The sequence below is a fragment of the Lolium rigidum genome, chromosome 5 (assembly GCF_022539505.1).
Source record: "Lolium rigidum isolate FL_2022 chromosome 5, APGP_CSIRO_Lrig_0.1, whole genome shotgun sequence".
In the NCBI taxonomy this organism is placed as follows: domain Eukaryota; kingdom Viridiplantae; phylum Streptophyta; class Magnoliopsida; order Poales; family Poaceae; genus Lolium; species Lolium rigidum.
In genome coordinates this window covers 186,326,823-186,398,911 of record NC_061512.1, presented here as the reverse complement: position 1 = coordinate 186,398,911, position 72,089 = coordinate 186,326,823, and positions in this window count along the sequence as shown.

The window sequence follows — 72,089 nt, the reverse complement described above, 5'->3', positions numbered from 1 at the left end:
GCTAGCAAGGTTATTTGAAACAAACACAAGGATGAACGGTGCAGCAAAACTCACATAAAAGACATATTGTAAACATTATAAGACTCTACACCGTCTTCCTTGTTGTTCAAAACTCAATACTAGATATTATCTAGACTCTAGAGAGACCAAATATGCAAACCAAATTAGCAAGCTCTAGGTGTTTCTTCGTTAATAGGTGCAAAGTATATGATGCAAGAGCTTAAACATGAGAACAACAATTGCCAAGTATCAAATTATTCAAGACAATCTACCAATTACTACATGTAGCATTTTCCGTTTCCAACCATATAACAATTAACGAAGCAGTTTCAACCTTCGCCGTGAGCATTAAAAGCTAAGAACACATGTGTTCATATGAACCAGCAGAGCGTGTCTCTCTCCAACACAAGCATTTATTCAAACAAAAACAAAAACAAAAACAAACAGACGCTCCAAGTAAAGTACATAAGATGTGACCGAATAAAAATATAGTTTCAAGAGAAGGAACTCGATAATTTGTCGATGAAGAAGGGGATGCCTTGGGCATCCCCAAGCTTAGATGCTTGAGTCTTCTTGAAATATGCAGGGATGAACCACGGGGCATCCCCAAGCTTAGACTCTTCACTCTTCTTGATCATAGTATATCATCCTCCTCTCTTGACCCTTGAAAACTTCCTCCACACCAAACTCGAAACAACTCATTAGAGGGTTAGTGCACAATAAAAATTAACCTGTTCAGAGGTGACACAATCATTATTAACACTTCTGGACATTGCATAAAGCTACTTGGACATTAATGGATCAAAGAAATTCATCCAACATAGCAAAAGAGGCAATGCGAAATAAAAGGCAGAATCTGTCAAAACAGAACAGTTCGTAAAGACGAATTTTAAAAGGGCACCGAGACTTGCTCGAGATGAAAATGCCCAAATTTAATGAAAGTTGCGTACATATCTGAGGACCACTCACGTAAATAGGCATAATTTTCTGAGTTACCTACAGAGAATTAGACCCAGATTCGTGACAACAAAGAAATCTGTTTCTACGCGAGTAATCCAAATCTAGTATTCACTTTACTATCAAAGACTTTACTTGGCACAACAAAACACAAAACTAAGATAAGGAGAGGTTGCTACAGTAGTAAACAACTTCCAAGACACAAATATAAAACAAAGTACTGTAGCAAAATAACACATGGGTTATCTCCCAAGAAGTTCTTTCTTTATAGCCATTAAGATGGGCTCAGCAGTTTTAATGATGCACTCGCAAGAAATAGTAGTTGAAGCAAAAGAGAGCATCAAGAGGCAAATTCAAAACAAATTTAAGCCTAACATGCTTCCTATGCATAGGAATCTTGTAAGTAAACAAGTTCATGAAGAGCAAAGTAACAAGCATAGGAAGATAAAACAAGTGTAGCTTCAAAAATTTCAGCACATAGAGAGGTGTTTTAGTAACATGAAAATTTCTACAACCATATTTTCCTCTCTCATAATAACTTTCAGTAGCAACATGAGCAAACTCAACAATATAACTATCACATAAAGCATTCTTATCATGAGTCTCATGCATAAAATTATTACTCTCCACATAAGCATAATCAATTTTATTAGTTGTAGTGGGAGCAAATTCAACAAAGTAGCTATCATTATTATTCTCATCAAGTGTAGGAGGCATAGTATAATCACAACAAAATTTACTCTCCATAGTAGGTGGCACCAAAAGACCACTATCATTATAATCATCATAAATAGGAGGCAAAGTATCATCAAAGTAAATTTTATCCTCAATGCTTGGGGGACTAAAAAGATCATGAAAACCAGCTTCCCCAAGCTTAGAACTTTCTATATCATTATCAACAATGGTGTTCAAAGCGTTCATACTAATATTACTACCAAGCATGCAAATAAGATTCCATAGGTTTTTTAATTTTCGCATCAAACAATCCATGTTTTAAATCAGGAAATAGAATAAGAAGCTCATTCTTGTCCATTATGCCAAACTAGTGTAAACAAGAAACAAAAAGATGCAATTACAGAATCTAAAGGAGATAGCTTCGAGCACTCACACACCGGCAACAGTGCTAGGAAATAGCTTAGTAGTCGGAGGATGTGAATACCTTTTACCTTACCTCCCCGGCAACGGCGCCAGAAAATAGCTTGATGTCTACGGGAGCTTCTATTCTTGTAGACGAGTGTTGGGCCTCCAAGAGCGAGAGGTTTGTAGAACAGCAGCGAGTTTTCCCTTAAGTGGATCACCCAAGGTTTATCGAACTCGAGGAGGAAGAGGTCAAAGATATCCCTCTCATGCAACCCTACAACCACAAAGCAAGAAGTCTCTTGTGTCCCCAACACACCTAATAGGTGCACTAGTTCGGCGAAGAGATAGTGAAATACGGGTGGTATAAATAAGTATGAGCGAGTAGCAACGGTGCCGAGAAAATAGCTTGGCTGGCGTGTAGTTGATGGTGGTAATATGGTAGCAGTAGTAACTGTGATAAAACGAGTAAACAAGCGAGCGATAGCGATATTTAGGAACAAGGCCTAGGGATTAGACTTTCACTAGTGGACACTCTCAACTTTGATCACATAACGAGAATAGATAAATGCATACTCTACACTCTCTTGTTGGATGATGAACACATTGCGTAGGATTACACGAACCCTCAATGCCGGAGTTAACAAGCTCCACAATTCAATGTTCACATTTAAATAACCTTAGAGTGCATGAAAGATCAACACGACTAAACCAAGTACTAACACAACATGCACACTTGTCACCTTCACACTATGTAGGAGGAATAGATCACATCAATACCATCATAGCAATAGTTAACTTCATAATCTACAAGAGATCACAATCATAGCCTACGCCAAGTACTAACACGGATGCACACACTTGTCACCATTACACCGTGCGGGAGGAATAAACTACTTTAATAACATCACTAGAGTAGCACATGGATAAATTGTGATACAAAACACATTGCAATCATAAAGGGATATAAATAAGCACTTCACTATGCCATTCATAATAGTGAATAAGTATTACAGTGAAATATAGCCTAAGAGACCCACACGGTGCACACACTTTGTCACCTTTACACACGTGGGACAAGGAGTCTCCGGAGATCACATAAGTAAAATTCACTTGACTAGCATAACGACATCTAGATTACAAGCATCATCATATGAATCTCAATCATGTAAGGCAGCTCATGAGATTATTGTATTGAAGCACATAGGAGAGAGATTAACCACATAGCTACCGGTACAGCCCCGAGCCTCGATGGAGAACTACTCCCTCCTCATGGGAGACGAGCAGCGTTGATGAAGATGGCGGTGGTGTTGATGGAGGAGCCTTCCAGGGGCACTTCCCCGCCCGGCGGCGTGCCGGAACGGAGACTCCTGTCCCCCAGATCTTGGCTTCGCGATGGCGGCGGCTCTGGAAGGTTTCTCGTACCGTGGCTTTTCGTATCGAGGTTTTAGGTCAGGGACCTTTAAATAGGCGAAGAGGCGGAGTCGGAGGGGCGACGAGGCGGCGACACCATAGGGGGGCGCGGCCAGGGCCCAGGCCGCGCCACCCTGTCGTCTGGGGCCCACAGGGCCCCCTCTGGCGGCTCTCGGGTGTTCTGGATGCTTCCGGTGAAAATAGGAACACGGGCGTTGATTTCGTCCAATTCCGAGAATATTTCGTTACTAGGATTACTGAAACCAAAAACAGCAGAAAACAGCAACTGGCACTTCGGCATCTTGTTAATAGGTTAGTTCCAGAAAATGCATAAATATGACATAAAGTGTGCATAAATCATGTAGATATCATCAATAATGTGGCATGGAACATAAGAAATTATCGATACGTCGGAGACGTATCACCTGCCAGCACGTGCTTTGTTCTGCGGGTGATGTACACATGGGAAGTGACCTTGCCCATAGTGCAGGCAGGCCGTGACTTTCTTCTGGCTAAACAAGGGAGGCAAGTATTCATGCTTTGATGAAGCACGACAGTTCCTTGAGCGGAGGCATGAATACATGAGTGATGTAAAGAGTTTCAAGAAAGGCCGTGTTGTCCGTGACCCGAAGCCAATTCTGAAGACCGGAACGGAAATCAAGGCGTAGTTAGATGCTCTTTAGCCTAGCCCTGATGGGAATGGTTTCTTGGGATATGGGGAGACACACCAATGGACTCACAAGCCATGCTTATGGAAGCTCCCTTACTTTGAGTTTCTCGAGCTCCCGCATGACATTGATGTAATGCGCACAGAGAAGAATATCACTGAAGCCATTTGGAGCACCATTGTGGACACTGAGTAGACGAAGGATAACATAAAGGCTCAAATTGATCAAGAAAGGTGGTGCGATAGTCTAGAGTTGAACATGAAGCCACCTCATGGTGCCAAAAAAACATGGACTAAGCCACACGCTCCGTTCTGCCTCACAAAGGCCCCAAAAAGGGAGGTCTTCCAATGGATGAAGAACTCCTAGTTTTCCCCTGATGGGTTCGCAGCCAACTGGATGAGGAGTGTGAACTTGGAAACGTTGCAAGTACAAGGACTCAAGATTCATGACTACCACATATGGCTTGAGCGGATAATGCTGGTGATGATTCAAGGCTATCTCCCTGAGCAGACTTGGCGAGTGTTGTCGAGGTTGAGCTTTTTCTTCCGCCAGATTTGTGCTAGGGAGTTAGACACTGAAGTGATTGAGAAGCTGGATAAAGAAGCACCTGTGTTGCTTTGCAATCTAGAGAGGATCTTTTCCTCCAGGGTTCTTTGATTCGATGCAACATATGATCTTGCACCTCACGGACGAATGCTTAAGGGGGAGGGGGGCGAATTGGGGCCGTTGGCAGTTTCCGCCCGAGAGAGAAACACAGAAGCTTCGTCAAATGATAGGCAATAAATGCAAGATTGAAGCATCCATAGCCGAGGCAGTCCTTAACCTGGAGGTGGCAAACTTCACCATGAAACACTATGATCCCAACATTCCCACAAAGCACAACCCGATCCTCCGTTACAATGCCGCCAACAATAAAGAAGTACCCAAGATTAGCATATTCATAGGGCTTGGTGGCAAGTTAAGTGGCTCGAAGCCGTACAGAACGAACCTACATGATCAGACCTTGATCCACTCGTATGTCTTGAACACCATGGTGGAAGTGAAGTCGTACATCAAGTAAGTGCTAACCATTTAGTTATTTGCAAACATTCACGGCCTTGATCCACTCGTATGTTCGTGGCTAACTTTTCCTCTTTTCATCGGTATAGGCAATTCACGGCTATAAAATGGAAGAATACCCACAGGGAGCCTACCCCGGAAGAATCCAAGGAAATTTTCGACAAGGGCGGCGGTTTCGGTTTCAGTAGCTGGTTCTTTGTTTTGGTACTATTCTATCAAAATTTGCTTGCACTTCTGACATATATCGGTCATTTCTCGTTCTAAACTTCTCGTGCTAAACTTGTAGGCAAGAACTGACAAAGAGATCAAGTCAGAGCTAAGAAAAATTGCTAGGGGCTTTAACCATTCCATCGACACGTTCAACTCCTATGACGTGAACGGGTATCGCTTCCAGACCTATAAATACACAACAAGTCGGCCCAACGCGAAGAAAATAAATAGCAGGGTGGTATGTCAAGGTGATGATGGGTTCCATTACTATGGAGGAGTCGAGGGTATATACGAGCTGAATTACGGGTTTGACAAAGGGCTAAATCATGTCGTCTTCAAATGTCGTTGGTTCGACCCATGTCGGGTGAAACGGGATCCTGAAATTGGGTTGGTCGAAGTTGAAAGAAGCTCCATTTTATAAGGAAGAGGATGTGTACATTTTGGCTACCCAGAAATTTCAAGTATTCTATCTCCTGTACGCGTGCAAAAACCCGGCAAAACATCTACATGGATGGGATGTTGTGATGACGGTACCGTCACGCAATAGGCCGCCCCCGCCAAACAAGGACGATTACTGTCGCGTAGACCCCTCAACAAAGAATGTCGAGTTTTATCAGGAAGAAGGGCTCCCCGGCCATTTCACTGTCGGCTTGCCGGCTATCGATGACATGATCGTAGATGATGAACAAGAAGATGCGGGCATGGATGAAGACAATGCAGAAGATGAAGCTGAGGATGTTTGTGCCCTGGAAGACCTGAGTTTGCTCGAGGCGTTCAAAGTAGGGATGGACCTCGATGCAGATGGACCACCTCCAGGTTTCATTGATGATTATTGGTTCGCCGAGCCTGATGAAGATGACAAAACATGCGGTCCAATTACGGATGGCGACACATGCTACTGATCTATGTAGTAGTAATTGTGAGGCTAGCCTATTGTAATAACTCTGTTTAATAGTGATTATCGAGCTAGGTTATTTGTAAGAACTCCGTGCTATGTTTGAGAGAACTCTATGCTAGCTATTTGCTGCTTCCACTAATGTTCATCTATTTGCATTATTGTTGCTTTCAGTAATATTCATCTACTTATATCTTTGTTTCTTTCACTAATATTCATCTTTTTACATTGCGTACTAATAACCACTCTCTTCATTTGTGTTTGCAGGCGATTGAAACATGCTGCCAAAAAAGGGGTGGCGGTTTTAAAAAGAAGCTCTCAGACTTGGTAGGTGCAAGGACTTCTTCAAGGCGGGCACCCGAGATCCTACCCCCTCCTAGCCCTCCCCCACGGTGTGGATCACGTAGGAAGAATGCAACGTGGGCACTCACTCCTAGTCCTAGCCCCCTTCGGCAGCCGATGATGATGATGAGGTGGGGGATGGGAGTGAGGAGGGCCAGGAGCAGCACGGGGGTGGGGAGGACGAGCATCATGGGGGTGGGGAGGAGGAGGAGGAGGAGGGTGAGGGGGACGAGGAGGACCTCTTGGAGGATGACGGCTTGGGAGACTTACCGTATGATCTTGATCCAAGCCTAGTTTGGGAAGCGCCGGCGGAGGAGCACTACGTTGCAGCTGAGGAGAGGCTGAGGCCACGTGATAGGAAGCCATATCAGCCTGGGAAAACACGGCTCCCCTCGCTGAGAACGTGGCCCTACAGCGATGTTGTTCTAGAGCCCGCTGGAAGGATGTACATGCTAATTTTGGCATTTCGACATCGCAGTTTTATCATTATACAATTTTTTATCACATACATATTGATGTTGTCGTTTCATTGTGCAGTTCGTTCAAGTTTGAACACCCGTTGAGGAAGCTGCCACGTGGCTACGCGAACATCCTTGGGGTCCTACTTAGAAAGTATTTCCCTGGGATTGTCCATCTCCCTACTGGTGGCCGCGACGTAGCTTGGAGGTGGGCGCACTACAGCCTCGCGCTAGATCCTCATGGGAAGCACGCCAACATGCAAGAGGTGGTTGTTAACAATATCTGGGTATGTGACTTTTGACTTCTTACCATTCAAACACTCCTTGGTTGACAATATGTGCACTAATGCCCCTTGTTTTACCTATGTGCATGGTTGCAGAAATACTTCACAAGGGTTGAGGGTAAGGAAATTGCTTGTGATAATGTCCTACACGAGATGGCAAGGACGAGGGTGACTGGCATGCACTACGAGGCACGTGTTCAGTGCGTTCGCAACTGGCACACCGACCGCTTCGTTCATATGACTAAGCAGGACGCTCGCGACACGCTCATGGTACCGTGGCAGTACTTGCAGGTATTTTCATATATGTGTTATTGATTACTTTATCGCCATGTAGTTTATTTTACCATAAGGGGTCTATCTTGTGTATGTAGAACCCTCCTCAGTACGTCGGCAACGACCAAAAGTGCTTTTTGGCGATTGTCATGTGGTGGACATGCCCCTAGTACCTCAAGAAGTACGACGAGGACAAGCTGTAGCGGGAAGAGATGCGAGGTGGATCGCATATCCAAGGCAGCATTCCCATCTCTCTTCACATGCAGGCCGCGGTGAGCAAACGGTTCCTTCATTCTTTGAATTCACGTTATATATTGTTAACTCCGCAAGGGTGTGCCACTTCACTTAATTACATGTTCTCTTTTGTAGGAAGTCAGGACTGGAGCAAAACCGAACGTCTTTAGCTTGATAAAAAAGATGAAGCAAAGGATGACGCCGCATCCTTAGACGAGGTCCTTGTGGGTTAACGAGCAATCCGAGACCCAGTGTACGGCGTATGTCTCGAAGTTCAAGCAGAAGCATGGCGAGAGCTCCAACCCAGAGGCCGAGGACTTTGACGTTGAGGTTGCGGTGCTTGCGGGAGAAGGGATGAAGCATGGCCGCCTATGGCTTGGTGACGGGTGCGTCGACCCAGCGACTGTTCCATCTCTCCACCAGATCCTTCATGGTCGTAAGAGCGGCCAGCCTCAGGTAGAGACCCGGCCACGGGCTTCGGATCTAGCTATCGAGCGGTTACGGGTATGTTCTTCCTCGGTCCTCTATGTTTCTTTACATGCTTTCCATTGGCATTTTAATGACATCGCGGCAACACAACGTAGGTGGAGATGGCAGCAAGGGAACAGGAGGCCCAGGAGCAGCACGCGCATCTGGAGCAGCAGGTTAGGGACTACCACCAGCAGCAGGTGCAGATGATGCAGCAGATGCAACATCAGCTAGCGGCTGATGCAGTAGCACCAGCAGCTGATGAGATGGATGATGAGCCAAGCCAATCTATCTTCTCCGCTGGGGAGTGGTCTTCCTCTTCCTCCTTTCTCCTTGTCGTGCGTAAGTGGTTAACTCCATATCTCCATCTTATTTTCTCTTGTCTTATTGACTAATCATATCACCAGCAGCAGATGAAGGGGCCTTCGCAGATGATGCCAAACATGCCGCTCATCCAGGCACCGTCCACTCAGAGCCCGGTGACACCTTTCACCGTCAACAATAGGAACATCATCCAGAACCTGATCTCTGGTGAGTCCTCCTACACTTGTGCCCAACGCGCTTCTAGGTTGTAGAATGCCATGAAACTTGTAAATTTAGTCATTCCAAGTCACCATGTTCAATTCCATGTCAATATGCAAATGCTAGTACTTGTTTAAGTGTAGCCATGGAGCCATGCTTGTTCATTTCCATGTCAACATGCAAATGCTAAATGAATGCCACCATGTTCAATTCTCATGTCATGCTTTTCTTTTCACCTTGTAGGAGAACGACAAGGCAATGCCGATGATGCAATGGGAAGCAATGGAGGAGGACAAGGTTGATGGCATAGATTCTATGAACTTATAGTCATGCTTTTCGTTGTCGTTGTTCGACTATGCACTTGTTGTTGTTGGATTGTACGCACTTGTCATCGTTGTAATGGACTTGTATGAACTCTCTATACACTTGTATGCACTTGTATGGACTATATGTATTTGTTATATGTTGTTTAAGTGCTACATATATTATTGTTATGGATATATATCATATATATTGAATTATGTGCAGCGAATAATGAAAAACAGCAAAAGCCTGAAAAATACTGATGCCTTTGCCGTGTGTATGCACACGGTAAAGGACATTTGGTCACTTTGCCGTGTACACACACATGGCAAAGATGCCACGTGGCGCGCAGCTGTGCTCCTGGGAGCCAGTGGGGGCGTGCTGCAAAGTTTTTGCCGTGCGGTTTGGGGCGAGGGCGCACGGCAAAGAGAGGGACACGGCAGACGCGCGGCGCACGGCAATGCCACTGGCGCACAACAAAGGTGCCTGGACAACAGAGGCCAGCCGCACAGCAATGACGCGGCGCACGGCAATGCTATGGCGCAAGGCAAAGTAAATTGGTCGCACGACAAAGCACGCTTGCTCGGCAACGATGCGGGCGCATGGCAGAGAGCTAGGCGCACATCAAAGCCTTTGCCGTGCAACATAGGCGAGCCGCACGACAAAGATCTCGTTGCCGTGCGATGTTTGCCGTGCGGCGTCGCACTGCGAAGACTTTTCCGTGCATATGAGGCCCTTTGCCGTGCAATTCGTCGCACGACAACGAGTTGTTTTCCCGTAATATTGGACAACAAACTTTGGTTTCGACGAGGAATACGAACGATAGAAACCTGGCTGTGATAGCATAATTGCACCTGATCACTATATTCAGCAAGAAATATGCCACGTATTTTGAAGGAGAAATACAACATACTATTATCCAACTATATGGTTATAAAAATAGAACTATTAGAAAGAAACACAAAGCGATTCCAGGTGCAGCAAGCGTGCCATGGTGACGGCACATCAATCTCTAGATTTGCAACACCGTTTCATGTTTCGTCATTGTACATGTTCTGCATTACGTTTTTTTAAATATAAGAGCATCTCCACCCACGGCCCTGAAGCAGTCCTGATAGCGTTTTGGAGGTCAGCATCGAAAATAGGCTTGCATCGGTGCGCCCCAAATAGCGCCAGTGATTTTCGAGCCCAATAAAAGCGCCGGCAATCTCGTCCGGCCCTTTCGCGAAGGACGCGAATCGGACGCGTCGGCGCCTCGCGGCACGACGGTTTTCATGGTTGGGGGCGTCTTGTCAGCGAGTGGACGCGACTGTTCGCATCGGCCGCGACGCGGAAAGGTTGGTCGTCGGCGTTTAATTGTCTCCCGCGCGGAAACCGAGGCAGCGACGAGGGCATCGACTGGCCACGCAGTGTCCACTCGCCTACGCCACCGTCAATGCGGGTAGTTGGCACCCCTATTTAGTACGTACGTCGTCCACCGCCGCGGTGCTATCCTCTCATCTCCACCACCGCTGCTGCGCTAGTCTCTCCTCTCGACCCCAAAAATGATCCGTCGTCTTAAGACGACGTACTCCATGCTTGGCCTCAACAGCCACGCGCTGCCTGCGGCGCCTCCACCACTACCGGAGCCGGAGCCATAGCCCGATGCGGACTACAACTCCGACAACGCAGTGGACCCACGGTTCGCGGTGTGGCACGAGGCCTACGTCGCAGATGTGAAAGCTAAGGCGGCGTCGCAATGGGGCGAGCAGCCGCAGGCCCCCGCCTTCCCGGAGCAGGCGGCGATCCTGGCGTCGTTGAATGCTTCCGGAGGTTGAAGGAGGGGAGCGGGAGTTCGTCAACGACGCGAACCTCGAGCACGCCCTCGAGATCTCGCGCCAGCGAGCGGCCACGAAGGAGGCGGAGTGACAGAAGCTCATCGAGCTAAACGCTCATCACCACTACGAGGCGTTCGACCGCTAGCAAGCGAGGCGCGTCGAGAACGAGGCTTCTCAGCAAAGACAGGCATCGCGGGCACAGCGCCGCCGGCAAGCTCCTGCGACGCCGGCCGCCATGCTCCACCGCCAGATGCGCGAAGCAAGGGCCGAGAGGTGGGCACGGACGCAGTCGGCAAAGGGGAAGAACGACGGCGAGGCAGGCCCGTCGCGCGTCCCAACCGACGGCCAGTAGATTAGGGTTAAGTTTAAGTTGTATTTACGTTTAACTTCCAGTAATTTTTGTATAAGTTTCGTATTAATTTCGTATGAATTCCGGTTTTAAACGTCAATCCAAGTTTCAAATTCCATCGGGGCTGGCGTATGGGGGACGCCAGTGTGGGAGCAGCATCCCCAAATAAAGGATGCTCTGCTGGCAATCCTCATACGACAGTGTCGGCGTCCTGCCGGCGCCTATTTGGGGGGTCGCCGGTGGAGATGCTCTAATACACGGGTAGTATATTGGTATTCTAAAAGGTATTTAACCGTCCCATTTTGTATTTTTATTCGCAGTACGCCATGCAGCAGCAGCAATTTTAGTCTCTAGGAAGGAGTAAGGGCATCTCCAGCGGCGCGATGCAAACGGACGCTGAGCGACCGTTTTCGTCCGCCGTGACCGGAAATGCGTCTGGGCCCTGCTCCAGTGGGGCGACGCAAAGTGACAGGGCCATCCGCGGAGACGCAAACCTAGCCCAAATATGCGCCAGGTTTGCGTCTCCGCGGACGCTCCGCGGTCGCGGAAAGTGTCCGCGTTGGGTGCATCCGGCCCGGTCGGCAGTGAGTAGGTAAGTAAAAGATTTTTTCATTACTATTGATTGGCCAAAAGGACCATCTTTACAGAGATGATTAGTCGAGTTAACCTAAAACTACAACGGCCGTACCTACTCGCCGTCGCGCGGCCTACACCGGCCTCTGTTACTCGCAGTCGCGCGGCCTAGTATTGGCCGCCGGAAGGGCCGGCGCCGTCGTCGAAGCGGGAGCGCTTCACGCACTCCGCGCGCCGCGCATGGCGTCGAACAGACATCTCGTCCTGCCGCCTGCGGCGTTCGATGGCCTCGGCCAGGGAGGTGTCCCACAGGACTGTCCTGGCCATAGAGTTGGCCTCCGCCTCCGTCGCCAGGGCAGCCGCCTCCTCCGCCGCCGCGTGGGCCGCTGCCGTCGCCGCCGCCTCCTCCTTCGCCTGGGCTGCCGCCTGCAACCCCGCCAGCTGGGCGATGAAGCGGGCCATGTCCCTAGTCGCATCCGCCACCGCTTCATCCCTGCGGCGATGGCGACCGCCAGCTCCCGGTTCTCCTGGTCGACCCGCGCGGGAGAAGGGCCCCTCCGCTGGAGCGAGTCCATGGCGATCGCATAGCTGTTGGCTTCCTCCTCTGCCAACCGCGCCTGGCGGCGATGGGCGTCCCCAGCGAGGGTCTCGAAGGACGCGACCAGTACGAGCTGGTCGCCGGCGCAGTCGAAGCAGCAGGGGAAGGGGGCATCGTCGTCCGTGATGTCGTGGATGACGGCGTCCGCTGGTGGGGCCACCGGAGGGGCCGCCATCGTCGTCCGCGCCTCCGCGAGCTCCGCCCTGGCGTTGGCGATCTCCGTTCTGGTCGCCGCGAGGCGCCCTTCGGCGCGCTCTGCCGCCTCCGCCTCTGCAACCTCCGCCTCCGCCGCCGCCGCCTCCAGGTCCAGCTGCTGGGCCTCAACGCCGGCGGCGACTACCTCCTCCGAGTGGAGGTGGCAGCACATTTGAACAACATGCTCCCAACGAAGGTTCTTCCCGGCCATGGATGGATGGTAGGGTTTAGCTTGAGGTGTGCCCGTCGCCCCCGCCGGTGTCCACCATATATAGCCACGGCGGGCCGGAAAACGGCGTTGGCGCGCAGGTCGTTTCCCACGCGTGTGAAACGCCGGAGGTACCCAGACGCAAACGGTCGCCTGGCCACATGGCGTCCGCGGGCCGACGCAAACGGACATTTCGGACGTCCAAAATGCGTCGGTCGGCCCGCTGGAGATGCCCTAATAGGCAAGAAGGAGAGGAGTATATGAGCTTTCATGCGTGCACGCAGCAGGGAGGCAGCCAATCGTGTGGCAGCTTCCATAGCCGTACCTGGCTCACCACCAAGATGCTCCCACGTGTGGGCCGGCGACACGCACGCACGCACGGACGGTGAGGAAAATAATTGGGTAATGATGCCGCTGTGATTGATGGGAAAGGTCAAAGCCTAGGGATTTGGTAGGAGAAGAAGTTACCAAGGCAGTAAAAAATGGTAGAAACCTGACAGGAGGAGAAGAAACAGGGTAGAAGAAGAAGAATGAGATGTGCATGGATGGAAGCAAGATTCCCGGGCGTGTCCTCACGTGAGAGGGAGGTGTCGTCACGTGAGCACCCCCCTGGCTTCGCGGAGTAAAGTGAGACCACAGGAGTGTTCTTCAGTACTGCTGCTTGGATTAGATTGTTTGCCATCAGTTTGACAGGGATCACTTAAGCAATCAGCAGCACTATGACCTCGACATTAGTTTTATCCGACCAAGACATTCGCATGCAGCCGTATCAAGGAGAGCTTGTTTAACTAGCACGCGAAATATTCTCCTTGTTGGCTAATGTCAAACGACATATAGTTTTATAATAAAACCGCACAAAATGTTTTACTTTAATATTTGGATGTCAGAGCTCACAGCAGGCATGATCGTCGCTGCTCAGAGTGCTGTCAACGGCTCACCAATAGAAAATCAGCATATATTATGTTTACTCTCAATACGTAGTATCATATAGTAGTATAATCTATATAGTACTAGTGTATACCACCCCTATAATGTATGGTATCATGCAGTACGTACTTCCTACATATCGATTTATTATTCTTACGTGTAGATCTAGGTGATCAATTTGACCAACTTAATATGAAATATATATTATAAAAATATCACTAGAAACTTTAGGTGTTATATTTTCTAATGATATATTTTTTGTGTTATTTAATTTATATTATATAGGTTAAATTAGCGGCCCAGATAAATGTGTAAGACTAATAAACCAATATGAAGAAGTAGTATCATAGTCTTTTTATATTTATTAATTTGTAGTATGGTACATGGCAAGATTTATTTGACATTTATTTTTCTGGTTTGCATTCTATGATGTGGCATCTACCTATGATATTCCTATGATCACTTTGATCATTAGCCGTAGTGACATGGTAGTTTTATACATGCATATAATGTATGATACTCCCTCTCTCACAGTTTATTAGGCGTACGCGTACCCCTAGGTCGCAAATTTGATCAAGCTAGCATTATTTATATGTTATAAAAATTATATCATTAGAAAGTTTAGATGTTCTATTTTTTAATAATATAATTTTTACATTATATAATTTAAATTATATTGGTCAAATTGGCGACGTAGTGATACGGGAAAGACTAGTAAACTGAGACGGAGGAAGTACTACTAGTACCTATGATACCATCATTGTGTGTAGTTTCTTGCCAACAAAGAGTTAACTCGACCATATATAAGTGCTGCCTTGAGAAGAAGAGGAATTTCGAAACAGTGTAGTGGCATCATAAAAATATACGTGGCTACTAGCTTACTTGGATCCTATGCCTAGGAAGCATATGATGAGGTCAACGACAGCTAGATTATAACTAACAATTAAAATCACAATTTGAGGAACATTTTGGAGAATGGAATACTCCGGAGATTCTGCGCAATTCCTTTGACTCTCTCCCTCCTCTCTCTCTCACTAACATTCTTAGGTGGGCCCACGGAAAACATCCCAGGACGACTAGCTCGACCCACCATATTGTTTGGGAGAGTTTTCTCTGTCCCTCTCGTGAGAAGTGCTACGCTGCAGCTAGCCATGTGCGGATGTACCTCCGGTACTCCACTTCCTCTACCTTCAGCGAGACAAATTAGTAGTGCAAGTACAACAAGTTTAGCTAGGTTAGATTCTTGTGCAAGAGAGTGAAACCTACCCAACTAGCGTAGTAAGCAGATTTGATGAGCTTGGCCTTTAGCTTTTCTTGTGATTGTGACACGTTGCACGTGCATATATCTACTTGTGTTATCCTATTTGTTCTCACCACACGAATATATAAGACATCTTATTCCCTCTCGACCTAATTAAAGCAAAATGGAGTTACCAACTAGTCAAGAAATTCCCACTACAAATCATAGTAGTAGAACAAATTATCATGTTTGAATGAACATTCATGCATGCCCTGGTGCACATGTGTTTTAATTTTGCATGGCATGTGCATGTGCATGTACATGTGTGTCTGCAAAGGAGATGACGGGCTAGCTTAGCCAGTGACCACATCCATAAAGGAGAGAGGGCCATCAAGCCCAGCGTACAGCAGGGTGGGGAAGAAAAGGATGAACAGTGAGCGGCATAAATGGCGGCAGGCAGCTAGGCAGCCGGTGGCAGTCATCCAACTTAACTCCGGCCGGCATATCCTCCCTCAACATGCAAGAAATTATTTATGGGTCATGGCACGGAGCCATTCATTCATTCACTTTGTTTCTGGTCCATGCACAAACCATAGCATATGCATGGCATAGCAGCCCTAGCTACCCAAAGGCCTAGCTACACATATATTGGCTCGGTTCAGACAAACTGTTGCGTTTAGCACTGCTGGGTTTAGCTACCACGTGGTCGTCAATTCAATACACGACGGCCATGGATGAATGAATGAATGGACAAGTGAATGCCACTCCTACTTTGATTTTATGAGTGATATACGCGCGCACACATGAGCCGGTGAAGATGACGGTACTGTAGACAGTGTACTCCCTCAGCATCTTGCAACATCAATTAACTAACAATGGCAACATCTGTCCAGCGCACAAAGCAGGAAAACAAATAAAATGGCTCGATCAAGGATGAATAATTGCAAACATGCATATTCTAGGGCCATTGCATATTGGCATGTCGGATCTGAGCCGTCATCACCGACACAACTCTCTACCATTAGCACATACTCCTAAATAGGACAAACAAAGATGCCTCACCCGAAAAGGTTTCATATGTATCATATAGAGGAGCATCTATGTATGTACTTGTGCTAAAACAATTACTGTAATATGTGTGGTGAAATACATTGAACATCTACTGAAGCAATAAGTGTCATGTAGAGGAACACTAACAAAGCTATGATATAGTTGATCAAGTGAAATGACCCGCCTTAACTACATATGCATAGCATTGTACTTACCGACACTGCTATCATTGAACATTACCCAAACAATAACTGCCATCTTTTGTACCATTGCTTCCTCATGAAATTTACTTACAAATCCTTTGGTCACTGGATCGTTTATAGATATTTTATACGAATGATTGCCTCGCAATGCTTATACTTGTATAGAAATTTGAACACATGCTCTGGTTTTAGGGACTCTTTGGACTCTAGGATTTTTATAAGATTCTGATCCTTAGTATTTTCCCTAGCTAGCGATCGAAGGAATTGTGCTACGCAAATTCATGTGTATTGCTTCATATGCCTCCATTTCATATAAATTTAAACATCCATTGCAACCTAATTCTTAAACTCAAATCTGTAGGACCAAATAACTTTTCATGTGTTCCATCGAAACGATCATTCCTATTATTTTCATGTGTTTTACAATCCGCTGGTTTGCACATGTAAATCCATGAGAAGTCATCCAGGGCTTACTGGCTAGCACCACTGATGGTGGACTAGGCAGCATGGGTTCGATTCCCTATTAATTGTAGTTTCTAGTTCCTCCTAGACACCCATTCAATTTTTTTCACATGCATGTAAACCCACGAGATTCTTGTGTCTTCCCACTCCTACATTTTCTTAATCCTACAATCCAAAAATAGGTGTTTCAAGTATGCTTGTGTGATTATATTTCCTGCATTTTTCCCTCTTTTTGGTCCAAATAACAACAATTTTGCAGAACAAAATAGGTTTTACAAACTTTAGTTTGCACTTGTGTCATTTGTTGAAGACGCCATGGCCAGCGGCGGACAGAACTATCCCTAAGCAGGGGATTCTGGCCCACGGCGTAGCTTATTGTGAATTGTGATAAAAGTTTGATTAAAATTTGACCAGTCTATGTCTTATAGTGTATCCGAACTTCATGAAAAATCATGAATCCGCCACTAGCCGTGGCACCTAAATACTCATCCATAACATACTCCAAGGAGACTGCTAAATGATAGTGGTGAGTTACTCCAGTTCAACGATGCCTATACACTCGGCCGGGTAGAAAATTTTCCAGTAACAGCGGTGGGCGCTTTACCATGTGTACATGTGCGTACGTACTCCTCGGTCGCACGGTAGATGCAGCCAGCACGGGTACAGTACCGCCCCCTCCTCTCGGGAACGCTTAGACGGGCAGCAATTTTGAGGTCAAGACACATTTATCTTTCTTGATTAATGTCAGATGTGGATTTGCATCTCTTTCTCTCTCTAGGGAGTACGTAGCTGGCCGGAAGCACAAATGTAGAGGGTCAAGACATATTCCCTCTCTCTCTTCCTTCCTTGGAAACTCGGAAACGGTTGGCCGGGCATTGAATGCCTCAGCCATTACCCCCTTTTGGAATCTACACGCATATAGAGGTCGAGGGCGGGGCGCCTTGCCAAATCCAAGAAATAAAATTCTACTCCAATCCTAAACAAAACCACTAACCACTCCTTCTTAAGGACATCTCTAACAGGGAGATTCAAATCGGACATGCCAGGTCATTCGGATGTGGCCGTTTAGACGGCCACGTGGACACGCAGACATCGAGCGGTGGACGCATCGCGAATTTGAAAGTACCAACAAAAAAATAACTAAATATACTTCATTAAAACATATGCTCTATACTGGGCAAATTTATACAAAAGAAAGCACTATATGAGATTTTAAATAACTAAAAAAACCCTAGCTAGGGTTTAGGGTGGATGCGGTGGCCGCTGGCGCGCCGCCTAGTCCTAGTAGAACTCATCATCGTCGCCATCCTCCTGGCGTCGGTGTCGATGACGATGACGCCCCCGTGCAGTGAGGCGCTGTTGTGGCTCGAGACGTCGGAGCGCGCCGGGGATTCCGACCACGGTGACCACTGGGCCCGTTCCCAGGCCGACCGCGGGTCCGGAGGTCTGGCCGACCTACGCAGCCGTGCCAGCCGTGCCACCTCCTTCTCCCGCTGCGCCACCGCAGCCGCCTGCAACTCCGGTCGTGCTTGAGGCGTACATGGAGCTCCTCCTTCTCCCGGAGCGTGGCCTGGCGCGTGGTCTCCTCTTGTCGGCGCACCATGTAGAGGAAGGCCCAGGCGTCGGCGTCCTCGCGCGCCCACCTGACCTCCTCCTCCAGCGCGGAGGTGCGGAGCGCCTCGGCGAGATGCATCCACTCGGCCAGATCCTCAAGGTCGCTGACCTCGACGGACGCCGCCAGCGCGGTGTGCAGCTCCGGGTCGGCCTCCTCCGCCTCCGCAGGCGGCGGCAGTGGCGCAACCATTTGGGCTGCGTTGTTGATGTAGAGCCCGCCTTGGCAGCAGGCAGTCCTCCTCGCCGATGCCGGTGGGGCACCGGGCGAGGCCTCGCCATGGCCGCACGTGACGCGAACAAGTTCTGACGGCGCTGATCGTGCTCCGCTTCGAACCACATGTCCCAGTAGGAACTCTTTTCTGCGTACGCCGGGTCCTCCCCGGAGGTCCGGCGGGAGGTGGGCGCCGCGCCGCTGGATCTCGGCTAGGCGAGCGCGGCCGATGGTGGGGATCGGTGGCACCGGAACCCGATCTGGGCTCAGGTGCCACACATGGGGGTGGTGGATCCCCCACGACATGGGGGCGCCGGCCTCCCAGAACGTCTGTGCCACCACGACGGTGACGTAGATGCGCTCTCGCTCGGCCGCCGGCGGCTCCATCGAGAATGTCGCTGACGCGATCTGCCGGCTGCTGCTGGCCTCGTGGTCGTTCGCACCGGGAGAGAACTCTCTCTTCAGGGCCACGTCGGCTGAGCACGTGTGTGTGTGTGAAGAGAAGCGGAGGGGAGTAGGGACTGGAGTGGATAGGGACAGTTCCCTCCCGGTCCACATTAAATAAGACGTTTGCCCACCGACAGGTGGGCCCTAGGATGCGAGTAGGCGGACGCGGGTGGACGCCGCGTGGCATCCGCGACCACGCAAACCTGGCCCAAATTTGGGCCGGCTTTGGGTCGTCCCGGATCCCGCGGCCATACGTTTTTGGGATGTGTCGCCGCGTTGGGCCACGATTTTGTCCGGCGTGACCCATCCGGATGCGCAGGCGTGGGATGGGTCGCCCCGTTGGAGATGGCCTAACTTAACTTTTATTTGCTACTCCTTTGGGACCTTAGCACGATAATTTCTCGTTTGTCTACTACAACAAGCTCTACTACGACAAGTTTTGTCTGGCTCCGGTGATTGAGGGACAAGGACGACGGCGCGCCTTCGCCTCGTGTCATTGTTTTTAGTCGTCGCTAGGTGGTCCAAATATCTACTTGTAATTTTTATTACTTTTTGATCTGTTTGTACTGATATTAATGATTATTAATAGATCGGTGGTTTTTTTTGAAAAAAAACTTTCACTGATTCTTTCGGTCATCACAATTCATGGAAGGATGTTGAAATAAGGCCCTTCCACGCCGTGTTCCTCAAAAACCATCTGAATGCATGCATTTTAATAGAGGAGACCACCCCATGTGAGAAATGTAGATAAGATAAAATATGAAAAAGGAGACATGTAGAAAACCGGAAATAAAATGAGACGCTATTTAGCTTTGAAGGACGCGACTGAACCATATTTTTCTCCATTTCTTATCCGCGTAGGGGATGCAACAAGATTGAGTACTGTCCTCCGAAACCTTTCTCCCACCTGGACATATTTGCGCGTTAGATGGTTAGAGCATCTCCACTCGTCCCCCCGACGAGTCCCCTGGCGAGCCTTTTTTCCATCCGGACGGCGTAATTCGGCCCAGTCGCGCCCCCGGTTCCTCGTTTTCGTCCGGATTTGGGCCTAAATTCATCCGGCGATCCCGCGCCATCCCCGGCTCCCGGGGGAGCGCTCGGGGACTCCGGACGAAACGAAAGCGCGGGAAATACCGAGGAAACTTCTCGCGCGTCTGGTGGCCCCAACTTGTCGGCGAGAGAAACCGATCATCGTCCTCATCGCATCGTCTTCCGCGCGCTGTAAAAGCACTGCCGCCGGTCGCATTCGCCGGCCACACGGCGAGTTAATGTCATCGTCTTCCGCGCACGCATCGTCTTTCGCGCGCAGTAAAGGCTGCCGCCGGTCAGCTCGCCGCGGACGCGTCGCATTCCACGCGGCATTAATCCCCCGCGCCAGCCGCGCCTATATACGCCGCTCCGCTCGCCTTCGACGTCTCCTTCGACGCCGACGCGCGTGAAGAAGGAGGCGACGTCGCCTTCGACGCCGGCGCGCGTGAAGAAGGAGGCGACGTCGCCTTCGACGCCGGCGCGCTTGAAGAAGGAGCCGGCATCTCCGCCGCCGACCAGAGGGCGCAGCAGCGGCGCCCTCGTCATCCGCGACCAGCCTTCCGCGCCGCAGAGCGGCCGGAAGAAGACGAAGAAATAGGCCGCCGCAAACCAGCTCGCCGGGGAGGAGGCGAGCGCGCGGAGGGCGCCGCGATGGCGGAGGCGATCGCCGGGTCGGCCGAAGGACATGGAGGAGGAGAAGCGCGCGGGACGGCCGCCGCCTTGGACCGAGTCCGAGCGCGGCCCGGGAGCGCGAGGAGGCGGAGCGGCGGCGGCGCGCTGCTGGACCCGGCCGCCGCACGCCAACTCGCCGCCCGCGCCGCTCCAACCGCCGACGAGCGATCTCGCGCGCTACCGCCGTCCTGCGACACCTCCATCCGGCGTCGCTCGTCCCCTTCGTCGACCTCGAGTCCTCCGACGATGAATGGTACAAGCCATCCCGGGGTGGGGAGACGCCGGCCGGGCGGCGAGCAGCCCGGGCCGCGCGGCCGAAGGTCAGGGCACGACGGCTCCGACGACGACGGCGGCGACTACACGGTGTTCTACCGCCATTTCGGCATGTAAAGCGCCGTGTTTTAAAATTAGCATTTGAATTCCCCTAGCCGAATTCGCAATATAGTCAAATTCGGCCTCTATGTATGAACTCCGGCCGTTATATAATATATATCATTAAATTTAGTCTATATTCACCCGTTTTTAGCCGTAGTTTGTCAAGTTTCCGTTTTTCAAATTCGCATCGTCGACTTCGCCTGGGCATGCGGCTGGGAAACTACTCCTCCCCACGCCAAATCTTCCTCCAATCCGGACAAAATTTTTGCCGGATTTAGGCGTGGAGAGCGCCAACGAGTGGGGATGCTCTTAGACCTCGTGACATTAGGAATTACCGCACATCACACACTACTTCAACATTTTCTTAGCTTCGCTCATGGAGTTTGAATGGCACAAACCGCCGGGTCCTCTGACGTGGTTCCTACTAGACTATTCCATTGGGATGCACTAGCCGTTTTTTTTTCTCGGCGCTGTTTTGCAGCCATTTGACTCCGCGCGTGACTTGAAGTCGCCATTGGTCGAGAGCGCTCGGCCGCCGGACAGCAAGTCCTTTCACTACGGTAAAACAAGACTCTGCCCGTGAAACTATTCGCACGATAAAGAATTCTATATGCACGGCAAAGATTTCATCGTGTGATGCCGCACGGTAAAGGTTGCACGGGTTAATGGTAAAGGTTTCTTTACAGTTTGACTTGCCAACGTTGCACAACGACGCACGGTAAGGTCGCTTCTTTGCCGTGTGTTAAACATGTTTTGTCTAAAAAAGGTCCCAAACTAACCGGTCTGGGATTCGAACATCGGACGCAGAATAGGGAAAGCGAGCAACCTTACTACTGGGCTAAGTGTTCGTTTGTTGATAACTATACCACGCCACGCGTTTTGATATGAGAAGAAATCCAGTTTTTACATCTTTATCGTGCGCTTACACTAGGCAAAGCCTTTTCTGCCGTGCGTTTGTTAAAAACAGTAGGCAAAGACTTGCTTTGTCGTGCTTTTGTTACAAACACTAGGCAAAAGCGGGCACGGCGATGCCTTTTGTGCTTTGCCGTGCATCTTGATACGGCTTTGCCGTCGATATTTTCTTTGCCGTGCGTCCTGAGAGGTCTTTATCGATATTTTCCTTCATTCTTTGCCATTCGGCTATTTTTTGCCGTGGAGTTTCGTGCCATCGCACGGCAAAGACTTCTTTGCCATGCGTAGACGCATGGCAAAGACGCGCCGTACGGCAGTGCTTTTTTTTCCGTAGTGTTTTACGCGCCGCTGCTGAAATATTTCCATTTTTTGTTGCTATTTTCCGGTCTGCGTAACGTTGCTTCTGCATCAATTTTTGATGCTATCTTCCCGTGTGACCATAAGATGCACCATGTGGAGCTCAGATGCAAAAAAAAAAAAAAAAAAAAAAAAAAAAAAAAATCGAATCCAAAGATGCAGCGACAATAACTACAACTGGTGGATCTCCTCAAAGGCAGCGACTTGTGCTAGATCCATGCTTGCAGCAACGATTTCGAGCAAGAGATGCATCTCCATTGAACTAGAACCGAGTTGGGGATGAACTGGATGTTTTACGACAATTCGGAAACCTACAGGGTCTCACATGGAAAAATACCATGTGCGGGAAGAATCCTGAGCCATGTTCAATCCTATTCGTTGGAGTAGTTTGGATGGCACAGATTCACCTGGAATCAGTATTATGCAAGTGCACTAGATATCCTCTCGTAACTAAGAGATGGTGTCTTGAAAAGTAAAAATAGAACGCAATATCTATTTCGTAGTCGACCTTGATTTGGTCATCCAGCGAGGTCACCTACAGGAACGCACGATTAGCATCGTATGGTAGTCCAGCCTATCAAGGTTAGTGGCGTCACGGGCTGCCAGAGGATGCGCGAGAGAGCTAATTCATTCCCCTCCCTTTCTCATCCTCTTCCTCCTTCGGTCCGGCGGCTGAGCACTCCACGAGAAGATAATCGTGATTCGAAGATGGTGGCGTCTGACGGAGCAGCAGCGCGGCGCCCACGGACGTGCTTCAGCTCGCCGCCGCCTTCATCACCTTCACCCGCATCCCCGAGCCTCCAGTCAGATCTATGCCATCCTCACCGCCCTGGATGTGTACGCCGGCGAGCGCATCCACATGGGTTGCTGGGGTCGGGAGGGCTGCATCCAGTGCAGCAGCACCGTGGTCTTCGTCTATCAACGACGCCTCCTCCCGCGGGACCCTCAAGCTCGTCATCGAAGACGCCCAGGTCGCCCAAACGCTGCTTGTGCCCCTAACTACCACGGGCATCTCCGTCCTCGACTCTACGTCGGCGAGGTTGACGCTGCCTCTGCCACTGCCTACCTGATCCGCAGGACAAAGCTCGTGCTTGATTATCTCCGGGAGTTCCTCCACCTCGGCACGCGCCATGAAACAGATGCGGTTTGCTCGATCTCGCCATGAAACTGGTGCGGTTTGCTCGATCTCATCATCAGGTTACATCGCGGGATTTTGTTCGTCTTCGTTGTTGTGAACAAGATCCGTGTGGTGTTTGTGGCATGGGATTTTCTGGCGGCTTAACCAGGTTAAAACTACATCCATGTCACATGATCTGTTCCTTTGTGTACACGAGATGATGTGCAGCTCCGGCCACGGTAGTTACATGCTGTAAATGTTGGGCTTCACCTCTGTTAATTAGATGGGATGGTAGTTTATATAGGATGTAACCTTTAATTAGATGGAATTTTCCCAACGGGGTAGGTTTGATTGAAATCATGTGTTGTTCCTTTTGGTTTTTGTTCCAAATGTAACATTGATATGAGCTCCATCCTTATTTTCCTTTAGATGGGAGTAACATGTGATGTATCTCAGATAATAATCTACTAGTAAAAAGTGGTGTAAATTGTTTTACCATGGTGATGGCCGGATGGATTCCTTTTTGCTCTTTAGATGATGTTAGTTGTACTCCCTGGTTACTATTACATCCTAGTATCATGGGGATTGAGATTTTTTGCTCGTAGATGGTGCTAGGTGTACTCCCTAGTCTTTGTGCTACATCCTGCCTTTTTTTAGATGTTATACAAAATAGCATGATTTAGTGTGTGATTTTTTAGATGGGAGCTCTGGTGTTGTTAAAAATAGGGGGTTCTTCATAATTTTCCTTCACTTTTTCAAACAAGTACGTAAAAGCCTGAAATTTTGTCCCAACGTTTTTCCCAAATGACTTGTTTTGAAATAAGACCAAATGCACAACTCCATGCAACCTGCTAGATGGAAGTTATCTCTTTGCTTCATCAACTTATGGTTCTCATGTAACCTGCTAGATGATGCAACGTGCTAGGTAGAAGCTAGATCTTTTTTTTCTTCTTCAAACTGACTTCTATTTATTAGATGGAACCTGCTACATCTTACTTTTATATTTTTCGGTCAGATGCAAAAAATATTATTCCTTTTACCCCTGAGGCCCTGATGTTGCCTTTGCTATATTCTGTTTGATGCAACTTTGTCTGTGATGTAACCTGCTAGATGGAACGTGCTAGATGGAGGCTTTGCTAGCTACATGGGAAGCTAGATGGAACCTGTTTGCCATGTTAAGTGTTTCCCGATGCAAGTTATTTTTCCTATGATAGTCGAGCCTGCTAGATTGAAATAAGCTAGATGCAAGCTAGCTTCAAATGTTACCTTTTATGTGTTTGTCCCCGAAGTGATATGATGGAACTTTTTGTTTCTGATTTGATACATCCTACCCTTTTTGTAACATGTAGTATAGTGTTTTTATTTGTGATTCTAGTATGTTTCTGATAAGATCTGTAGTTCCATTTTGACCTACTAGTTGCAGCTAACCTTCTTCTTGTAATTTCTCGTTTTTGTTTCACTGTTGATAGAACTTTGTTGCTACTGAAGCAAGGGATGTAACCAGTGGCGGAGCTTCAGTCCGGCATGTCTGGGCACCTGCTCGGGCTCCTCCCACTGTTCTTCGTTGAGGTTTGCAGCATTGTTCTTCGTTGAGGTTGCAGGAGAGATCAACAAATTAATCATTAGTTTAAATGGGCATGCAGCCATCAACAACGAGCTTTTGTAGTCTGCCTGAGCTATGCATCTGACCTAGCTCCGCCACTGGATGTAACGAAACACAACAAAGGACAGTAGGATAATGGAACTTCTATAGTTTTTTCCGTCGGGCGGGTGGCACAAGATGTACCTTTTTCGTCAGGCGGGAGCGGCGCGAGATGTAGCTTTTTCATCGGGCGGAGTGAGATGTAGCTTTTTATGTTCGGCGGGGCGACGTAGCTGTTTCGTCGGGCGGAGCAAGATTTTGCTTTTTCTACTAGGCGAGGTGGCGAGAGATGTAGGTTTTTCGTCATGCGGGGTGGGACAAGATGTAGATTTTTCGTCGGATGGGGTAGGGCGAGATGTAGTTTTTTCTGTTGGGCGGGGCGGCGCGAGATGTAGTTTTTCGTCATACGGGCGGCACGAGATGTAGTTTTTTTGGTTGGTGAGGCGAGATGTATATCTTTTTCGGCGCGCGAGGTTACATGTAGCTTTTCCGATCGGGTGCGGTAACGAGATGTAATTTTCTTTCTGTTGGACAACACGAAATGTAGCCTTGTCAGTCCCGTATAGCGGTGGGATGTTACTTTTTCAGTCTGGTGAGTGGTGATAGAGGATGTAGCCTATTTAATCAGCCGATGAAATAGTTTAACGAGATGAGATTTTCTGCCTCGGGAGGAATAAAAATCAGCGCTAGAATTTTTGGTCGGCAATCCGGAAAAAGAAGTTGGAGCGATCTAGCGTGGGATGGTCGAGATGGTTGGTTCCGGCCAGGAGCGACGGTTTTGCTTTAAAAGGAAAGAAGCGTAACTGATTTGCTTACTATAAATAGGCTGTCTGGGTGACCTCGTGTTAAGGTGAAATCGAGGTTGACCTCGTTGTAGCACAGCCCAAAATAGAATACATTTTCTCGCTCAGATAGATATAAATTTTTATTCATAATTTTATTTATTAAAATTTAACTCCGTCTATGTTGTCGCAACATAGCCGGTCCCAAGCCAGGGTAAAGGAGGAGAGTTGTGATAGGCTTGGCGAGCCAACGAAAAAACCCAGCCACTCTTGTGGAGATGAAACCCAAAAGATTTTCGTTTGGGCGTAACCCTCTTAGCGACGCGCCATATCGGAACCCGAGTGTGGTGTCAAATGGGCAAGGGCCGGGTTGTCACCCCCTAGTTGGCGCGCCGTATCTTGATCTGGATACGGTGGCAAGTGAGCAAGGATCGGGTCGTCGCATCCTTAGTGGTGCGCTACATCGGTGCCCGGGTGTAGTGGAAAATGAGCAAGGGTCTTTGCATTTGACTCGACGAGTGCGAAGGGTAAGAAAGCTAGTCGAGCCTAGGAGGTTTTGCTTATGTAACTGGAACGTAGGGTCCTTGATATGTAAGTTTTGGGAGCTAGTTGATACAGCGGTGAGGAGAGGCGTTGATATCCTTTGCGTCCAAGAGACCAAGTGGAGAGGACAGAAGACGAAGGAAGTAGAGGATACCAGCTCCAAGCTATGGTATACGGGAACGACTCCGAACATAAATGGAGTAGGCATCTTGATCAACAAGAGCCTCAAATCTGAGTGGTAGACATCAAGAGATGTGGGGACTGGATTATCCGGATCAAGCTGGTAGTTGGGGACTTTGTTCTCAATGTTATTAGCGCTTATGTCCCACAAATAGGCCACAATGAGAACACCAAGAGGGAGTTCCGGGAAGGCCTAGATGATTTGGTCAGGGGTATACCCAGTGACAAAAAGCTCTTCATAGGAGGAGACCTTAATGGCCACGTGGGTACATCTAACATAGGTTTTGAAGCGGTGCATGGGGGCTTTGGCTATGGCATCAGGAATCAAGAAGGGGAAGATGTCCTAAGCTTTGCTTTAGCGTACGACATGATTGTAGCTAACACCCTCTTTAAAAAGAGATAATCACATCTAGTGACTTTTTGTAGTGGCCACCACAGCAGCCAGATTGACTTCATCATCTCAAGGAGAGAAGACAGGAGTGCGTGCCTAGATTGTAAGGTGATACCTCGAGAGAGTGTTGTCCATCAGCATAAGCTTGTGGTGGCGGACTTCCACTTTCGACTTCGTGTCCAGCGGGATAAGTGTGTGAAAGTCGCTAGAATAAAATGGTAGAAGCTCAATGGGGAGGTAGCTCAGACGTTTAAGGAGAGGGTCATTAAGGAGGGCCCTTGGGAGGAAGGAGGTGATGCGGAAAATATGTGGATGAAGATGGCGACCTGTATTTGTAAGGTGGCCACAGAGGAGTTTGGAGTGTCTAGGGGAAGTAGAAGCGAAGTTAGGGATACCTGGTGGTGGAACACTGATATCCAGAAGGCTATTAAGGAGATGAAAGATTGTTTCAGACGCGTGTGCCTAGATAGGAGTGCAGACAACATGGAGAATTCCAAGGTGGCAAAGAAGGCCGCAAAGCGAGCTGTGAGTGAAGCAAGGGGTCAGGCGTATGAGGGCCTCTACTAGCGGTTAGGCACGAAGGAAGGCGAAAAGGACATCTATAGGATGGCCAAGATCCGAGAGAGGAAGACGAGGGATGTTGACCAAGTCAAATACATCAAGGACAGAGCAGACCAACTCCTGGTGAAGGACAAGGAGATTAAACATAGATGGCGGGAGTACTTTGCAGGGTTGTTCAATGGGGAGACTGAGAGCTCTACCATTGAACTAGACAACTCCTTTGATGATACCAGTAGGCGTTTTGTGCGACGAATCCATGAGTCTGAGGTCAAGGAGGCGTTGAGAAGGATGAACGGAGGCAAGGCAATGGGCCCTGATGGTATCCCCATTGAGGTGTGGAGAGGCCTCGGAGACATAGCGATAGTATGGCTAAGTAAGCTCTTCAACTCCATTTTTCGGGCAAACAAGATGCCGGAAGAGTGGAGATGCAGTATATTAGTACTAGTCTTCAAGAACAAAGGGGATGTTCAGAGTTGTACTAACTATCATGGAATTAAGCTTATGAGTCATAGAATGAAGATATGGGAGGAGTCATTGAGCACCTTTTAAGACGAATGACAAGCGTGACCAAAAATCAGTTTGGTTTCATGCCTGGGAGGTCGACCATGGAAGCCATCTTCTTGGTACGACAACTCATGGAGAGATACAAGGAGCAAAAGAAGGACCTACATATGGTGTTCATTGACTTGGAGAAGGCCTATGATAAGATACTGCGACACTTCATGTGGTGGGCTTTGGAGAAACACAAAGTCCCAGCAAAGTACACTACCCTCATCAAGGACATGTACGATAATGTTGTGACAAGTGTTCGAACAAGAGATGGCAATACCGATGACTTCCCGATTAAAATGGAACTACACCAGGGGTCAGCTTTGAGCCCTTATCTATTTGATTTGGTGATGGATGAGTTCACAAGGGATATACAAGGAGATATCCCATGGTGTATGCTCTTTGCGGATGATGTGGTCCTAATCGATGATAGTCGAACGGGGGTCAATAGGAAGTTAGAACTTTGGAGACAAACCCTGGAATTGAAAGGTTTTGGACTTAGTAGAATTAAAACTGAGTACATGATGTGCGGTTTGAATACTACTAGGCACGAGGAGGAGGATGTTAGCCTGGATGGGCAGGTGGTGCCTCAGAAGGACACCTTTCGATACTTGGGGGTCAATCCTGCACAAGGATGGAGATATTGATGAAGATGTGAACCACCGGATCAAAGCCGGATGGATGAATTGGCGCCAAACTTCTGGCATTCTTTGTGATAAGAGAGTGCCACAAAAGCTAAAAGGCAAGTTCTATAGGATGGCGGTTCGACCCGCAATGTTGTATGGCGCTGAGTGTTGGCCGACTAAAAGGCGGCATGTTCAACAGTTGGGTGTGGCGGAGATGTGCATGTTGAGATGGATGTATGGCCACACGAGGAAGGAACGAGTCCGGAATGATGATATACGAGATAGAGTTGGGGTAGCACCGATTGCAGAGAAGCTTGTCCAACATCGTCTAAGATGGTTTGGGCATATTCAGCGCATGCCTCCAGAAGCTCCAGTGCATAGTGGACGGCTAAAGCGTGCTGATAATGTCAAGAGAGGACGGGGTAGACCAGAATTGACATGGGAGGAGTCCGTAAAGTGAGATCTGAAGGACTGGAGTATCACCAAAGAACTAGCCATGGAAAGAGCCGAGTGGAAGCTTGCTATCCATGTGCTAGAACCATGAGTTGGTTACGAGATCTTATGGGTTTCACCTCTAGCCTGCCCCAACTTGTTTGGGAATAAAGTCTTTGTTGTTGTTGTTGTAATTTTATTTATTAAAATTTAATCCTCACATAATTCTAGAGATGTGAAAATATTATTTTCTTATTGCGTTGGGTGATTCATCTACTCCTATAGTAGCTTGCCCTCTGTTCTGAAGCCTAAAATATGGACATGTCTAAAACCTCGTTCACACCTGAAGAGATGGAGTTAAGTGTGTGAATACCGACTTAGAAGAAGAACACTATTAGAAAATGTACAATGGTGCTAACTCAACGTAGTCACCCGCGAAGATCTTGGATGGGACAAAAACAGAAAAAATACATTTGTCTTTTCTTAGCTAAGAGGTGATCTATTAGTAATACGAAAGATGGGACACCTCTATCAAATATATAAATTGTTATATCTTGCTTACAATTTTCTACTTTAATTTCAGTCACCCAAAAACTTTAGGAGCATGCAAACATCACCTGTTACATGTGAACCTAAGAAATTATCTACTCCCTCCGACTCTTATTACTTACCTCTAATATATATATATATCTAGAATTAAGATGTGTCTAGATATATCTATGTTAGATCAAGTACAATAAATCATAGTCAGCTGGCTATGAGGATTAAAATAATATATTGTTCCTTAGTTGGAGGAGAGAGAGAAGGATAGAGAGGAGGAGTGGGCTCTTATGCAGGAGCTAGCTCTAGCACTTGCTCCTAGACACTTTATGAGAGTGAAGGGTGGGCCATGCAGTGATAAAGTAGTACTACCTCCGTTTCAAGGAATAAGGCGCACACGTATTCCAAGACGAACTTTGACCATAAAAGTTGAGCAACAAAATCTTGATTATAGTATATGTAATTAGTATTGTTGGATTCTTATTGAAAAGTAATTTCTAATGATACTAATTTTATACAAATAATCTTTATCTATTTGAAGTAATTCCTGGTCAAACAAAAAGCACGTAAAATGAGGGCGCCTTATTCCTTGAAATGGAGGTAGTACAATTTTATAGCTCACTATTGTACTTGTTGGCTCTAGATTGACTATAGATGACATGGCACTTGGTTTATAGCCAACAGTTGGCTCTATTATTGAACTTGCTCTTAGAAGCAAGTAATATGGATCACAGGGTTCTTTGTCTTCCCTAGGTAACATGCATTGTTTAAGAGAAAACCGTCCTTATGTTAGTAATGGCATGCAGTTGTTATATATACCTGGCTTAGCAAGGGATGAGACTGCTCATAGTGGGAGTAACATACTCCCTCCTGCCCAAAATATGTTGCATATAAGTTTTGGTTAAAGTCAAACTTCGTAAAGTTTAACCATCTATATTGATAAAAATATAAACATAGATAACAAAATAATAATATTTTTATAATTATTATGAAATATATTTTCATATTATATACATTTGACATGGTAGATCTTTGTATTATTATCTATATTCTTGGTTAAAGTTTGTACAGTTTGACTTGCACGAAAAGTAATGCACAACATAAAATGGGCAGGAGGAAGTAGATAGTAACATCACACACCCCAAAACATTTTGGTGACATGGCATGTTAATAAATGAAGAAATAAAGTGGGGTGGTAACTAACTATGTTGCGATAACATCACACTTCTCAAGATAAGATGAGTCTACAATCTAATAAATATAACATGCATGATACCACATATATGTAACTACTCACTACGAATGTAGTAACATATGATAGTAACATGCACCATGTTACTACTACCTCCATCCCGATTTATAGGCTCTACACGTATTTGTAGGTTGTAAATTTGAACAATGTAATACAACAAATATATTGTAAAATATATATAATTAGAACATTTAGATGTTTTACTTCCTAATGCTATAATTTTTATTTATAATTACATTATATTGGTCAAATAGAGGATCTAGGGATGCACGTAGGCCCTGTAAATGGGATGGAAGAAGTACTCTATGTTATTCCCCACTATAACTAATCCGAGTAATTCTCATCCTGGATCCAAGCACTATAAATCGGAACAGCAACAAGCACTGGTGAAGTTCCCTATTGTATTGGCACTTACCACTATTAGCGCTCGCATTATTGAAGAAGAAACGAACTTTACTATTAGTACTAAAGCCTGTTTGTCTTGCTCGTGTCCCCCACGGCTAGCTGCAGGTATGTCCTTCAGTTTGCCTAGCACTGCATATGTATATGCAGTTGTTGTTTGCATTTACTGCTACTTTTCCCCACCCTCAAACAGTAATATACCGTGCGATGGGATGAGGCCGAGCGGCCATACTGTGGCTAGCTGCTTTCTCAATTGGACAAATAGTAATCTAATTAAATTTAAGCAGTATAGACCTGGTGTGCATGTCTCTTATGATCTTGACCGGCGTGATTGCTGCCTTGCCGGTACTGGTGTACACGTCATCCGTGATCCCCAATTGTGTACCAGAGTCCATGCAAAAGTCATTGGTTAGCTAGACATATATGACTGGACAACACAGTACCAACTATTCTCTATCGGTCCCGTATATAGTGTACAAAATGTTAGGATTTGACTTTTTTTTTCATCATCAGGACATAACATAATAACACCGCATAGGCAATGTAAAGAAGCAAGCAAACAAGCCTATGTCAAGTCCAATTAATCTCTGAGAATGGAGGTATTGCATTAACCAGTCGTAGAATGTGATATCATACTATGTTGTCATGCATGTATACACACTGGTGGAAAAACAGGCTTTGGTCGCGGTTGGCAACTGCCATTAGTCGCGGTGGCCCAACCGCGACCAAAGTAGCGCGACTAAAGGCCCCCCCTTTAGTCGCGGTTCCTTACGAACCGCGACTAAAGGCCCATCCACGTGGGCCTCGAGGCGAGCGCCAGGGCGGAGAGGACCTTTAGTCGCGGTTCTTCCGGCCAACCGCGACTAAAGGCCTCCGCAGGGTTTAGGGTTTAGCCCCCCTCCCCCTAAATCTGGTTTCTTTTTAATTTGTATTATTTTATTTCTTTTGGGTTTTAATTTTGAAGGAGTTTCACATATTCTACGGTACTTGTATACATACATGCATATGAATGTACAATTTCAAACAAATTTGAAATTAGAACCAAAAAGAATTCAAGAGTAATATACAATATATATTCAATATCGGATGACCATATACAATATATATTCAATATCGGATGACCATATACAATTTTGAACAAGTTAGTTACAAATTCCGGTGCCTATAAAGATCTACGTCATCGTAATAGTGTTCTCCTCTAGGATCGATGACTTCCCTCGCCAACCATCCAGCTAGTTCCTCTTGAAGTGGTCGGAAGCGAGCTTCTAGACTAAGCGTCTTCCGGAGGTTATTCCTCGGGATGTTGTTCTCACACGTCCGGTCCCGCTCATTGCGGTATCTCCGGATCCTCTCACAAACATAGTATCCACATAGATTGGTCCCCGGTGGCTGAGTATCCCCCGTCGTCGGCACTGCCATTTTAAAATGTAGCTCTTTTTTGAATTCACCGACCTTGGTATCTACGAACCGTCTCCAAACCCTACGAGGCAAAGAAAATTAAATAAACAAGAGAGTTATTAATTAGTTACTTGATATTAGGAAATGATGAACGAAATAGGCCGATCGATATAGAGCGCAAATGAATGAAAATAATTACTTTTGCATCATTTTTCTCATGTCGCCCCAAAGCGCCGGATCCATATTCGGAGAGTCGTGGACGAGAACTGAGGAGGTCTGAACTTTAATTACCATAAGAATCCGGTGGAACCTGCGGACACGATACATGCACGATCATGCATAACTCATCGATTAGCCACATACCATGCATGGAGTAAACAAAAGAGAATGTGCTCAAGACGAAACACTCACCCAAAATGGTAAGGAAATAGAATATCACTTTTCTGTTGCTGTTTTCTAATAAACCGCCACAGGTCTTCCTCCACGTCGGCGGGGTGGTGTTCTAACACATATGAATTAACGATGTGTGGGTCAATGAACCCAACATCATGGATTTTCCTTATTCGCATTTCCCGCTTCTTCATTCTGCATAATATATAGCGTACACAACAAGATAGTTAGGACAATATATATATATATATAGTGCGGGCAATGAACGAGATGGGGTAGAAATTAATAAATCACTTACGAACGTAGCAACCGATGATAGATTTGTCGAGGTCGCGCAGATTGAACAGCTGGAACAATTCACTCGGAGGAATTTGTACCCGGTAACGTTTGAAGTGATGCTCATATTTAACTTCCGCATAGATATAGTCTTTGGCGTTTTCATGTTTTATGTAAGCCTTGTACCAATTTAGCGAGACCTTTCATTTGTCGAGGTAGATCCTCTTCCTGCGCAGAGCTCGATGAGAGGGCCATTCTTCACATATGTAAATACTACGTCCTTCATTGGCGCCTCATCAATGCCTAACACCTGCACGAAGAGTGATACCTAAGTCGGCCGCTTGTTTTCCGGCACTTTCTACGAGTCAATCCATGTGCTGCCGCAGCTGCTATGATATCGGGGGCCTCCCGACCGGCGGCTTGCACTATGAGCGGGGCGATCGATTGTTTACTTTGTTCCCCGAGCTGGGCAACTTCTTTCCCCCTTTCTAATTTTGTCTCGGCCTTGTCCTCCAAGGCTTTCTTCTCCGCGGACTCTTTGTTCCTCTTGAACGCGGCTCGCTTGCCTACGAAGTTCACGTAAATAGTCGTCGAGGCAGATTCTTCGCGGCTTGGGACGGTGTGTTCAAAAATGACTTAGCCCATTGCTTTTCCTTGTCGAATATACTCGGCTTGGGCTCGCCCTCTATTTTCTTCTTGACGCTCGCCTTCCATTTCTCTAAATCAGCAGCCGCGCCCGCCTCGACTTCCTCGGCACTACTTTCCCAAGGCCTCGTGGGGAGAGGCTTCGGTGATACCTCCGGTACCTTTGTTTTCTTAGGTACGTAAGGGTCCGGGTTAATAACCCGGGACTGCTACGCTTCTTCGCCGGAGGTGGATTGGGGGCGGTACCGGTGTCCGATCACCCGCCGGACGAGGACCGGGGGCGGCGTCCGCCGACGTGAATGAGGTGTATTAGGTGAAGCACCACCGCCACCGTCACCGCCACCGCCACCGTCACCGCCACCGCCACCGTCACCGCCACCGCCACCACCACCACCGTACGGGGGTGGACTTGTTGGCGCCTCGCCCAGAAACTTGATAAATTTCTTCTCGCCATAGAATGAGCTGGCGCTTGACATCTCCAAGTCTTTTCACCCCTTCGGGTGTAGCAATGTCAATGTCCGGGTCCTCAAACCCTTGGACTATCTCCTCCACCGTGACACGAGCATAGCCATCTTGAATGGGGTTGTTGTGGTGGAGTGCTCCAGGTGGTAAAGCACTGCCGATGGCTACCTTCATGGACATGTTCCCGATAGGATAATACCGATGACATGCTTTCATCTCCTTTATATCGTCCACGGGGTAGCGAGGAGGCTCCGGTGCGATAACTTCGACCACCAGCTGAGGCTCCGGTGCGAGTAATTTCGATCGTCGGTGCACCAGCCGGTGAGGCCTCCGTGGAAGCCACGCTGCTTCTTCTCCGCTGCTGGCTTCCGAGATCCATTGGATGATCTTCATGCTTGCGCCCGAGCTGCATCTCTTTCGGCGACTAGTACACTCACGGTTTTCTTCATCACATCCATTTCCGTTACCAACTTCGCCACAACATCCGCATCCCGATCCATCTTTCTCTTACGGCTTACGTAACCGTACGGGTCATCTTTGCGGGGAACCCTAGTTTCCACGAAATGTCCCCGGGCATGCCTCGTACACGTCCTCCGTGTTCGGGATTCCCGAGGGCTTTTGTCGAGGCGTCGTTCTCTCCGTTGAACCTGATCCTCCCCTCTTGAGCATCCCTCATTGCCTCAATAAGGTTTTGGGTGGGTGTAATTATTTTGCCCTGGTAAACACACTCCCCTGTCTCCGGGTTCGAGCGATCCCCCATGCCCGTACCACCAGCTTTTGGCCCTTGGGTCCCATCCCTCCGTACCTGGACGGATTCCTCGCGCCCTCGGCTCGTTCTCCATCTTCTCCCACTTAGGCTGCCAAAAGCGATACCCTCCCGGCCCCATTTTATGATTGTACTCCTTCTTGGCCGCATTTTCCTTATTTTTTTCGATAGTTCAAGGAACTGCTCCGATTTCTTTTGCTTCACAAATTCTGGCCAATCATGTTGCGGTTTCTCATATTGTCCTTTGAAATCCGGAGTCTTGCCACTGGTTGACAAAGTCATGGGCTAGATTTTGCTTGTATTTCCGGAATGCGTTGGCCATCCTAGAAAGAGCGAACCGTTTGACTAGCTTGCGCCTCTTCTTGTTTTCCGCAATCTTGTTACCCTCCTCATCGTATTTGCGGTATTCCGGAGGTAGAACGAAATGTTCCATAAGCTTTTTGAAGCAATCTTTTTTCTCTCTCGTTCGACAAAAGTGAAACCAACACGTGCCTTCTTTGGCTCATTCCACTCCTGGCGGGTGATCGAGACGTTGTCTCTAACAACGGCTCCGCATTGGCCGACAAACTTGGTGGCGTTCTTGCTCGGGCTCCGGCGGCCTGCCGGTTTCTTCGTCGACAACATCGATGGTGCATGTTTCTCCTGGTTTCATCGTCTTGGTTGCGCCACGCTTTGACGACGACGTACTCGATTTTTCGACGATCCGGCCGAGGGCTAAAATAAGAAAGAGAGTCGCGCGCGTTAGTACACACACATTAATTTATTCAAATCGGTTAGTTGTATCACCGAGACGCTCAATATGTATATATATATACCTCGGCGCCGGAGGTGGTTGCTACTTCCAAGCGAAGATCGTCGTTTATCGACGTTTCTTCGGCATCATCTTGCTGACGGCGCCCTTCATCTTCACCCTCAAGGTTCAGATAAGAAGAGATATCATCTTCTTCTTCTCCGGTCGGCACATATATAACATCGCCTTTTATGATGCCGAAGATATGTTCTTCGAGCGTCCGGATCATAGTTGTCCAGAATCGGGTCACCTCTATCGTCCGCCATATGTCGGTCCCGAAAACATGTAGTCAAAACAAATTAATTAAGTGAACAAGGGCGGTGGCGGTGGCGAAAGGGCGGTGGCAAAAGGAGAGGGCGAGGAAGGGGTGGGAGAGGGTGTCGCGCGCGGCGGATTCATCGGACAAGTGCCGTGGCGAGGGGGGAAAGGGCGACGTGAACCGGTTGGGCAAACAGAGACGGCGCGGTCTCGTGCGTCAAAATTTTATTAAGTCAAAACTTAGAATTTTATTAAGTCAAAATTTTAAGTCATATTAAGTCAAAATTTAAGTCATATTAAGTCAAAATTTTATTAAGTCATAATAATATGTTAAGTTTTAAGTTTATTAAGTCAAAATTTTAGTTAAGTTAATTTTATGTTAAGTTAAAAAAGAGAGAGATTTTTTATTAAGTTAATTTTATTAAGTCAATTTTCGGTTAACATTCCAAAAAAAAAACCGGCGGGCGTATGTGGCGGGCGGCCGGCCGGCCGCGCGCCCTCCGGCCGGCGGCGCGTGCGCGGCGGCGGCGGCGCGTGCGCGGCGGCGGCGTGCGCGGCGGTCGCTTTCTCTCCCTCCCTCTCTCGGGACGGCGTACGGCGGCGGCGCGCATATGCGCGGGAGAGATACACACGGCGCGGGCACACGTACGTACGGCGGCGGCGTCGAAGCGGGGCGGCGGCGCGTCAAGGGCGGGGCTGCGGCGTCGCAGGGCGGGGCGGCGGTCGACGGCGTTGGCGTCGCGGGCGGGGCGGCGGTCGACCGGCGGCGTCGCAGGGCGGGCGGAGGTCGACGGTCGCGCGCGGCGAGATCCGGCGGAGAAGAAGAGTCTGGCGCGGCGGTTCGCGCCGCGCCTTTATATAGGAAGCGCCTTTGGTCGCGGTTGGTGTGGCCAACCGCGACTAAAGGGTGACCTTTAGTCGCGGTTGGCCACACCAACCGCGACCAAAGGCATTTTTTCGCCCGAATTTCCTTTCCGCGGAAAAAACCTTTAGTCGCGGTTGGTGTGGCCAACCGCGACTAAAGCGTTTTCAAAATTCTTTTCTTTATCAAAATGTTAAAAATACATATAATATATCAAAAAATTCAGAAAAAATAAACTAATTCATTTAAAAATCTTAAAAATACAAATAATATATCAATAAATTTAGAAAAATTAAACTAATACATTTCAAATTTTTTAAAATACAAATAATATATCAAAAAAACAGAAAAATAAAACTAATTCAATTCAAAATCTTAAAAATACAAATATTATATCAAAAAAATTAGGAAAATAAAACTAATTCAATTCAAAATCTTAAAAATACAAATAATATATCAAAAAATTCAGAAAAATAAAACTAATTCATTTCAAAATCTTAAAATACAAATAATACATCAATAAATTCAGAAAAATAAAACTAATTCAATTCAAAATCTTAAAAAATACAAATAATATATCAAAAAATTCAGAAAAATAAAACTAATTCAATTCAAAATTTTAAAAATACAAATAATATACCAAAAAATTCAGAAAAATAAAACTAATTCAATTCAAAATTTTAAAAATACAAATTATCAAAAAATTCATAAAAATAAAACTAATTCAATTCAAAATCTTAAAAATACAAATAATACATCAATAAATTCAGAAAAATAGCCCCCTCTTCCCGCCTCTGTCTTTCCGCCTCTGTCTTCTCGTTGGCCCCCTCTTCCCGCCTCTGTCTTTCCGCCGACCCCCTCTTCCCGCCTCGTCTTCCCGCCATTTCTTCCCTGTCTTCCCGCCTCTTTCTTCCCGCCAGTTTTTTCCCGCCAATTTCTTCCCGCCTCTTTCTTCCCGCCTCTTTCTTCCCGCCTCTTTCTTCCCGCCTCTTTCTTCCCGCCACTTTCTTCCCGCTCCCATTTTTCCCGCCATTTGTCACTCCATATATGTAGCCCGGCTTGGCCAGCATTATCACATACAATCTCTCATCACTCTCTCATGGCTTCCACCGCACCCACTCTAACCTACCAGGCAGGTGGAGGAGCTTTGCGCCTCGAACTACCCTTGCCCACCGGGGCTACCGCGTCCCTGCCGGCTGGAGCCTAAGCGTCGGCGGCGTGCCGGTCCCTCCCGTCCCTCAGGGTACTGCGCGCCGGGCGGCCATCACGAACCACTACTACCTCGACCTCACGCCGGAGCAGCGGATGAATCCCCGCTGGCATCCCGATAACCAGCATACTTGGGACGCCTTCTTCATCAATCGGCGTGAGAGGGCGCTCGCCGGGTATGAGGAGGACGGTCTCGCCTCCTGGAAACTTCCACGAGGCCGGCCGTCGGCTATGGTGGTACGGCCGGACTCGCGGAGCGTCATGGACTACATCACGGCCGGCGATATCCCCCGCCCGCGCTACCCTCGGTTCGAGCCACGAGCGCCGCCGGCCGACGGCCGACGACAGACGGCGGACGACGACGCCGGCAACTTAGAAGGCGACGACTACCAGGTACAACGGCGGCGGCTATGAAGACTACGAGTATGCATATTATACGCCTAGGCAGGAGTATGACTAAATCGTCACTCCAAATTTCATGTATGCAGGAGTATGACTTAGTCACTCCAAATTTCATGTATGCGGGAGTATGACTTAGTCACTCCAAATTTCATGTATGCGGGAGTATGACTTAGTCACTCCAAATTTCATGTATCATCGGTGCTATCTCGAGTCAATTGAATCATTCGAAAATGGACACCAATTAAACACATCACGGGTAATATAATTCACATGATTCATTCAACAAAGTTTGGTACAATAATAAATTATTACACATCATTTCTTCCCTTGTGTCCCCGCTTGCTTACGATTGTGCCGTATCCATGGAGCATCCTCATCATTTAACTTAATGCTTGGGTCGGTGTTCACTTTGAAGGGCGGAATTTCAGCAAACATATTATAATCTTCCGACATGTCTGTCTTGTCCTCCACTCCCACGATGTTTCTTTTCCCCTGAAAGAACAATGTGGCGCTTTGGATCATCGCATGATGTACTGATCGTTTTCTTATCTTTCCGTTTCCTCGGTTTGCTACTCATGTCCTTCACATAGAAAACCTGAGCGACATCTTTCGCTAGGACGAATGGTTCGTCAAGGTAACCAAGATTGTTGAAATCCACCATTGTCATTCCGTATTGCTGGTCCACCTTTACCCCACCTCCTGTTAGCTTGAACCATTTGCACAGGAACAAAGGGACCCTAAAGGAGGGTCCATAGTCAAGTTCCCATATCTCCTCTATGTAACCATAATATGTGACCTTTTGCCCATTCTCGGTTGCTTGCATCAAAGCGGACACCACTGTTTTGGTTGGTGCTCTTTTTATCTTGGGCGATCGTGTAAAATGTATTCCCATTTATCTCGTACCCTTGGAAAGTCGTTATAGTCGAAGATGGTGTCTTGGCCAACATGTACAGCTGATCTACAACCTTATTGTCACTCATTAAATGTTTTCTCAACCAACTGCCGAAAGTCTCCATGTGGGCCTTCCTAATCCAGGATTCAGGCTTCCTAGGGTTGTCCGAGCGTAAAATATTCTTGTGTTTCTCAAAGTACGGAGCCACCAAGCTGGAATTGGTCAGAACCGTGTGGTGTGCTTCGATCGGAGAATGGCCGTCCATACATATCATTGATTTCCTTCCGATCGTGCCTTTTCCACTTAGTCTCCCCTCGTGCCGCGATTGAGGAAGACCAATCGGCTTAAGGTCGGGAACAAAGTCAACACAAAACTCAATTACCTCCTCATTTCCATAGCCCTTGGCGATGCTTCCTTCGGCCTAGCACGGTTACGAACATATTTCTTTAATACTCCCATGAACCTCTCGAAGGGGAACATATTGTGTAGAAATACGGGACCGAGAATGGAAATCTCATCGACTAGGTGAACCGGGAGGTGCGTCATAATATTGAAGAAGGATGGCGGGAACACCAACTCGAAACCGACAAGACATTGGATCACATCGTTCCGTAACCGTGGTAGAACTTCTGGATTGATTACCTTCTCGAGAGATTGCATTGAGGAATGCACATAGCTTCACAATGGCTACTCGAACATTTTCCGGCAGAGCCCCTCAAAGCAATCGGAAGCAATTGCGTCATAATCACGTGGCGGTCGTGAGACTTCAGGTTTTGGAACTTTTTCTCCGCCATGTTTATTATTCCCTTTATATTGGACGAGAATCCGACGGGACCTTCATACTGCTCGGGCATTCAAAAAAGATGACCTTCTCTTCTTTGGTCGGAGCGTAGGCCGGCACGACCTTGAAACCGTTCCGGATGCTTGTCATCGGGGTCTTTCAAACTTTGCTCGGTCCTCGCCGTGATTCCTTTGTATCATTTGACTTCCCATACACGCCCAAGAAGCTTAGGATGTTCACGCAAATATTCTTCGTAACGTGCATCACGTCGATTGCAGAGCGGACTTCTAGGACTTTCCAATATTCTAGCTCCCAGAATATAGATTTCTTCTTCCACATGGCTACGTGCCCGTCGGCTCCCTTCGGAACTGATTGTCCGCCGGGACCCTTTCCAAAGATGACTTTCAAACCCTTGACCATATCAAATACCTCAGCACCGAGTGTGTTCCGCAGGCTTCGGCCGGTGATCTGCCTTGCCGTTGTAATGCTTGCCTTTCTTTCTTACTTGGATGACCTTTCGGAAGAAATCGACGATGCCCAAGGTACACGTTCTTCTTACAATTTGGCAAATGTACACTTTCAGTCTCATGTAAGCAGTGCGTGCGTGCATGCATTGTATCCCTTATTTGACAGTCCCGAAAGGTTACTAAGAGCAGGCCAATCGTTGATGGTTACGAAAAGCAACGCTCGTAGGTCAAATTCCTCTTCTTTGTGCTCATCCCACACACGGACACCGGGTCCGCCCCACAGATTGTAAAAGCTCATCAACTAATGGCCTTAGGTACACATCGATGTCGTTGCCGGGTTGCTTCGGACCTTGGATGAGCACCGGCATCATAATGAACTTCCGCTTCATGCACAACCAAGGAGGAAGGTTGTAGATGCATAGAGTCACGGGCCAGGTGCTATGGCTGGAGCTCTGCTCGCCAAAAGGATTCATGCCATCCGTACTTAGACCAAATCTTATGTTCCTTGCGTCAGCTGCAAAATCTTTGAACTCTCTGTCGATCTTTCTCCATTGCGTTCCATCCGCGGGGTGTCTCAACTCCCCGTCCGACTTACTGGTCCTCTTTGTGCCATCGCAACAACTTGGCATGCTCTTTGTTCCTGAACAGACGTTTCAACCGTGGTATTATAGGAGCATACCACATCACCTTGGCGGGAACCCTCTTCCCGGGTTTCGGCCCTCAACATCGTCACCGGGGTCATCGCCTCGATCTTATAACGCAATGCAGTGCATACCGGGCATTCATTCAAATTCTCGTATTCACCGCGGTAGAGGATGCGATCGTTGATGCATGCATGTATCTTCGAACCTCTAAACCTAGAGGGCGAGACAACCTTCTTTGCTTCGTACGTAGTGGCGGGCAACTCGTTATTCTTTGGAAACATATTCTTCAACATTTTCAAGCAAGTTTTCAAATGCCGAGTCAGCTACACCTGCCTGTGCCTTCCATCTCAGCAAATCCAGGTGTGCAGCCCGAGCTTTTTCGGACCATCGTCGCATCCGGGTACGAGCGCCTTCCTGTGATCCTCTAACATGCGATCCAAATTCTCCCTCTCTTTTTCAGTTTCGCAGCGTCTCCGTGCATCAGCAATGGTCCGACCAAGATCATCAACGGGATCATCACGTGCCTCTTCTTCACCTTCCCCTTCACCTTCAGCATCCTCCATGAAAGTATCACCGAAATGAGAAAGATAGCTTTCATCATTGAAATCATCCCCTTCTTCATCTTCTTCCATTATAACCCCTCTTTCTCCATGCTTGGTCCAACAATTATAGCTTGGCATGAAACCGTGCCGAAGCGGTGCATGTGAACATCTCTTGAGGAAGAGTAACCCTTCGATTCTTACACTTAACACATGGACGAGATAACAAAACCCCCCGCTTGTTCGCATTAGCCACTACGAGGAAATCTTTCAAACCCGTACTTGAACTCGCCGGAGAGTCGGTTACCGTACATCCATTGCCGATTCATCCGCATTATTATAATATAAAATATATAATTAACCATCATGCATTTGTTAAACTAACTAGCTACAAACAATATAAATTAAACAATGAACTACACACACATGCATATTTTATCAATGACACATCAAAGGTTCAAGTTGCTAACCGCGATCGAGGAGGAAAAATAAATGAGAAAGCTCAAGTGTGACTCCAACACTTCATATCATGTTTGTTTCATGCTCTTGGGGCATTTCATCAAACACCTTATGTGCATAAGAGGAACCAAAAGCAAACCTAACACTCACTTGTGAAGTTTGTGAAGAGAATGGCTCCAAATGGCTAAGTGTTGGCTGCTGGATGGGTATATATAGGGGAGGGGCTTTAGTCCCGGTTGGGCTAGCCAACCGCGACTAAAGGCCTTCGGGCACCTTTAGTCGCGGTTGGGCTGGCCAACCGCGACTAAAGCCCCCACGTGCACCAGCCGGCCACCGTGCGCCCGGGCCCGGAGCCTTTGGTCGCGGTTCGCCACACGAACCGCGACTAAAGACCCCATTAGTCGCGGTTCCTTTACCTTCGCGACTTATGGGGCTTCCCGGAAGCCTGTTTTTCCACCAGTGACATGAAGGTATATCATTTAACTCCTAGAATGTCCCAAGTATTGTTATGGGGTGGTGGATGTATTGTTGCTGCTACGGCTGGAACACCGTAGCAGGGCCTTTTATTTCTTAGTTTTCTTTTAAATTTTTTGGTTGGGTGCATCTATACTACCATTAGGGTATTGCGTAGTTAGAGAGGCTAGATGTAATTGGTATCTTCTTGATATTAATATATTCCCTTTGTCGAAAAAATGTTCCAAGTATAGATGATCCATCAACTCAAATAGCAGACCTCTCAAGTGTGAAAATTGCCTATGTATAGCCTCACCAAAAATGGTTTTGACATGTGAGGACGGTTTTGCAACTTTGGACATATGGAAATAAGACGACAAAAACAAGAAAATGATTAAGTAAAACAATCAAACAATTTCATTTTTTAGTTAATGATGAAATGGGTGTAGCCATGATGGCAAGTCAAGGTGGGGGCATACAAGAGATGGGACGAAGAAATCCCCTCTTCGATCTCGTGATTTTCCTATCGTATCTCCTTTTCTATCAATTAGTAGAATATCACCTATTCATAGTATTAATGATATCTGAGACTATCGATTAGTTTATGTAGAATGCAGCGCCCTTGTAAGGGAAAGAAAAACACTTCTTCTTATGAGATTATGGGAGCCGAAACCACTAAACAGTTGAACCGATATTCATTTCTAAAAGGAATGTGTCCGAAAACAGGTCAAGAAATAAGGCTAAAGCTCGAAGCCAAACAAGAGCAATGAAAAGTGCCCCCAAAAGAAGGAGGGATCAACGGATACGAGATCCGAGTTCACATATCTCTATCACCACTTCCCTTCGAGTTAACAAGTCTCAGGAGCTCTCCCTGCAATTTATACTCAAAGTTTGCGCTTGATTCAATGCTAATCTTGCGCTCAAAAACGACTGCACATGTCTATTTCCTATGCAAGGGATTTCGTAGGGCAACCGTTCCCGAAGCTTGCTTTGCGCTTGCTTCAAAGTACTCAGTTGTTATACCCCTCCATTTTCATCAAAATGAGGGGGTACTTAGTTTAATAATGATACTACTCATACGAGAAAGCCTTTGCTTCCGGTGTTGCGGTCAGAAACCCACCGGCGGGCAGCGACGGGCAACACCGTAGAGCCGGGAATCTCCCAGGACTGCGGCTGGCCCTGGTCCCTCCGAGCGACGGCCCGCAAAGCCTTCTGCGCACACGTCCGATGCTGATGCAAGGGCGTGCCACCTGACCTATACCTGGTCAGGAAGGTGTTGGATGATGCCTCGCTTATTTTCCTGCATGGCATACACGTAAACGTTAAATTCGAGCCTCGATCGGCTCTCAGGTTGTCCTGTGAATCGGCTCAAAGAGCCGATCCACCCATGATACGTACGAGGTGTACGATCGGATGGTGGTCCTGCTTGATCAAGATAAAGCTGAAGCAACCTACTACGATTTGGGGTTTTCACCGCATAATCGGAACATCCTACTCGTGATTGGGCCTCGCGCTCGCGTACGGTGATCGTAAGCCGATCCTAGACAGGGCCTAAAAACCAACACGAGGTTGATCCCGGAACATCCTGTCTAGGGCTAGCAAACTACACCCTACACGCCGCTGGATCCTCCAACCCTTTGTAAGGCCTAACTATGCAGATATTAAACTAATCCTTGAAGAACAAGGAGCAATCATAACGGATCGGATCTACTAGACAATGATCAAGCGGGTGCCGCCCTTACACCCGTGACGAGCGTAAGGGCGGCTAGATGCCTAAGGGTTGCAAGACGATAGCATATGATACGAAGAACAATGCTAACCCTAAAACATCTATGATAACTACGTTGCTCGCCATCAAAAAGGCTTCAGTACGAGCAACGCATGAATTACGAATAAACGAGTGCTGCCTTGATCGCAAGATGCGATCTAGGCAGCATGGTGCTTACCCGGAAGAAACCCTCGAGATGGGGGAGTTGGCGATGCGCCGAGATTGGTTTGTGTTGAACGTTGGTTGTTGTTTATTTCACAAACCCTAGATACATATTTATAGTCCGGGGGACTTTCTAATTCAGGCGTGCACCTAACCGTGCACGGGTTAAACTCTAACTTCTAAACTAAGATGCGATCTACTATAATACAGATACACGGGCAATTTAGCCCAAACTTGGTACACAAGGCCGATTCATGTATTCCTTCTATGTATATTCTTCAAGCCTATCTCCAATCACGGCCCACCTCTGATCCGGTCAAATTCTGGTGATAACACATGCCCCCCTGGTTTTGGAAATGACATTTCCAAAATCATTACACTTTCCTTTCGTCGGGTCATGTCGTGGCAGAGCAGAGCTGCCGCAGAATCTTCCATAATTTCGCCTCGCCTCCTGGGCTTCTCTGCACGAATTGATAATTTCGGCATCACGTCCTCGAGAACCGTCATGGCATTAAATCTCCACTACACCCCCCTTATTTATCTGTGTCGAACGGTTCGCCACTTCATCCCCTTGCTCTGTTCTGTCCACCGGCGCCCAAAAAACCCTCTTCCCCGTAGCAATGTCTTCCTCTTCCTCTTCCCCCTCAGGCCTCCCCCTCCAATCTTCGCCGAAGAGCAAGAATGAAGACGACCTCCACTCCGGGGCGAACCCCATCTCCTCCGACAAGGCGGAGAAAGAAGGAGAAGTAGAGAAGACGGAGGCCTCCCCCTCCGCCAGGCTCCCGCCGAAGAAGCGCTCCCGCATGTGGGCGGACAGCGAGGACGAGGATGATGACGAGGAAGGAGAAGAGGAGGAGGAGGAGGAGGATGATTCCTCCTCTTCCGCTGGGTACCCGCCGACGAAGCGCTTCCGCGCTTGGGCGGACAGCGAGGATGATGATGGTGACGAGGAAGAAGAAGCTCTGGCCGAAGGCTGGGGCAGCAGCGACGAGGAATTTTCCGGCAGTAGCGCCGACGGCGACGCCGACGACGATGCTAGCGAGGATTAGTAATGTAGGATTAGTAGTCCCTGAGCAATCGGCTCTTCTTTTGCTCTTCCTTGCTTGAGCAATCGGCTCTTCATTGTAAAAATCCTCTCTTATTAATGAAGAAGACTTTTCCTTAACTTGATTTTGCCGATTTCCCTTCGTGCTGATCCGATTGTTAGTTAGCCAATGCTTTAATGAGCCGATGCTAACGCATCAGTCCTTCATTTCCCCAACTGATGCCCTCGAGTTCTGGTGGACAATGTGGAAGACCAACGCCTTTAAGAGAGCCCCAGAACCGCCGCTGAAACGACTTGATGCTGAAGCCGATACCTCTGGATATTCAGATATTCAGTGATATTCTCTTCAGTGATATTCTTCAACCCTGCGCAATCCCCTTGAAGAAGATTATGATGGAGGGCCAGCCGATGAAATCTCAATCGGCTTCTTAAGAACAGAATATCTACGCAGTCAGTTGCCCCCCGAGCCTCAATCAAGGCGAGAACAGCAGTGAGCCAACCAAATGTGCCACCATCGGCTTCCAAGTCATAATGCAGAGCCAGCCGATTTCAACCAAAATCGGCTCCCCAGAGCAGAGAACCTTCAGGGTGAGCTGCCCCCCGAGCTTTTCCAGTCCACTTCTCGCGTCTTGCTGATCAGATCGGCTCCTGACCTTTGGTGGACTGATGCAACCCATCCTTAACCTGATCTGCACGTCCATGCTGTTCTTGGGATTGGTCAGGGTTGTGATCCCTCAAACTTGCCCCAGCTGATATTGCGGACTCAAATACTTGCAGAAAGAAGTTGGAGGTTCTTGGAGAGAGGATCTAAGCCACCAAACAACTCCATTGAGGAGTTCTTCAAATAGAGCCTCTCCATGTAACTCGATACCTGCTCCATTGGGCTTCTGCTTATAACAGTTGTACCTCTAGAGTCGATGGCTATGCATCGGCTTTGTCCATTGCATATCATGCGAAATTTTTTTTTTACGGGCCGATTTTTCTATCGGCCCCCCAATATTTCACTGCACATGTATCGCACATGTCCATCTGATTAGGTGCCCCCCGAGCCGATTCTGCCAGGTGACTGCTGATATCGGCTCTGCGGTTAGCCAAGGCACTACGATGTGAACGTCGGCTCTGTTAGGAACAATGTAGATTTCTTCCAGCGCATCAGCCGACGCAAACCCATTGCCCATTGGATCAACGTTGCACCCAGGCAGAATGGATGGTGAAGATAATTTTGGCCGATTGCTGGAATCGGCCTCCACGTTGCTTGCTCGATGAAGGTTTTTGCAATGTTCTTCCATAAATCCTTGGGGCCGATCACCTGGATCGGCACCGCCACGTTTGTCCATCGATGTTTCTTTTGTTACACGGTCAGGCCGGTGGATAAAACCAACCTAACCCCGTCCTTTGTCACGTCGATGCGCTCGCAGTCGTCCAAATTGATGCCTGAGAGTAGCTCTTGGCCTGATGTCTCCCAAACGTTCATGCCAGCCGTTGAAATCTCGGCTGAATCATCTGCGTGGACGACTTCTACTTCATCTCCATCCCACTGTATTAGGCATTGGTGCATCGTGGATGGGATGCAACAGTTGGCGTGGATCCAATCTCTCCCTAGTAAGACAGCATAGGAGCTCTTGTTGTCGACAATAAAGAACGTCGTAGGGACAGTTTTCCTTCCTACGATCAGATCCACGTTCGAACACCTTGTGCGTCAGATGCTTGGCCGTTGAAATCGCTCAGTGTCACATTGGTCTTGATCAGATCCGAGCTGGAGCGTCCCAACCGACGTAGCATGGAGTATGGCATAATGTTAACTCGCCGCTCCGGTGTCCACCAACATCTTGTTGACAGGCTGCCCATTGATGTAACCTCGCAAGTACGGGGCCTTCGGATGCCCGTAGCTTCTCTCTCGTGGCTTCTCAAAGATGACCGGCCGTGGGCCGCGAGTCAAGTTGTGCCACGAGTGCTTCGTCTAATCCTGGAGCGCTAAACTCCGGCGGAAGGATGAAGACCATGTTTGTGCCGGCCCGATGTCTCATCATCGGCTTTGTTTTAGTCCGGGCGCCACTCTTTCCTTTGTGGCCGACCTTCTTCGTCCAGGGTTCGCTGAATTTTAGCGGCCAGATCAGGCCGCGCCTTCCTCAACGTGTGCAGTATAACCTTTCAGCCTTCCTCCAATCCACGCGTACGCCGAACCCTTCGCTTTTGGGAACGGCCGAGCCCATCGGGGCACCACCTTGGCCGATGATACTTATCTTCTTCTTCATCATCATCCTCCAGTTCCTCGAGATCTTCCACCCGAGCGGACTCAGCATGCTCTGTTCCGAGGCGGGAGAGGCCCTAGACGTTTGAACACGGACACGTTAGTCGCATCCTTCTTCTTTTGTTTACATTTCGGCGAGCTTGCCGATTGTAGGCAATCGGCTCATTCCTGAATCCCAGCAGTGTCTGAAGAAGGGGCAGTCCTAGTGCCTATCCACGTCGTCTCGCTCTCTCGACTTTTCCTTGGCGTGGCGCTCATATCGCTCCTCATCGCGATCATGCCGACGACGTCTCCTGTTGTCCCTAGCCAGACGATCTTTTTCATCATCGTCGTTGTATCGCCGGCGTTGGTCGTATTGACCCACATACTTGTTGAGGAGGTGATCGGAGAGAGGTCGCCGATATCTTACGTTCCTCACTTCTCCCTCCGTGATGTAGCGCTTGCCATCGTGGCGGAGCCGATCGCGTGGAGCGGCTTCCTCTCGTGTCCTTGCTATGAGAGCAGCTGCCCTCATCTCCGTCCTTACCGAGTGGTGCCCAGGTCCTACCATGTTGATATTGCACGAGAAATCTGGCTGGCACCCTCCATGGTAAGTATACTCCACCATGTTAACGGCGGGGAAGGGGTGTGTGTCGACCTTCATGGCGTACCGGCTGAAAATTAGCCGCCCTTGCTCTATCGCCATTTGGACCCGTTGACGCCACACCCTGCGGTCGTTGGTGGCGTGGGTGAACGTGTTATGCCATTTGCGGTATGGCTTTCCATTCAGCTCTTGCACCGTGGGGATCTTGTGGCCTTCGGGTAACTTTAGCTGCTTCTCCTTGAGTAAGAGGTCGAAAATCTGCTCAGCTTTGGTCACGTCGAAGTCAAACCCTTTTGGAGGACCTTGTGGCTTAACCCATTTACAGGACACGGGGCTTGCCCCCCGAGTCCATTCAGCCACTACTACCTCTTGATCTCCCGCAAGCACCTTCATCTTCATCTGCCTCAACCAGGACCACCGCGCGCTTGAATTTATCCTGGTAAACATCCGGGTGGCGCTGTTCATACGCTGACAGCTTCTGCACCATGTGCGCCAGTGAAGGGTAGTCTGCTTGGGAGGCCACGTCCTTGATCGATGATGAGAGACCCACCACCGCCAACTCGACTGCTTATTTTTCACTTACATGAACCGAATAGCATCGGTTCCTAACGGTCCTGAAGCGCTGGACGTATTCCGCCACTGTTTCCCGCGCTTCTGTCTTACTTGTGCTAGATCGGCAATACCAGCCTCGGAAGCCTCTGAGTGATACTGCACGTGGAACTGTTCTTCCAACTGCTTCCAAGTCCGGATTGAGTTTGGTGGCAGCGATCTGTACCAACCGAAAGACGATCCTGTGAGGGACTGCGCGAAGAACCTCACACGCAGCTCGTCTGACGCTGAGATCGTACCCAGCTGTGCCAAATATCGGCTCACATGCTCGATGGAGCTGGAACCATCAGATCCATTAAACTTTGTGAAGTCGGGGAGCCGATATTTGGGTGGTAGCGGGATCAATTCGTACTCGTTGGGGTACGGCTTGGAATAGCCGATTGTCCTCCTTTTCGGCATCATGCCGAACTGGTCTTTCGAATTGTACAAATCTGATCCGCGGTGATGGTCGTAGGCGTCGAACTCGAAGATTCGCCGGGGTGGCATACTTAGCCAGCCATGCTTGCTTTTCCAGCTCTGAGCCAACTGCATGAGCTGAGCTCTGGAGGTTTGTCAGAGTGGCGTACTTAGCTAGCCACGTCTGCTTCTCAAGATCTGTTGCCGACGTTCCTCCTGTTGTTCCAGAAGTCCCTGCTGTTGCAGCCTGGTTTGAGAGCGCCCAGTTACTGCAGTCTGGCATGTATGCGCACGTGTATCCGTGGGGGATCTCCTTGGGTGCCTCATGTAAGAATTGGTAGTCACTAGGGTCACCACCAATCTTGTAGACGACGTATGCCGATGAATTCGGCACTTCTGGCGCTCCCAACGCGAACGGCAGCGGCGGACGGGACTGGAGTGGCATCTCTCCTTGGTAAGTCCCCAGAGCTGAACCTGACGGAGAATACCGATGGCTCATGATTTCCTGGATCACGCGCAGAGCGACACGCTCCAAAGTGTTCACCAGGCTCTCGGAAGTGGCGGTGCAGCGAATGAGCCACCATGAAGTTGATCTCCGACGCAGCGACCCGGTGCGTTCTTCGACGGGGAGGACAGGTCCACTCCATCGAGCGCGCCTTCAGGTGAGAACCCCTTCCACCCGATGCCATGTGAGCGGGTTCCGTGAAAAGAGCCGATGAGGTCGGCTTCGAGGACTCGCTTTGATCTCGTCATGCTTCTTCTTGAGCTCCTCGGTCGGATCCTCGTACTTGACCGGAGTGCCTTCCGCCATCTCGGATGTAGATGGCGATGCGGTGGATGTCGAAGATTGTCCCACCGGGCGTGCCGGAATGTGTTGCGGTCGAAACCCACCGGCGGGCAGCGACGGGCAACACCGTAGAGCCGGGAATCTCCCGGGACTGCGGCTGGCCCTGGTCCCTCCGAGCGACGTCCCGCAAAGCCTTCGCGCACACGTCCGATGCTGATGCAAGGGCGTGCCACCCGACCTATACCTGGTCGGGAAGGTGTTGGATGATGCCTCGCTTAATTTCCTGCATGGCATACACGTAAACGTTAAATTCGAGCCTCGATCGGCTCTCGAGGTTGTCTCGTGAATCGGCTCAAAGAGCCGATCCACCCATGATACGTACGAGGTGTACGATCGGATGGTGGTCCTGCTTGATCAAGATAAAGCTGAAGCAACCTACTACGATTTGGGGTTTTCACCGCATAATCGGAACATCCTACTCGTGATTGGGCCTCGCGCTCGCGTACGGTGATCGTAAGACGATCCTAGACAGGGCCTAAAAACAAACACGAGGTTGATCCCCGGAACATCCTGTCTAGGGCTAGCAAACTACACCCTACACGCCGCTGGATCCTCCAACCCTTTGTAAGGCCTAACTATGCAGATATTAAACTAATCCTTGAAGAACAAGGAGCAATCATAATGGATCGGATCTACTAGACAATGATCAAGCGGGGTGCCGCCCTTACACCCGTGACAGGCGTAAGGGCGGCTAGATGCCTAAGGGTTGCACGACGATAGCATATGATACGAAGAACAATGCTAACCCTAAAACATCTATGATAACTACGTTGCTCGCCATCAAAAAAGCTTCAGTACGAGCAACGCATGAACGACGAATAAACGTGTGCTGCCTAGATCGCATAACTACGTTGCTCGCCATCAAAAAAGTTTCAGTACGAGCAACGCATGAACGACGAATAAACGTGTGCTGCCTAGATCGCAAGATGCGATCTAGGCAGCATGGTGCTTACCCGGAAGAAACCCTCGAGATGGGGGAGTTGGCGATGCGCCGAGATTGGTTTGTGTTGAACGTTGGTTGTTGTTTATTTCATAAACCCTATATACATATTTATAGTCCGGGGGACTTTCTAATTCAGGCGTGCACCTAACCGTGCACGGGTTAAACTCTAACTTCTAAACTAAGATGCGATCTACTATAATACAGATACACGGGCAATTTAGCCCAAACTTGGTACACAAGGCCGATTCATGTATTCCTTCTATGTATATTCTTCAAGCCTATCTCCAATCACGGCCCACCTCTGATCCGGTCAAATTCTGGTGATAACATCCGGTTGATAAGATAGATCGGTAGGCCCTCCTTTGCTTCTCCACAGTAGAAACACATCCAAAAGGTATAAATTGGATTGATTGATCATACCACTACTATATACAAGAAAAGCTAGATGCACACATTTCAATAGACCAAGAGGAGAGCCCAAGGATAACTAGAAGAGGCGAGTCCAGATGAGGATAAGGTGTCGTATTGCTTGTTTAGGGAGATTCTTGCTTGTTTTATATAACCTTAGGAATGGAATGAGTTTTGTCTCACTCACCTTCAAGTCCGAGCATTCCGTAGATGAAGCCCTCACTAGTAGGAAAAAGCCTATAGGGGCACGGGAAGCGGGCGCCGAGAGGCGTACGCGACTGTTCTTTTTAGAAGCGGCCGGAAAAAACGCACGTGACTAGTTAGCCGGTAATGGCAGCGTCTTGCCCGAACTGGCATGCGACTAGTAAGTGGGGACCACCTTTCCAGATGACAAGTAAATGTCAAAAGCGGGAGAACCCGGTCACACGCGATAGGTACTTTGTTAGTAGCGGCGCGCGCAATATTAGCACACGACTGATGTCTGTTCCCGTACCTAACAAACGCATTACAGTACTTTTTGTGAATGCGCACGATGTAACAATGGCTGCACTGTATAAGACGATAAGCATAGTGTAAATGCACCAACTTTGATGCTATATATATGTATGCGTCACACTCTCTCAAAACACAAATTTTCGCGAAGATTTTCATCTATTGACCGTGGGAAGCTCCTATGGCAGAGCTTTTCGAAGATGTCTTATGATTATAGCTATTTAGCTAGCACTTATAAGATATCTTCGAGGAGCTCGCCTTAGGATCACATCACACACAACATGGAGATTAACTAATTATAGGGGCAGGTTTATTGGCAGCGTCCTATAGGCGCACCACGAGGCTAATAATACCCGCAACGGACCCTACGCGCATGCACGGCTAATAATACCCGCATCGCCACAAGGCTAATAATACCCTCCTGCGCGGCTAATAATACGAGTCTCCCTGAAAACAAACACATATATGCAGCCAGCTTATAGATTCTATAAAGGATTTTGTGAATAATCAATAATGTGTGCAATGTTATATGTTGTTGTGCAAGTTAATCACTATTTAGAGCAGTTAGATGCAGATCATGTATGTTGCAGAAAGAATCTGTAGACTTTTGCGCAAGCAACGATGTGCACAAAAGCTCCTACAAACAGCTTCCTACCAAAAACAGGAATTTAGTTTAAAACACACCTGAGCTATCCATCGCAGAACTAAGCAATGTACCTTCTTGGCAAAGTGAGCATCATGGTTTTCCATGATACCACGAGTTACATATATTAACTATCTATGCCAAATATGTACGAACGTAATCAGTAATTTAAAAGACCAGCTCATGCGTTTAGGAAAATACAAGCTATATAGTAATTATCCATCCAGCTTGTTGATGGAACTGTATACTCTATCATTCTGTAAACAACACAGGTCTTGACTTACCAGATTTTCCACGTCATTCTGAAGATGCTTATTGCATGCACCTTTTTCCGTAAAAGTCACAGAGGAGCCCTTGGTCATGGTGGTACTTCTTCCAATGTGTATATACATGAATGTGGTTCCTGACCGAGCATGATAACAATTAGTTTGCGACCGCAATAAAACAACACATACCTTAGCTGATGAGAGGAGGGGAGGACTGAGGTCGCTGATCATACGGCATCAATATCTGAATCTCCTTTGGCAGAGATGCCAAAATGCCCTTATTTGCTGCGGCTTTTACAGTATTAAAACTGCTGGAGGCATCTTTGAAATATTCTTGCTTGTATTGCTTTTCCTGGCCTGGTAAGTAAAAGCACGACACAGATAAATCAAGCAAGCATCAAAATAATTGCTAAGGCGCAATCAAACATCACACCCTAAATTGCAAGCACAATCTTGTATAAATTGATCGAGAGCCAATTATTAACAATTAGTTTGCTCGCGCAATCAAACAACATCCTTACGGTGGTTAATCACAGAATGATCTTGTTGCTTTTGAATTCCTGCACTTCAGCGAGAATAACACAAATATGTCAAAGAATTTCTCTGCTTACAAGTTATATCTATTCAAAACATACGATAGGGTGGATTGGGATTTTCTAAGGAAAGTGATGCAAAGGCTGGGGTTCTCTCTTCGGTGGATTGACTGGATTAAGTCATGCTAGTCACCTGGGTGAGATTTCAGATTAAAATTAATGGAACCCTCCTGGAATCATTTTCGCCTTCTCGGGGCCTCCGACAAGGTGATCCCCTTTCACCGCTCCGGTTTCCTTTTGTTGCGGATGGTTTATCTACCTTATACAGCGTGAGGTGTGCACTAATGGTATTGAGCCTATCAGAATCTGTAGGCGTGCCCCATGAATCTCTCATCTTTTGTTCGTAGATGACAGTTTACTGTTTTTTAAGGCCCAAGTGGACCAAGCAATACGAGTCAAGTAAGTTTTGGACAAATATTGCGTCAAGCACAGGTCAGCTAATTAACGAAAGCAAATGTTCCATTATGTTTGGGGACTCATGCCCACTAAACCAACGTGTGGAGGTGAAAGCTGCATTTGAAGTGACACAAGAATTCTTTGAAGCAAAATATGTAGGCCTGCCGACTCCAGAGGGTAGAATGACAAAAGGAAAATTCCATAGTTTGCAAGCTAAATTAGTGAAATGCCTTGTTGAGTGGGGTTCCAATCACAAGTCACAGGATGCAAAGGAAAATCTTATCAAGTTAATTGCATAAGGCTATTCCTATGTATGTCATGAGCGTGTTTAAGCTACCTAGGGTGCTGTGTGATGAAAACACTAAAATGATCCACATATACTGGTGGGGAGCGGAGAATGGGAAAAGGAAGACACACTGGGTAGCCTGGGATATTATTGTTGGAGATATGCCCGAGAGGCAATAATAAATTAGTTATTGTTATGTCTTAATGTTCATGATAAAAGTTTACACTCCACGCTATAATTGTATTAACCGGAAACATTAATACATGTGTGTTGTGTCAACAACCAGAGTCCCTAGTAAGCCTCTCGTAAAACTAGCTTGTTGATTAATAGATGATTATGGTTTCCTGATCATGAACATTGCATGTTGTTAATAATAAGGTTATGTCATTGGGTGAATGATATAATGGACATACACCCAAATAAGCGTAGCATGAGATCAAGTAATTAAGTTCATCTTGCTATAAGCTTTCGATACATAGTTACCTAGTCCTTCGACCATGAGATCATGTAAATCACTTACACTGGAAGATACTTTGATTACATCAGCCGCCATTGCGTAAATGGGTGGTTATAAAGATGGGATTGAGTATTCGGAAAGTGTGAGTTGAGGCATATGCATCAAGAGTGGGATTTGTCCATCCTGATGATGGATAGATGTACTTTGGGCCCTCTCGGTGGAATGTCGTCTAATTATCTTGCAAGCATGTGACTAGGTCACAAGAGATGACATACCACGGTACGAGTAAAGAGTACTTGTCGGCAACGAGGTTGAACTAGGTATGGAGATACCGATGATCGAACCTCGAACAAGTAAAGTATCGCGTGACAAAGGGAATCGATATCGTATGTTAATGGTTCAATCGATCACTAAGATATCGCTGAATGTGTAGGAGCCATTATGGATCTCTAGGTCCCGCTATTGGTTATTGGTTGGAGAGAAGTCTCGATCATGTCTGCATAGTTCATGAACCGTAGGGTGACGCGCTTAAGGTTCGATGTCGCATATGCAGATTTAGAATATGAGATGGAGACCGAAGTTTGTTCGGAGTCTCGGATGGGATCCAGGACATCACGAGTAGGTCCGGAATGGTCCGGAGAATATAATTCATATAAGGGAAGTTGATTTCTAGGTTTCGGAAAAGTTCGGGATTTTTCCTGTGGAAGACCGGGAAGGTTCTAGAAGGTCCTGGGGGGTCCACCATGGGGCCCACGACCTAGGGGGGCCAACATGGGCCGAGGGGTGCATCCTAGCCCTAATGGGCCAGGGGCACATGCCCCTCAAGGCCCAAGTCGGCCAGCCCACTAGGGTTCCCCAATACCCTAAAGGGGATCAACTTGGGGGGGGGGGGGGAAGAAAATTCCCCCCTCTTGGCCGCCGGCCCTAGATCTGTTTGGGGCATGGGGCCACCCCAAACCGACCTCCCCCTATATAAAGAGGGGAGGGGGAAGGGGGCGCACACCCTTGAAATCCTAGCCCTGGCGCCCCCTCTCTCCTCCACTACACATCTGCTCCGGCTTGGCGAAGCCCTGCAGATTTTCTCCTCCACCACCACCACCACGCCGTCGTGCTGCCGGGATTCCGAGGGGATCTACCACACCTCCGCTGCCCGCTGGAATGGGGAGAGGAAGGGCTTCATCGACACCGTACGCACGACCGAGTACGGAAGTGCTGCCGGACTGCAGCACGGGACGATCGACGACATCAACAACGAGATCTAATCTCGTAGGCTTTGGAATCTTCGGGGGTTAGTCTCACACTCTTCTCGTTGCTTCGATCTTGGTAGATTAGGTCTTGCTTCTTCCTAGATTGGATCTTGGTTTTTGTTCATGTTCACGATAGAAAATTTTGTTTTCCATGCAACGAACCCATCAGTGGTATCAGAGCCGTGTCTATGCATAGATCGGTCGCACGAGTAGAACACAATGGTTTTGTAGGCGTTGATGCTTTTGTTGTTTTTAGTTAGTGTACTTTGCATCTTGCGGGATGGTGGGATGAAGCGTCCCGGGCAAACTTGTATTGCATAAGTGGCTTTGCGTCTCATGAGACTTGCTCCACGCTTGACATGCAACTTGTATTGCATAAGTGTCTTTGCGGGTGTCTGTCTCTCTCACCATAGTTAAGATTCAATCTACTCTTTCTATTGACAACACTAGTATCACCATTGTGGTTCATGTTCGTAGGTAGATTGGATCTTAACCGAAAACCCTAAACCACGTAAAATATGCAAACCAAATTAGAGGCGTCTAACTTGTTTTTGCAGGGTTCGGTGATGTGATATGGCCATGATTTGATGATGATTATATTTGATGTATGAGATGTTCATTATTATATTATGGCAACTGGCAGGAGCCTAATGGTTATCTTTAATTTTGTTAAGACCTACGTGCCTATTCATCATGTAATAACTTTATTTCAAGTAGTTGTTATAGTAGCTATAAGTGATGGACAACCATGAAGCGGCGCCATGGACCTTGGTGCAATGCTGGTGATGTTGGAGATCATGCTCGTGTGCTTGGAGATGGAGATCAAAAGCGCAAGAAGAAAGGCCATATCATATCACATATTATGAATTGCATGTGATGTTAATCCTTTATGCATCTTATCTTGCTTAGATCGCGACGATAGCATTATAGGATGATCCCTCACATTAATATCAAGATAATAAAGTGTTCTCCCCTCGTATGCACCGTTGCTAAAGTTCGTCGTTTTGAAGCATCTCGTGATGATCGGATGTGATAGATTCTACGTTCACATACAACGGGTGTAAGCCATGTTGCACACGCGGAAATACTTGGATTTGCTTGACGAGCCTAGCATGTACAGACATGGCCTCGGAACAAAGGAAACCGAAAGGTTGAACACGAGTCATATAGATGATATGATCAACATGTTGATGTTCACCATTAAAGCTACATCATCTCACGTGATGATCGGACTTGGTGTAGTGACGATGGATCGTTTGCCACTGAACAACTATGAGGGATGTTGTATTAAGTGGGAGTTCATTACTAATTATACTAAAACTTGAACTAATTATCATGAACATAGTCTGAATAGTATTTTGAATTAAATTGTAGAATTGGCATCCATAATCTACCATGCGCTGGTCTTGTAATTGAGATAGAAACACTGTTAAGTCTGACAAGTAACTTTACCCACTGGTACCGTATTGTTAAAGAATCAAGAAATGATTAAGTCCTATTGCAAACTTTTGGTAAACCTCACATTGCTGATTCAAAGAGCAATGGTTTCAATTAGTACCTAAAATCATCTTGTCTCCATGAAACTTGAAGTTCAAATCCGTTTGAAAAGTAAGGAGCTGGAAATTTTGTTTTCAGAAATAAGCGAGGTATGAAATATATGTGCTATCTAAGACCTTATTGCAAGATAATAGAATATAATCTAGTGAGACTACATAAACTCATACTACCTCCGTCCCAAGGAATAAGGCGCACACGTATTCCAAGATGAACTTTGACCATGAAAATTGAGCAACAAAATCTTGGTTATATTATATGTAATTAGTATCGTTGGATTCATATTGAAAAGCACTTTCTAATAATGTTAAATTTATACAAACAATCTTTATATATTTGAAGTAATACTTAGTCAAACGAAAAGCACGTAAAACGAGGGCGCCTTATTCCTTGAATTGGAGGTAGTAAGTTTTATGGGAATGTACGAAGGTTGAAGGCGCTAGGCGTCCCGATCCTCCAACTAGTTGGGCACTAAAGATATTCACATATCCATGAAGTGATCATCCTTAGTATGCACCGTTTCTAAGACTCGTCGTTTCGAAGCATAACGTGATGATCAGGTGTTATAGATTCTACGTGTGCATACAACGGGTGCAAGCCAAATTTGCACATGCGAATACTGAGGTTAAACTTTACGAGCCTACCATGTACAGACATGGTCTCGGAAAGTTGTCATGATTTGATGGATAAAAAATTATGAGTGAAATTGTTCATCATATTAAAAAAGTTACTAATAATGAAATCCAGAACACTTGTCATGTGATGATCAACTTCAAAGTAAGATCCTCAAGGTTATTGATATTTGACCAAGAAACCTAGAAGTTATTGATGTTGAAGTGTTCTCTGAAAAATGAGGAAAATCAAAACAGAAACTACAAAAGTTTTTGGCGGAAAGAAAGAAAAGACTAGAAAATCTAGCTCAGGTGTGTATAGATGATATACATGTTATGAATGTATTCTTTGTTTGGTTTTCTTGGGTATTTGTACCATATTGGTTGGATGAAATGTCATACAGCACAATACAATAAAATAATATTATGGCCTAAGTGACTGACAAGCAATGTGGTGATAATGCACGTCAGGAACAAAAATAAAGAGTTATTATGTTCGTCGTTGGCATTCTACCTAGCCCTTCAGATTTATAATAAAGAACCTTATAATTGTTATTTTGTTCTGGTCAAATGAAAACAATTATTTGTTCAAATTATGACAGTATTCCATGTATGATGGATAAGTTATTATAAAACTTTATGGTGAAACACACATGCATAACACTGACGCTAAAATTCCATAAGGCAAATGATATGAATTCCACTTATTTGTGGAACCACCATTTAGGTCATGTTAGAAAGGAACGCATGAAGAAACTCCATGCAAATGGATTTTTGGAGTCATTCAATTTTTGAATCGTTCGGCGCTTGCAAATCTCTTCTAAAGAGAATGACTAAAATACCGTTCATAGGCCAAGAGTTGAACGGTTAACTAGCTTAGTGAAAACATACATGATGATGTATATGGTTCTTAGGCATAGTTGTGTGCGGAAGATTCCTCTACTTCATGAAAACTTCCAACAATGAATTGAGTGTATATATAAGGATATATTCAATAAGGAAGAAGTTTGAAACATTTGAATAGATTCAAATAAATTTCAGCATGAAGTGGAAATCATCGTAATAGAAAAGTCAAATATCTATGATTGGACCATGGTGGAAATATTTGAATTACGAGTTTTAGCGAACATCTAAGAGAGTTATGAAAGTTTTCTACAACTCACGTTTCTTGGAGTATCCTAGTGATGATGGAGTATCCGAGAGACGTATCCAAACCTTGTTGGGTTAATGATGAGATAAAATAAAATGACGCCATTATATTTTTGTGGATTATGCTTTAGGGATTACAGCTTTGACACTAAATAGAGCATCATCATAATCCGTTGAAATGACACCATACGAGTTATGGCATGGGTATAAACCCTAATAGTCTTTTCTTTAAGTTTGGTATGCATAGCATAAGTAAATAAGTTTACAACCAAAATCGGATGAATGTCTTTGTTGGTTATCCCAGAGAATTGATTGGGAATTCTTTACACTATGAAGTCAAAGACAAAAGTGTTTGTCGATGTTTGTTACTTATCTTCAAGAAATTGTTTCTAACGAAGTATTTGAGTGGGAGGACAATGGAACTTGATAAGGTTTATGAACCTGAGCATGATGATCAGAGTAGCGCAGCATCAGAAATGGTTCCGGAAGCGGCCACGACGATCATGGCTCCCATGTCTACAAAGTGTTATAGTCATGGAGATCAAAGTACCTATTGAACCTTGTAGATGTGGTTTACATTGTGATCAAATAAATGATTTGTGGACAAAGGATTGAGTTTGAACAATGATAAACCAACTACATACAAAGAAATTATGATGAGCTCTGACTCCGTTAAAATGGCTGAGCGCCATTAAATCCAAGACAGGTGAATACTTTTTGAAAGTAAATGGATCTATAAAATTGATGGACTTGGATGGAATATCCTTGAAGAAGCTCGACTTGTCGAAAATTTGTTTACGACAAAGTTCAAAGAGTTGAATACGATAAGATTAGATCTTCCGTAGCGATGCTTATAGTCTATGTGGATTATTCTAGTAATTGCTACATATTTCTTTTATGAGATATGATAGTAGGATGGCAGAAATACATTCCTTACCAGAAGTGTGTATAAAGGATGTATGCTAGATACAAAGTTTTGTTAGTCCGTGGAATACTAGATAGGTGTACAAACTTCACTAGATGAAGTAAGTATCACGGAGTTGGAATCTTCACCGGATGAAAAAAATCAAAGAGTTTTGATTTCATCAGAAACGATGAAGATGCTTGCATTTGCAAGAAATTAAGTGGGAGCGCTGAGACATAGTTATAATATTATATGTGGATGACATATCATTGATTATAAATGATGTAATTATGTACTTGATGTGAATAAAAGGTTTCATTGAGAATTAACTTTAATGAAAATATATGGACTAAATCATATTTAGCGTTAGGATCTATGAAGATAGATTGAATCGCATAGTAAGTTTAAGTCAAAGTACATAGAATGAATATTGAAACAGTTCAATACGCAAACGTTAAGAAGGTGTTCTTTTCCATGTAAAGGTTTAACAAGACTTGAGTGTATTTGAAACTCAATGAGTAAAAACACATGAGTGATTTTAGATCACGAATAATATGTACAAAATCAGATGTCCTGTGCTCTAAAGTGTTACGAGCATATACCAGAATGATTCATGTAATGATCATTGGACAACAGTAATAATATCCCTGAGTGTTTTAGAAGAACCAAGGATATATATAGTTTTGTATGGGGTAATGACAAACAAATCGTTGTAAGGTGTTGCACCGATATTAGTTTGGTCAATTATAAAATCTCATCAGGCTAAGTGTTAATTAAAATGTAGCACAATGAGCTAGAAGAAGTCTATGCTAGATTTAGATGAGTTCTAAATATTGTGACGGATTCTACAAACGAAGGCAGAGTATTTCATTGTTTTTACAATGACCAAGAGTGTTTGAGTCGAGGAGTTCTTTGAGAACTTGGTGTAGTTTCGATAGTGTCAGAACTTTGAAGCTATATTCTGTGTGACAATATTAGTGACATATTTTAGACCGCGGAATTAAGGTTCCACCAGAAGATTGAACATAATTCCGACTCATTTGGAAAATGAGTGATGCGTGGAGATGCAAATGAGTTGCAAAATACATACATTTCTGAGCGTGTCAGATTCGTTGGCTAAAACCTCTCCCGTGAGCAAAACATGATAAACACCAGAAGGCCAAGATGTTATATCTTTACAAATGTAAACTAGATTATTGACTCTAGTGCAAGTGGAAGACTGTTGGAGATATACCCGAGAGGCAATAATAAATTAGTTATTGTTATGTCTTAGTGTTCATGATAAAAGTTTACACTCCATGCTATAATTGTATTAACCGGAAACATTAATACATGTGTGTTGTGTAAACAACCAGAGTCCCTAGTAAGCCTCTCGTAAAACTAGCTTGTTGATTAATAGATGATCATGGTTTCCTGATCATGAACATTGGATGTTGTTAATAACAAGGTTATGTCATTTGGGTGAATGATATAATGGACATACACCCAAATAAGTGTAGCATGAGATCAAGTCATTAAGTTCATCTTGCTATAAGCTTTCGATACATAGTTACCTAGTCCTTCGACCATGAGATCATGTAAATCACTTACAATGGAAGGATACTTTGATTACATTAAACTCCATTGCGTAAATGGGTGGTTATAAAGATGGGATTGAATATTCGGAAAGTGTGAGTTGAGGCATATGGATCAAGAGTGGGATTTTTCCATCCTGATGACGGATAGATATACTCTGGGCCCTCTCGGTGGAATGTCATCTAATTATCTTGGAAGCATGTGACTAGGTCACAAGAGATGACATACCACGGTACGAGTAAAGAGTACTTGTCGGTAACGAGGTTGAACTAGGTATGGAGATACCGATGATCGAACCTCGGACAAGTAAAGTATCGCGTGACAAAGGGAATCGGTATCGTATGTTAATGGTTCAATCGATCACTAAGTTATCGCTGAATGTGTAGGAGCCATTATGGATCTCCAGCTCATGCTATTGGTTATTGGTCGGAGAGGAGTCTCGATCATGTCTGCATAGTTCACGAACCGTAGGGTGACGCGCTTAAGGTTCGATGTCGCATAAGTAGATTCAGAATATGAGATGGAGACCGAAGTTTGTTCGGAGTCTCGGATGGGATCCAGGATATCACGAGGAGGTCTGGAATGGTCCGGAGAATAAGATTCATATAAGGGAAGTTGATTTCTAGGTTTCGGAAAAGTTCGGGATTTTTCCGGTGGAAGACCGGGAAGGTTCTAGAAGGTTCCGGGGGTCCACCATGTGGCCCACGACCTTGGGGGGCCAACATGAGCCGAGGGGGTGCATCCTAGCCCTACTGGGCTAGGGGCACATGCCCCTCAAGGCCCAAGTTGGCCAGCTGATACGTCTCCGACGTATCGATAATTTCTTATGTTCCATGCCACATTATTGATGATATCTACATGCTTTATGCATACTTTATGTCATATTTATGCGTTTTCCGGAACTAACCTATTGACGAGATGCCGAAGGGCCGGTTCTGTTTTCTCGCTGTTTTTGGTTTCGGAAATCCTAGTAAGGAAATATTCTCGGAATCGGACGAAATCAACGCCCAGCATCTTAGAATCCCCGGAAGCATCCAGAACACCCGAGAGTCGCTAGAGGGGGGCCACAGGCCCACCAGATGGTAGGCCGGCGTGGCCTGGGGGTGGCCCGCGCCCCCCTAGCGTGCTGTCGCCTCGTTGACCTTCTGACGCCGCCTCTTCGCCTATATAAAGGTCCCTGACCTAAAACTTCGATACGGGAAAAGCCACGGTACGAGAAACCTTCCAGAGCCGCCGCCATCGCGAAGCCAAGATATGGGGGACAGGAGTCTCTGTTCCGGCACGCCGCCGGGACGGGGAAGTGCCCCGGAAGGCTCCTCCATCGACACCACCGCCATCTCCATCAACGCTGCTTGTCTCCCATGAGGAGGGAGTAGTTCTCCATCGAGGCTCGGGGCTGTACCGGTAGCTCTGTGGTTAATCTCTCTCCTATGTGCTTCAATACAATAATCTCATGAGCTGCCTTACATGATTGAGATTCATATGATGATGCTTGTAATCTAGATGTCATTGTGCTAGTCAAGTGGATTTTACTTATGTGATCTCCGAAGTCTCCTTGTCCCACGTGTGTAAAGGTGACAGTGTGTGCACCGTGTGGGTCTCTTAGGCTATATTTCACAGAATACTTATTTTATGAATGGCATAGTGAAGTACTTATTTATATCCCTTTATGATTGCAATGTGTTTTGTATCACAATTTATCTGTGTGCTACTCTAGTGATGTTATTAAAGTAGTTTATTCCTCCTGCACGGTGTAATGGTGACAAGTGTGTGCATCGTGTAGTACTTGGCGTGGGCTATGATTGTGATCTCTTGTAGATTATGAAGTTAACTATTGCTATGATGGTATTGATGTGATCTATGCCTCCTTTCGTAGTGTGAAGGTGACAGTGTGCATGCTATGTTAGTACTTGGTTTGGTTATGTTGATCCGTCATGCACTCTAAGGTTATTTAAACATGAACATTGAATATTGTGGAGCTTGTTAACTCCGGCATTGAGGGTTCTTGTAATCCTACACAGTTAGTGGTGTTCATCATCCAACAAGAGGGTGTAGAGTCTAGCATCTATCTATTTATTCTGTTATGTGATCAATGTTGAGAGTGTCCACTAGTGAAAGTATGATCCCTAGGCCTTGTTCCTAAATACCGCTATCGTCTGCTTGTTTACTTGTTTTACTCGCATCTTTACTTCCTGCAATATTACTACCATCAACCGCATGCCGGCAAGCACTTTTACGGCGCCGTTACTACTGCTCATATTCATTCATACCACTTGTATTTCACTATCTCTTCGCCGAACTAGTGCACCTATTAGGTGTGTTGGGGACACAAGAGACTTCTTGCTTTGTGGTTGCAGGGTTGCATGAGAGGGATATCTTTGACCTCTTCCTCCCCGAGTTCGATAAACCTTGGGTGATCCACTTAAGGGAAACTTGTCTGCTGTTCTACAAACCTCTCGCTCTTGGAGGCCCAACACTGTCTACAAGAATAGAAGCACCCGTAGACATCAAGCACTTTTCCGGCGCCGTTGCCGGGGAGGAAAGGTAAAAGGCACTCATACTCCGGTCCCGGGTAAAGTACTTTTCCGGCGCCGTTGTGTGTGTGCTCGAAGCTATTTCCTTTAGATCCTGCAATTGCATCTTTTTGTTTCTTGTTTACACTAGTTTGGCATAATGGACAACAATGAGCTTCTTATTCTATTTCCTGATTTAAGACATGGATGGTTTGATGCGAAAATTAAAAAACCTATGGAACATATTAGTATGAACGCTTTGAACACCATTGTTGATAATGATATGGAAAGTTCTAAGCTTGGGGAAGCTGGTTCTGATGAGCATGATCTTTTTAATCCCCCAAGCATTGAGGAGAAAATTTTCTTTGATAATACTTTGCCTCCTATTTATGATGATTATAATGATAGTAGTCTTTTAGTACCGCCTGTTATGGAGGATAAATTTGATTATGATTACAATATGCCTCCTATATTTGATGATGAGAATAATAATGATAGCTACTTTGTTGAATTTGCTCCCACTATTACTAATAAAATTGATTATGCTTATGTGGAGAGTAATAATTTTATGCATGAGACTCATGATAAGAATGCTTTATGTGATAGTTATATTGTTGAGTTTGCTCATGATGCTACTGAAAGTTATTATGAGAGAGGAAAATATGGTTGTAGAAATTTTCATGTTACTAAAACACCTCTCTTTTTGCTGAAAATCTTGAAGCTGCACTTGTTTTATCTTTCTATGCTTGTTGCATTATGCTTCATGAATTTGTTTATTTACAAGATTCCTATGCATAGGAAGCATGTTAGACTTAAATTTGTTTTGAATTTGCCTCTTGATGCTCTCTTTTGCTTCAACTACTATTTCTTGCGAGTGCATCATTAAAACTGCTGAGCCCATCTTAATGGCTATAAAGAAAGAACTTCTTGGGAGATAACCCATGTGTTTATTTTGCTACAGTACCTCTATTTTATATTTGTGTCTTCGAAGTTGTTACTACTGTAGCAACCTCTCCTTATCTTATTTTTATCGCATTGTTGTGCCAAGTAAAGTTTTTGATAGTAAGGTTCGTACTAGATTTGGATTACTGCACAGTAACAGATTTCTTTGCTGTCACGAATTCCGACCTGCCTCTCTGTAGGTAGCTCAGAAAATTATGCCAATTTACGTGCGTGATCCTCAGATATGTACGCAACTTTCATTCAATTTGGGCATTTTCATTTGAGCAAGTCTGGTGCCTCAATAAAATCCATCTTTACGGACTGTTCTGTTTTGACAGATTCTGCCTTTTATTTCGCATTGCCTCTTTTGCTATGTTGGATGAATTTCTTTGATCCATTAATGTCCAGTAGCTTTATGCAATGTCCAGAAGTGTTAAGAATGATTGTGTCACCTCTGAACATGTTAATTTTTATTGTACACTAACCCTCTAATGAGTTGTTTCGAGTTTGGTGTGGAGGAAGTTTTCAAGGACCAAGAGAGGAGGATGATACAATGTGATCAAGAAGAGTGAAAGCTCTAAGCTTGGGGATGCCCCGGTGGTCCATCCCTGTATATTTCAAGAAGACTCAAGCATCTAAGCTTGGGGATGCCCAAGGCATCCCCTTCTTCATCGACAAATTTATCAGGTTCCTCCCTTGAAACTATATTTTTATTCGGTCACATCTTATGTACTTTACTTGGAGCGTCTGTTTGTTTTTGTTTTTGTTTTTGTTTGAATAAATGCTTGTGTGGGAGAGAGACACGCTCCGCTGTTGCATATGGACAAGTATGTCCTTAGGCTTTACTCATAGTATTCATGGCGAAGGTTGAATCTTCTTCGTTAAGTTGTTATATGGTTGGAATTGGGAAATGCTACATGTAGTAATTCTAAAATGTCTTGAATAATTTGATACTTGGAAATTGTTGTGCTCATGTTTAAGCTTTTGCATCATATACTTTGCACCTATTAATGAAGAAACACCTAGAGCTTGCTAAATTTGGTTTGCATATTTGGTCTCTCTAAAGTCTAGATAATTTCTAGTATTGAGTTTTGAACAACAAGGAAGACGGTGTAGAGTCTTATAATGTTTACATTATGTCTTTTATGTAAGTTTTGCTGCACCGGTTCATCCTTGTGTTTGTTTCAAATAAACTTGCTAGCCTAAACCTTGTATCGAGAGGGAATACTTCTCATGCATCCAAAATCCTTGAGCCAACCACTATGCCATTTGTGTCCACCATACCTACCTACTACATGGTATTTCTCCGCCATTCCAAAGTAAATTGCTTGAGTGCTACCTTTAAAATTTCCATCATTCACCTTTGCAATATATAGCTCATGGGACAAATAGCTTAAAAACTATTGTGGTATTGAATATGTACTTATGCACTTTATCTCTTATTAAGTTGCTTGTTGTGCGATAACCATGCTCCCGGGGACGCCATCAACTACTCTTTGTTGAATATCATGTGAGTTGCTATGCATGTCCGTCTTGTACGAAGTAAGATAGATCTACCACCTTAATGGTTGGAGCATGCATATTGTTAGAGAAGAACATTGGGCCGCTAACTAAAGCCATGAATCATGGTGGAAGTTTCAGTTTTGGACATATATCCTCAATCTCATATGAGAACACTAATTGTTGCTACATGCTTATGCATTAAAGAGGTGTCCATTATCTGTTGTCCATGTTGTCCCGGTATGGATGTCTAAGTTGAGAATAATCAAAAGCGAGAAATCCAAAATGCGAGCTTTCTCCTTAGACCTTTGTACGAGGCGGCATGGAGGTACCCTTTGTGACACTTGGTTAAAACATGTGTATTGCGATGATCCGGTAGTCCAAGCTAATTAGGACAAGGTGCGGGCACTATTAGTATACTATGCATGAGGCTTGCAACTTGTAAGATATAATTTACATAATACATATGCTTTATTACTACCGTTCACAAAATTGTTTCTTGTTTTCAAAATAAAAGCTCTAGCACAAATATAGCAATCGATGCTTTCCTCTGCGAAGGACCATTCTTTTACTTTTATGTTGAGTCAGTTCACCTATTTCTCTCCACCTCAAGAAGCAAACACTTGTGTGAACTGTGCATTGATTCCTACATACTTGCATATTGCACTTGTTATATTACTCTATGTTGACAATTATCCATGAGATATACATGTTCTAACTTGAAAGCAATCGCTGAAACTTAATCTTCCTTTGTGTTGCTTTGATACGTCTCCGACGTATCGATAATTTCTTATGTTCTATGCCATATTATTGATGATACCTACATGTTTTATGCACACTTTATGTCATATTCGTGCATTTTCTGGAACTAACCTATTAACAAGATGCCGAAGTGCCGGTTCTGTTTTACTGCTGTTTTTGGTTTCGAAATCCTAGTAACGAAATATTCTCGGAATTGGACGAAACGAAGACCCGGGGGCCTATTTTGCCACGAACCTTCCGGAAGACCGAAGAGCATACGAAGTGGGGCCACGAGGTGGCGACACCACATGGCGGCGCGGCCAAGGGGGGCCGCGCCGCCTATGGTGTGGGCCCCTCGTCGGGCCCCGACTCTGCCCTTCCGCCTACTTAAAGCCTCCGTCGCGAAACCCACGATGCGAAAAACCACGATACGGAAAACCTTGCTGAGACGCCGCCGCCGCCGATCCCATCTCGGGGGATTACGGAGATCTCCTCCGGCACCCTGTCGGAGAGGGGATTCATCTCCCGGAGGACTCTACACCGCCATGGTCGCCTCCGGAGTGATGAGTGAGTAGTTCACCCCTGGACTATGGGTCCATAGCGGTAGCTAGATGGTTGTCTTCTCCTCATTGTGCTTCATTGTTGGATCTTGTGAGCTGCCTAACATGATCAAGATCATCTATACTGTAATACTCTATGTTGTGTTTGTCGGGATCCGATGGATAGAGAATACCATGTTATGTTAATTATCAAGTTATTACATATGTGTTGTTTATGATCTTGCATGCTCTCCGTTACTAGTAGAGGCTCCGGCCAAGTTTTTGCTTTTAACTCCAAGAGGGAGTATTTATGCTCGATAGTGGGTTCATGCACATTGACACCAGGACGGTGACGAGAAAGTTCTAAGGTTGTGTTGTCTTGTTGCCACTAGGGATAAAACATTGGCGCTATGTCAGAGGATGTAGTTGTTGATTACATTACGCACCATACTTAATGCAATTGTACTGTTGCTTTGCAACTTAATGCTTGGAAGGGGTTCGGACGATAACTTTGAAGGTGGACTTTTTAGGCATAGATGCGGTTGGATGGCGGTCTATGTACTTTGTCGTAATGCCCAATTAAATCTCACTATACTTATCATGTCATGTATGTGCATTGTTATGCCCTCTCTATTTGTCAATTGCCCGACTGTAATTTGTTCACCCAACATGCTTTTATCTTATGGGAGAGACACCTCTAGTGAGCTGTGGACCCGGTCCATTCTTTTAATACTTGAAATACAAATCTGCTTGCAATACTTGTTTTTCTTGTTTTCTCTGCAAACAATCATCTTCCACACAATACGGTTAATCCTTTGTTACGGCAAGCCGGTGAGATTGACAACCTCACTTGTTTCGTTGGGGCAAAGTACTTTGGTTGTGTTGTGCGGGTTCCACGTTGGCGCCGGAATCTCTGGTGTTGCGCCGCACTACATCCCGCCGCCATCAACCTTCAACGTGCTTCTTGACTCCCTCCTGGTTCGATTAAACCTTGGTTTCTTGCGAGGGAAACTTGCCGCTGTGCGCATCACACCTTCCTCTTGGGGTTCCCAACGGACGTGTCAACTACACGCATCAAGCAAATTTACGGCGCCGTTGCGGGGAGATCAAGACACGCTGCAAGGGAGTCTCCACTTCTCAATCTCTTTACTTTGTTTTTGTCTTGCTTTATTTTATTTACTACTTTGTTTGCTTGCATTATATCAAAACACAAAAAAATTAGTTGCTAGCTTTACTTTATTTCTTGTCTTGTTTGCTATATCAAAAACACAAAAAAATTAGTTACTTGCATTTACTTTACTTGATTTCATCATGTTTCCTTTTAATTTTACCACAAAAAACATACCGGTAGGACAAGGGTCTATAATTGGGAGGAACAATATAGAAGAATTTTTCACCCATGTTAGTACCGTTGAAGATTTTGAAGATAGACACTTGGTAGAACTTGCTCCTACTTATGAAATTGCTGCTGCTTGCTTTAGTTCGCTTGTTGGAAACTAAATTTGTTAATCTCAATCCTATAATCCAACACATGTTTCTTACACTTGGTGATTTGGAAGAGGGGAAAAGAAAGATTTTGTTTTAGAAACCCTTCTTAGAGAATTTGGTGGTCTAGCAAGAGAGGCTAGAAAGGTCTTCGCTAAATTTAATATGCTTGGTTCTCATACTAATTTTGTTAGTCTCCTTGAAAAAATGGATATGGATAGAATAAGGTACACTAATAATGCTAATGATGGTGGGGAGATCAAAGCACCAATACCATGTAAACTCCTAGCTATGAATGATGCACTAGAAAATAACTATGCTTGGCTTGTTCTGAAAATTTGTTCGATGAGAGTAGCAAGCCCAAGACTAATGAAAAGGGAGACGCTGAAACTTATGTATCCAATATACTATGCATGGTTGAGAAAACTCCAAACCCCGCTGTAGGTGCACCACCCTTCGATGATACTTGAGTTACACTTTAGCGCCTAGGCTGAAGGCGTTAAGAAAAGCGCTTATGGGAGACAACCCATGTTTTTACTCCAGTATTTTTGTTTTATATTTGTGTCTTGGAAGTTGTTTACTACTGTAGCAACCTCTCCTTATCTTAGTTTTGATGTTTTGTTGTGCCAAGTAAAGTCTTTGATAGTAAAGTAAGTACTAGATTTGGATTACTGCGCAGTTCCAGATTTCTTTGCTGTCACGAATCTGGGTCTACCTCCCTGTAGGTAGCTCAGAAAATTAAGCCAATTTACGAGCATGATCCTCAGATATGTACGCAACTTTCATTCAATTTGAGCATTTTCGTTTGAGCAAGTCTGGTGGCCTAATAAAATCCATCTTTACGGACTGTTCTGTTTTGACAGATTCTGCCTTTTATTTCGCATTGCCTCTTTTGCTATGTTGGATGAATTTCTTTGATCCATTAATGTCCAGTAGCTTTATGCAATGTCCAGAAGTGTTAAGAATGATTGTGTCACCTCTGAACATGTGAATTTTTATTATGCACTAACCCTCTAATGAGTTGTTTCGAGTTTGGTGTGGAGGAAGTTTTCAAGGATCAAGAGAGGAGTATGATGCAATATGATCAAGGAGAGTGAAAGCTCTAAGCTTGGGGATGCCCCGGTGGTTCACCCCTGCATATTCTAAGAAGACTCAAGCGTCTAAGCTTGGGGATGCCCAAGGCATCCCCTTCTTCATCGACAACATTATCGGGTTCCTCCCCTGAAACTATATTTTTATTCCGTCACATCTTATGTACTTTGCTTGGAGCGTCGGTTTGTTTTTGTTTTTTGTTTTGTTTGAATAAAATGGATCCTAGCATTCACTTTATGGGAGAGAGACACGCTCCGCTGTAGCATATGGACAAATATGTCCTTAGGCTCTACTCATAGTATTCATGGCGAAGTTTCTTCTTCGTTAAATTGTTATATGGTTGGAATTGGAAAATGCTACATGTAGTAACTCTAAAATGTCTTGGATAATTTGATACTTGGCAATTGTTGTGCTCATGTTTAAGCTCTTGCATCATATACTTTGCACCCATTAATGAAGAAATACTTAGAGCTTGCTAATTTGGTTTGCATATTTGGTTTCTCTAGAGTCTAGATAACATCTAGTATTGAGTTTTGAACAACAAGGAAGACGGTATGGAGTCTTATAATGTTTACAATATGTCTTTTATGTGAGTTTTGCTGTACCGTTCATCCTTGTGTTTGTTTCAAATAACCTTGCTAGCCTAAACCTTGTATCGAGAGGGAATACTTCTCATGCATCCAAAATACTTGAGCCAACCACTATGCCATTTGTGTCCACCATACCTACCTACTACATGGTATTTATCCGCCATTCCAAAGTAAATTGCTTGAGTGCTACCTTTAAAATTCCATCATTCACCTTTGCAATATATAGCTCATGGGACAAATAGCTTAAAAACTATTGTGGTATTGAATATGTACTTATGCACTTTATCTCTTATTAAGTTGCTTGTTGTGCGATAACCATGTTTACGGGGACGCCATCAACTATTCTTTGTTGAATATCATGTGAGTTGCTATGCATGTCCGTCTTGTACG